Source organism: Tiliqua scincoides, chromosome 1, assembly GCF_035046505.1.
Source record: "Tiliqua scincoides isolate rTilSci1 chromosome 1, rTilSci1.hap2, whole genome shotgun sequence".
NCBI lineage: Eukaryota > Metazoa > Chordata > Lepidosauria > Squamata > Scincidae > Tiliqua > Tiliqua scincoides.
The window spans coordinates 226,246,311-226,317,916 of record NC_089821.1 but is presented as its reverse complement, the minus strand read 5'-3'; the positions used below and the strand labels follow the sequence as shown (position 1 = coordinate 226,317,916).

Sequence of the window (71,606 nt, the reverse complement as noted above, 5' to 3'; positions counted from 1 at the left end):
TTTGTTGGACTGCAGTAAAATCCCTTTTGGTTGTTTCGTGGCTTTTCAAGCTGTCAGCTGAGTGGATCTCAAAATGCAATAAACAACGTAGACTGCTGTCATGCCGATGACGATGAGCAACAGTTGCAGTCCAGGTGACTAACGGAAGTGCTACGCTCTGGTGGGAATGGGAAGCATCATCAACCACATGTAGCTGTTTCTTTCCTTCCAAGTCAAATATATAGTGTGTATTGTGCGGACAATGAGGACTAAACAAACCAATTGGTTAAAGCAGAATCCAACAGAAGCTATCATACCTGAATGGCTAGGTCTGTGTCCTCCTCTGAGCATATGAAGAAATTGTGAGCTTAACTTTTGAGCATCTGAGTAAGCTTGGACTTCAGAAAAGCGTTTCTGGATCGAAACGATAACATTTGCAATCCTGTCCTTATACAACTTTACCATACCTGCCTGCGTAGTATTATCCAAACTAGATGTTGTTTACCCTCCTAATACTGCTGTTTAGATATACTGTATTGCTCTTTGTGTATGGACATGTGTGCACATATATACATTCTGCTGAAAGCTAAAACATACTGTTGGAAGCCCTACACAATGAATTGGTTGCTGAGCTGTACCATTTCAGATTGCGGATGAGAGAGAGAATGTTGGGACCGCTACCTCGCATACAGTACTCATTGTCAAAGTCAAAAGGTTGCCTGGAGGACCTTCATTCTGACATGCTAGGTTTATATGTATGGGGTGTGTGTTTTGGGGACAAGTGTTTGGTTGTCACCAGCAGATGGAAATAGAACAGCTCAGAAATGGATCCATTATAGGAAGCTTATGGTCATCCACCTTAATTTGTATACATGTGCACATGGGTCAATCCAAGATCTTTACAAATTCCAAGTCCAGGTGCCTGTCTTGTATGAATTCTTGAATATGGGACAGAACTATTGGTAGAATTTTTTTAAATAGAGTTTGGTCAGTTCAGATGTTAAATGGGGCTGAGAGATTTTGCTGACTTCTGCATCAATTATGCAATGCATGAGATAGGATTTTATGGATATACAGTAGCAACTTCCATAATCTTCAGCATACACTTCTGGGTATCAGAGACCATGGAAATTGCTGCAGGTCCTGGGTCACATGTTTCAGGGGCTGTGACAACTTCTTCAACTAGGATAGAAAGCAGCCCAGCATAACATCTGAATCAGTGTCTCAGGACCACAAAGAATAGGCATGTCGCTGCATGCAGGAATGCGCTGTTCAGCAAAGGAACAATCCATGTGAAAAGCATCCTAGTCATATGTGCGGGGTTCTAGCCATGATTTCTGATCTGACCTTTCGATCACAGGTAAAGATTTAGCTGCATGGAAATATTTGGTGGTGTAGAGTGTGAGCATTGGGTGCATACATTTTGAGATGCAAGCTGCTTGCGATGCTCTTGTGAATCACCATGTTTATAGCATCACATCGTATATTTATGACAGGGTTTCACGCAGTTACTATAATTACATAAAGGCATTTCATGTAAGTAGGTCCAAATGCATCCCTATCATTAGAGGTCTTAATACAGAACTCAAATGTACCTTACATTAATAGTGCTATAGTAGCAAAGAGTGATTAGGGAGAGATTAAAAAGTAGAGAGCATTGGCACAACCCATAGAGAACCAACAGGGAGAAAAATAATAAACATCTACATGCAATACCCTTAACCATCCTTTCTTCCTCTCCCTGCTTCCTCCTCATCTTCCTTCTCCTCTCTCACACACAAATATAGCAATGGGGTTTCTTTTTATATTGAGATGGGCAAAGAAAGAACAATGGTGAGAATAATATTTTTCTCGATTAAGCTTACAAACAAAGGTGCTTTCTTTTCTCTAAGAATTATCTCTACACTTATCTCTTTTGATGTTAGGGTACTGTAGTTTATTTGGAAAATCTTTATATATTTGTGCTGTATGAAAGTAGCAAAGAACTATGTTCTGTTTGGTAGTTTTCTGGTTAAATTTTTTTTTCTTACTTTGGCCAGGATTTTATTTTGTTTGTTTGTTTTAATTTAGCAGGGTCAGCTTCAAGCCTACCTCACCAAGTATGTTATGAACGCTGTTCGCTGTGAACTTGCCTTCTATTAACTTGTAGCGATAACTTTGACTTTGAGATACTTCTTAATAGGCCAGTAAATGGCAGTGATTCCCAAATGGCAGGTGAATCACAAAAGCCTTCTGGAGTTGGGACACCAGGTAGCCAGTGGTAGGTGCTGAGAATAATACCCAGAAGACTTTGGGTTCAAAACCAAAGCAACCATAGAGCTACGAAACAGTTATCCGACAAGTGTATGTCCCTTTCAGTATAATGTTTGGGAATCACCGGTGGATGTGAAGCCTGCATTTAAATGGTGTATGTAATTTTTTTTTTAATTCAACCCTAATACCAGAATGCATTTGACATTCCTTACTAGAAGGGAAATAAAGCAGCACTGTTTGTTTAAGACATTAGGAATGCAATTCTGCCTTCACCCCAGATGATCCCTAGCAACTTAAATCCTTGCAATCCAATTCTAAAAAGATTGTGCAACAACTTGTGTACTCCTAATGAACTGCTGGATTCTTTATGGTTTTCATAAGTTCTGCCTGTTGTTTTTTTAAGCATTCCACGCTGTGGTGGAGAAGTGGCATTACACTTTACATTGTAAGTAATGAGGCTTAATACACCTTTAGAAGACCAAACAAAATGCATACTGTAAACTGAGGCATTCTTTGTAGCTGTGGAAACACAAGTGAGCCCCTTCATTTCAGTATCCTTTGATGTATTGCACATCAACTTTGATGTATTACATAAACCATGTTTATCCTTTGATTTATTACACCTATGTCCTGGTACAGTTGGTACTTGCCTGGCAATAGTGTGTGTGTGTGGTATTCCATTTTGGAAAGGTTTCTATTCCAAATGGAAAGGTTCCATTTCCAGGTTGGCACTGGAAAGTTAATATGATCCTCATGATATGTGGACAGATGCCTGAAGAATATTAGAACTGATCACACCTTAAACTGTGTTTGGTGGGTACATCTGTGTACCAAGGTATAGACATTGTTAGCTTGTACTTGGGTAAAGTTGGCCATGTGTTTCATGCAATGTTGGTACAAGGTTGGTCTGCAAAAATGAGCCCATGTGGTCATTCATGCAGAAATCTGAACCTGGTTACAGACAAGCTGTACTCTAGTACAGCATTAAGCGTGAACATCCCCTATGTCTTTTAAGTTTCATAATTCACTATTGTGCTTACCTAAGCCAGTCTGAAGGGAGACTATTTTTATTTGTCCCCCATTGCTGCTGTGCTTACAAGGGACAGCTGAGAGATAAAAAAGGCACTGGATCCTTTTAGGATCCAAATCCTATCTCCTGTTCACACAAAAAAGGGAAGAGACATGACTTTTGAGTATTCCCCCTTCCTTCTCCTGCCCCCTGTGCTGTTGTGCCATATTGTTCCTGTAGGTTTCTTAACCCCAAGAAACAGATATTCAAGAAATACTGTACAGGGAGTTGAAGAGAGAAGGGCAAATAGTAAAAAATCACCCACCTGCCTCTCAGGAGGATAGCACTTGTACAAAGCTGGGTTAAGACCCAACTAAGACCCAATGATGAAATAAATAAAATTCCCCCCCCCCCAACTGCAAAAACACAGGTATCTTTGACAAGCATGATAACATGCTGGAGAATCAATGTAACATTAGTTGTTTTATGTCCACTGACAGTGGGGAGATTTCCACCAGTGGAGATGTTTAATAAATACAGTTCATGAAGGTGGCTGTCATCCTCAAAGTGACTGAAGCAGGACCTTTCAGCTGTTTGTCTAATAATGATAACCCTGCCTTGAATACACTGTGTTCCCAAAGACATCAGTAACAATCTCAGGTATGTCAAGTAACTAAGCAAATGGTGATTAAAGCCAGTATAATCTGAGAAGGGTTGGGGGAAGTCCATTCAGCTGTTGGTAGGTGACCAAAGTCCATTCACATGGGCTAGGTCCCAATGTGACCTAGACAATAGAAACAATAGACAATAGAAATCTTGCACTTGAAACAAGAGGGCTGTTTGACCTTTCCAGGTCTGCTTTTGGCATTACACTTCCTATTAAACATGTGTAGAGGAGAAGGTGAAAAATAGCAGAGGTCATGCATCACTGTGTCACTGGCAAGATCAAACATCTATGTGATAGGTGAGCTCTGCTGAAAGTCTTGAGAGCTTTTTAAGGTCCCATGTTTGTGTGGTTGTGGTGGTTGGTTAGCCAACTTTTGATTTTAAAAATTCTAGTCCCTGGTATGGAGGTGATATGGGTGGAGCCCTTATGATTCCTCCTTTGATATGGAAGAATCAAAGACTGATGGATTCCAGTAGGTAGAGTCCAGAATGGGGAAATACCACATGCTGTGTTTGCTGGTGCTGGCAGGCAGGCATGGGCAGAGAACATGTGCTTGGTTTCTAGCATGGGGCAGAGGAACTGAGCAGGGAAGCATGCTTGAGAGCAATCTTCACACACTGTTTTGTTGCCACATCACCATGTTGTCCAGTTGCCACTTCCTCCATTTTCTGCTGGTGTTTGTCTCAGATTTTATATGTGTGGGGGTTTTTTTTTGTTTTTCTTTGTTTTTGTTTTTTTTAGGGACAGCAGCCATGCTGCAGACACACCCTACAGCCTCACATGCAACTGCATGTGAAATGGTGCTTTAGTGCTCAGTTCATGACCCGGTGCTTAGTGTGCATGCATGGGCTATGTGGTTCAAGTATGCACGCTAAATTAAAATGCTTTACTGTTTAATAAGCAGTTCTGGCAATAGCCTAAATTCCCAGTTTTTACATAAAAAGTTCTGGTAACTCATTTACAGCCCAATCCTATGCATGTATACTCAGAAGTAAGTCTCATTAAAGTCAGTTGGGCTTACTCTCAGGTAACTCTGGATAGGATTGTGCCTTTTGTGGTACACAAACAAAAAACCTTAATGCTTATTTTTTCCCCCATTTGTCAACTCTACCTTGTGATGTTAAAGACCTATCATCATCCACCTTCTTCCCTATCTTTTTTTTAATGTAAGGAAGTTTAATGTCTGAAGAGGTAACCCTTAAATGACTTCTCATGTTTTTTTGAGGACTTGCTTTGTTTTATATTGTAGTTCTGTAGGGCCTCAGAGCATCTGTGGGAGTTTGGTTGCTCCTCCAGAACTTCCTACCATAAACTTGTGACAGACAGAACTAGGACTAAATGCAACCTTAAGCAATGTGAGCTGAAACATCAGCAAGCTCCTCCTGTAAACGGTTCAGGCCACACAGAAATTTGGCTCTGAGGAAACAATTTGGCTCTGAGGAGGACTGGGTAACAGAGTTAGGGCGTAACTAACTTTCCAGCACTGGCATAGCTGTTCCAGTGAGGCATGTGCTACATCTTGCAGTTGGGTAGCATTCACGGAGGCCTCCTCAAGGTAAGGGAATGTTTGTTCCCTTACCTTGGAGTTGCATTGCCCTTACCTTGGTGCTCAGAAGTTGGTTAGGATTGCGCCCTTAGTCGTCCTTTGTTGATCTAGATGCTCTTCTCCTTCTTCAGGTCAATCAATGCCAGATCTGACAGCAGGCAGACATTCTTCCAGGGCTGGCCCATCTATTCATAGATGCTGACCAAAGTGGTCAGTTCAGGCAGCAGATTGCTGAGAGTAACCTGTTTCGATAGTTCCTTCTGCTCCTAGATTTATGAAGGAAGGACAGAATGGAGTGGAAGTGGAGGACAGGAGAGCAAGGGGCTAGAGTTTCTCTGATGCTCTATAATTTGCCTTTATAAGTCTAGGGAACAGTGTGAAGAAAGCAATAGAGGTGACTGCTGATGCATCACTAGATACAGTGGAAGGGTATTTGGCACATTGCCTCAGGTGCTAGGAGGTCTTGGGAGACCAAGAGCTCCTCAAAGAAACATTTTCCCTGTGAAGTTCCTGCTCTCGCTAAGCACCATATGAATTACTGGGATAGGACTCTGCGTAACCACCTCTGCCTCACCTTGTAAGGCCTATATGTAGATTTCAGAAGATTTAGTGTTAAAAACAGGCAAAGGGGTTTTGAAGACAAAACTCAGGACCATATTAATGCTTTCACAAATGCCTTGGACACTAAATTATCTGCCTTGGATTGTCTTTATTGCTGAGGAAGAAAAAAGGATATGTTTAGTATACAACTCTTTTTGTTTCCAACATGACACTGTGCAATGCAGGCTGCAATCCTATCCACACTTACCTGGGAGTAAACCCCATTGAGCATAATGGAGCTTACTTCTCAGTAGATATGCATAGGACTGGGCTTGCAGAGACTGGGGCTTTACCATTGTTCCTCTGAATATATTTTTTTTCTTTATAAAAGTGCCCCATATTGTATGCGGTGTAATGAATTAGGAAAAATGATTTGGATGTTGTAGGACTATGCAGTTGCTTCCAATAGTTTAAGGGGGGAAAAAACCACCCAAAAAACATGGCTTGAAGTTTTGTTGATGCCATTTTGTCTGACAATCTGTCATTCATTCTGATTTTGATGGAAAAATTCGTTTTCTCTTGGTTAGGGGGGGTGACCTTTATTGACAACAGAACAGTGGTACAGATTCAGGTCTGTATGGAAACTAAAATTTTCAAATGTGGAATAGGCAGGCCAAAGAACATGTCAGTTCCCTCTGTATAATGAAAAAGGTATATAGAGGAAGGCCACAATCCAACAGTTAGGTATAATTAAAGCCATACATTTCCATGCGTTTAAGTGTGCCTAACTCGGTGTCGGATTGTGCCCCTAGTATATTGGACAGAGCAAAAAAAAGTGAGATGTGCTATATCAGAGTTTAAGAGCAGTATTAATATGTAATGTAATGTATTATGTATACATACCAAACCATCTGAGTGTAAATAATGCATTGTACTGTACTGGCGTAGTCAGTTATTGGTCAGTGGTCCAGTTCCATTGTAGTGTTGTAGGTTTTTTTTTAAATTGTGTTCAGCAAAAAAAAAAAAAAAAAGGAAAAAAGAGCACTTGGTTTCCAAATTTCTTAGATGTTTTAGAGCAAGAAGAAAGGTGCAGTTTTGCCTTTTATCCTCCTCTTCTAATACAGATACTAATTAAAGAAACAAGATTAAAACTTGCTTATCCACTGCGGTGCAAGACATTAATTTGCACATAGCTGCCATCAGGTATTAGATTTCACAACTACGGCTCTGCTCTGCCTACATTAATCCAAACTCTCACACTCTTGCAGGACCAGCAGTCCTCTTTGCCTGACAGAGAAGCAGAAGTGTGCCTAGGGTTGCCAAATCTAACTGAAGCTATTTCTGGGATTTTTTTTAATTTTAATTTTTGTTTGCAACATGATGTCATGGAAAATCCAGGAGCCCATGTTAAAAATCTCCAGGTTTGCTTGCAGTAGCCACTTGAAGATTTGGGGCTGATTTCTGGACACTCCAGGCTGATCCTGGAGGATTGGCAATCCTAGGTGTGCTCCATTTCTCCACCACACATAAAATATCCATATGCATGCAGATGCATATTGCATAATCTGCCTCCCTCTTTCTTTGTGATGATCACAATCGCAAAAGTTGGGCCACCGCATGAAGTGCAGGTTTCACACATTACATTAGGGGGATGGCATAGGGGAGAAGTGTGTGCACACCCACACCTTTCTGCTGTGCAAAGAGCAGCAGATCTTCTTCATCCAAGTGTGTGAACTGGGTCTTAGTTTTGAGGAGGTTCAGAGCAGAAACATAAGAGAATGCTGACAGGATTCTTAGGTGTTTCTTCCACACATGGATACTCCAGCAAGCGGTCAGGGCAGAGTAATGGTATGGCCTAATGATAATCCATGGGGCCATACCTAATCCAGAGATATGTTACGCTTAACCCTTTACTGGGCCTTGATTACCTTCACAGCATCTCTCCAGAGCCAACCTTGCCATAAAGCAACCTGCAATCACCGTGAAGCAATCATGTGGAGTGGTCCCCTTGGAAGGGCGTGAACAGTCTGTCCACTGCTCTCTCTCCAGCCTTCCACTCCACCGGGGGCTCCAATTCTCTTCTAACCTGTTGAGAGCAAGTCAAAGAGAATCACAGCAGTGGCAGCCCCCTTTTCCCTCCTGTGCTGCTTGAGAGGAGGGAGAACAAAGGGGGGGGGGAAAGCTGCTGTGGTGCCAGATCATTTCTTGCTGCCTACTTGGAGCTTACAAAGCACCACATAGGCAGGAAGAGGCATGTTGGAGCCTGCTCCCTTCCCTTTTCCCCTTCCTTTTACTTACACATGGCATTCCCAGCATTTACTGCTCCTGGTTATTTCAAACAGAAGCAGCACAAAGCAGTGGAGGCTGCATGCCACGCTCTTTGTAAGTAAAGGGAAAGGAGAGCAGGGTGAGCTTGGTCATTTGCCTCCATGCAACACCCCTGCATCCTTCAACAGGAAATCAAAACATCAAGGTAGCAAATGCAGTGGATAATACATCATAACCTTCTTTCCACAGTTTAAATTACCAGATCAGTTTGATGACACAGGACGGGGAGGTAAAAGGGGGCTTGTTATTGCTAATGTTTAACCTATTTTTTTTTTTTAATGAACAGTTACCTATTTTTATTGACAATATTTATTTGAGAAGCCAACAAAATAGTGAAACTATTGCTAAGCACAAATTTATTACAAGTGAAATAAGCATATTCAAGCTTCTTCAGGCTGATAAGCCATGCAGAACTCATATACCAAAACATCCACCCCCCCTGCACCAGAACTGAAGATGGATTTAGGGTGCAATCCTAACCAACTTTCCAGCACTGACTAGCCACAATGCAGTCTCAAGGTCATGTAACAAACCTGCCCTTACCTTGAGGAGGCCTCCTTGACTGCTTCCCCACTGCAGGATGCAGTGCACGCCACATTGGCACAGCTATGTCAGTGCTGGAAAGTTGGTTAGGATTGCGTCCTTAGTTATACGTATATTCATTTCAAGCAACTTTGCACCTGGGTCTGCATTAACCTATATAGTAGGAATTTTCTAATACAACTCTCATAGAAAGGCCAGTGTAGTTACCTTCACATACAAGTGATCAGCACAACAGGGAGGAAACCATAGATGATATCATTACTAGTTGCATGTGAAGGCTCTCTGTCTGCACCAGGGCCATCCATGTGGAGATACAGAATGTTGGAATCAGCTCTCAGCACAGTGTAGAGTAGCATCAGGGACAAACTGTGGCATAAGAGAGTCCAGTTTTGTATATGGCAATAGATTTTAGATGTGAATATAGATAAGATTTCCTGTCACATCTAAATTTTCTTGCCCTCTGTATGCATTTGTATGATGGGTTCTGTATGCCTATGTGAGTCCAAACTAATGAGACACTGTGGGCACAATCCTAACTGCGCCCTAGGCTGGCACAAGTCCCTTGCACTGGCCCAGGAGGGTCCCAAATGTACTGTAAAACACGTTTATGTCTCTTCGGGAGTCGACTGGGCCTGCACAGGGACGCGCGCCAACCCATGGAGGCTGCATCCAGCCTCCGAGCAGACTTGGGGAGGGAGGATTGTGTCAGCCGAGCTCAGCTGATGTAGGAGCCTGGGAAGGTAGGGAGGAGGAGGGAGGGAGGTGTTCCGGGGCAGAGGGAGGACAGGCAGAGGGCATTCCAGGGGGCGGGCAGGGGGCGGGAGACAGGGCTGGGACCTGTTATGCCAGATCCCAACCCTGTTACCTAAGCAGTGCAAAGCGGCTGTAACCCACTCTGTTCTTCTCTGACTTGCGCCACCTCTTGAGGTGATGCAAGTCTAAGGAGACCCATTGGGGCCATGGTGGCTTATTCGGGGCTAAGGGAAAGAATTTCCCCTTGCCTTCAGCTGAGCCATTTCTGCCCCAGTCTTGCGCTGGATACAGCACAGGCCTGCCTGTTCCAATACAAGTTGGGACTGCACTGTGTGTGACACAGGCTATGCGAGAAAAATGGGGTTCTAAAATACGTTGATGCATATAGCATCCATATTTTGTAATCCTTCAGTGGTTGCAAAATAGCATATGCAATTTAACTGGAAGAGATTCTAATGGACCGCGGGCAGATCCATTTGTAATGTTTGAAGCAGACATAGGCTTTCAAAAGCACCATCCGCACGATTGCCACCCTGCGGAAAAGCATTACATAGGAACTGCAACATTTCCTTCGTATGTCTATAACTCTTTCACATTGAGAAGCTAGTGTGACTCATTGTGATGCTGAGCATTACATCAGAAACTGCCAAGAATACACCAACATTAAGTAGTTTAAATGTCTCTTTTTTCAACTAAGAACAGTATGCATAATCATTTGCCTACATGATCTTTGACAGAATAATCATCTAAGCCTAAGACACTGGGCCTCATGTCACTTTCCAGTGTGGACTCTCAAGCTAGGATAGGCTAGGCTTTTGCATTCCATTCTCTCTCTCAAACCACCCAATATGTCTCAGGAAAGAATGAGCAGACACGATCAGGTGATCAGGAAGATACTGTGCCCCAAGAATGCAGTATAGCCTGGTCCATTTCTTGCTCTCTCCTTGCAATGAGGGCAGTCGTGTTTACACACCTGAGACTCATACCAAGTTGAGAACCCTTCTTGGGAAGTCATATGCACCCATCCTAGGCTTCTAAGGATTTGCTTTCAAAAGTGATCCATTACCTTTGACAGTTTCATGGCAGAAAGACAGTCACTGGACTTGAATTCTTTGTCATTTTGCAATAGTCTGGTGGGGGAAAAGCAGCTCAGTGGAATTTCTTTCTGTCATGCAATATGAGTAAGGCATGGGGACCCTTTGGGGCTTTGCAGGTGTTGATAATCCTGCATGAAGTAAATACTGTCAATAAAAATACTGCGCTGTAAAAATAAAACAAAAACTTGTGAATGGAAGCACAGCCAGAAGACACAGTCTGATGAAAATGTTATAGAATTAATGCATGAGATACAACTGCTGTTGTTTTTTTTCTCGAGTTGTGATAAAGAGCATGAAAGACATTAATTTAAATGTTGGCAAAAACAATTGGAAAGAAAGTCATACTTATGTTCATGTCTGGTTAAGTAAGAAAAAAAAATTATTTCCTCTGGTTTCTCTCCCTAATCATGACATTGTTTTGGTTTTGTCAGGTACCGTAGTTTGTATCCTTAGGCCTGGTGGAATGTACATCACTTAGATATAGCACCAGATGCAAGAAGGGAGGACAAAAAAAAAATTAACTTTTTCTAATTTTCTACCTGTAGCAAAGTTTGTATTTTTTGAATTGGAAACAAAATGTTTTTTGTCTTATTGTCTCCAAAGTCCAACTTTTGTGTATGATCCTTTTGAAAAACATGAAATATGAGTTAATGCTGTTTTACAGATTTTAAATAAATTCTTATTACACTGCCAACAAATTCAATGCCATTGCCTGACTGACTTTGTACTGAAACAAAACTGCACTTGCGTACTCTCTGAATTACATCAGTTGATGGAGAGACATTTATTAATGGCTCGTGATAAGGACTATGGACACAATCTTCTGGCAACTCCTCCGGTTTAAGCCATACTTGAAAGAATGAGAGTTGATCAATGTGTTTGGGCAGCCAGTTCAAAGCCTATGGCATATGGCAGGGTGCCTATACTTCCTGAAGTGGCATCCTCCTTGGCAACTAGACAGACCTGGGCCTGCCTACTTCGGTCCACTTGGAGCCAGAAATGTTGTTATGCCCAACTCCTTTGGATCATGCTCTTGTGTTGCCAACATTGCTCATTCACACGTACAACTTGTCAGGCACATGTACACAATAACTCAGATTAAGCAACGAACTTAACTTAATGAAATTTAATGAAATAATAAACATTGTGTAATCAGATGACATCAATAGTTTCTCCCAATTAAAATAAGGGTACAATGTACTGCAATCACTCTTTTCTACACAGCAGAACAGGTGATGGCTAGTTTTCCATTCAAGGCATTTATGTCAGTTAATCCCTTTGGAAGACTTGATTTTCTTTATGTCACTTCTACGAAGCATCAGAGTTCCGTTTTTAAAAGTTCCAACCTGCCCTGTTGGCAGCATGCTGTGCTTCGTCTTCTTTTTGGGTTTTCTAGTTTGAAGAGAAAATTAAATAAAATATTATACAAAGGTAAAAAAGGAGCATTTCACAAAGCATGTTTTGCTTTTGTAAACATGCTTTAAGATAGATATATTTTAATCAGAACACAACAAAGTTGCCAAATTCTCTGTTTAGAAAGCAAAAAGCGTTGGCAGAAAAAAACCAGGTCAGAACTATTCACTGAAGAGCTCACAGCTGTGTGTTTAAACAGTATATTCCACAGTTAGATGCAAGACATATCAGGGGAAAAAACTAAGGACAGAATCCAAAGAATGATGCCCCTGCTCTTGATCTTCTCTAACAGCAGGGCTCTTCATGGCAAAGCATTTCTGAAACGGAGGGAAGTCTCAAAAACAGACTGCAATATGGCACAGAAGCCTGCTATTCAAATAGGTTGTCATACATCTCTAGACTCAAAGGTATGCCAAAAGTCAGTTCTTGACTCCCAGAATGACAGTGCCTTTGGCAACCAGTCAGTTCCTGCTAGTTGCCTGTTTTTCTTCTTCAGGACAGGTGGGAAATGAACTTACAACACAATGTAGGGTCACCCCACCACCCATTTGAAAGTAAAAAAAAAGGCACCCAATAGGAGCTGACAGGCTGCCATGGGCACTATCAGCATTTCAAATGCTGCTAAGGTTGCTGCCACCTACAGAAGTGCAGCAAAAACTGTTTTCAAAAAGAATAAAGTCCACCAGAGATATCAGTGGTGCTTTAAAGAGTTAAAAGCCGATTCTCTGAAGTAAAAATGTCCCCTCACTACAGCCTCTCCCTCAGCAAGCAGCAGCTACATTTTTTGGAGGACATCATCATGTTGGCCTCATGTTGGCAACCTTCAGTCTCGAAAGACTCTGGTATCGCGCTCTGAATGGTGGTTCTGGAACAGCGTCTAGTGTGGCTGAAAAGGCCGATTCGGGAGTGACAATCCCTTCCACACTGGGAGCAAGTGCAGTCTGTCCCTGGTCTGTCTCCCTGGCTATGGGCCTTCCTTCTTTGCCTCTTTGCCTCAGACTGTTGGCCAAGTGTCTCTTCAAACTGGGAAAGGCCATGCTGCACAGCCTGCCTCCAAGCGGGCCGCTCAGAGGCCAGGGTTTCCCACCTGTTGAGGTCCACTCCTAAGGCCTTCAGAAGGACAGGGAGCTGAACAAGACTGTATTACCAATTTAAGTAGTTTTGTAAACATTAGCTCACCTCTCCTTGTGTCCTTTTGTCTTTCTCCTCCTCTGAGAATCAGACTTGATTTCCTGTTAGTGAAGAACAATAAGAATATTTTAAAGGCCAGCAAATAGTCTCTTTATTCAACAAGTCTCCCCCCAAATACAACCAGGGATGCTACTATGTTTGGTGTGCTACACAGTTATTCACAAGACAAATGAAAGACCCTGTTGTGGCTTCATCAGAAAATTGTTACTCTGAAGACAGCAGGACAGACACTGGAATGACTGCTGTGTGGAAACTCAAAGCCATTTTGTCTGGGGTTTGGGAAACATTTCATACAAACCATTACAGTGCCTTCCTTCTTCACGGCTTTATTTCTCTTGATTTGCTCTTGGAGGATTTTGTAGTTTAAATATTCCTTTTTTGGAGCCTGCAACAACAGTTTGCAAAACGACTCATTTTGTTATGTTTTCAAAAATATCCACTTTAAGCAGAAGTGGCTTAAAGAAGAAAGTGCCAATAGACTGGGTATCCTTCGCTAGAAGAGTGGGTGTCTAGACTTCTCGAAATGTCATTACTACTAAGAACAGGCCTCTTGACTGTGTAACTTTTTGAGGTATACACACATTTGGTTTGCATGTTCAAATCACTCCACTGACTTCAGAGGAACACCCAAGTCCAAGTGAGTTGGACACTGATTTGTCAGAAAATCGAGCAATACAAACTTGTTTCTTATTTTAAAAATGTGTGTCTTGCTGGCATTTGCAAGCATCAAGGACTGACAAAGGATGAATGCTGGCAACTGTTTTGAATGCTAGGGACCAGTCCTGAACATGTGAAGTAACAATAAAGAATGTCCTTGAGTACATGCAGAGTGCCTTTCCCTCAGCATGGAAGAAGTCCAGCTAATAATAATAGGAACAAGCTCTAGTCTGGCTCGAGCCCTGGAACCAAAAGCAGCAGACTTGCATTTTCCATCAGAGAAACAGTGGATGGGAAGGAAGTGGAGCCTTCTTTCAACAATTTACCTCCTGCAGACCACTGTGCCCACCCTGCAACTCTAAGCCTGAGCCTGGAAGGTGGGGGAAAGGCAGAGGAAGGGTTCACTACCACCCCTCAACCCATTGCTTCCCCTCTGGAAAATCACCCTTTCTTCTGGTCCATGGCTCTGTTTGATGTCACAGGTCCACTGTGCTCACATCTATTATTATCCCAAGTCATGATGACAAGAGAGAGAGGAAAAGAGGAAAAAAGTCATCTTTTGGTTCTTTTTCTTTCACTTTGCAGCAGAAAAGAGGACATGGTACCTTTGCACCCAACATGATAGCCCGTTCTTGTTCCAGTACCCGCTGTTCTTTCTTCTCAAATCCAGTAATTCCAAATCGGTGCACTTCCAAGCGGGCCTAGTACATTATGAAAAAGAAAAAAAAAAACACTCTATGGAATGTTTGCAATCATGTCCTTGGTGAAAACTGTGTTTTCAGAGAAACAGCTGTAAACCTCTGAGTAAACAACAGGGAAAAAGTCCACATAGTGTAACAATGTAATGGGGCATTCACTGCTCACTATTGGTTCCTTAAGGTTGCAGAGTATTATCCCATCTAGGAGAGTGGTTTCCTCTTTGAGATATGAAGGAGCCACTAAAACTTAGTCCAAGATTGCTTGTTTGCACATACTTGGAAGTCTGCAGAAAGAAGAAGCACATCCTGCCACCTCTAAATAGTTCATTCCTCACATATTCATGGAAATGAAGAGAGGCTGACTGCTTATTATTATCATTACTGAGCAAAATAATTGGCTCCCTGTCCCTCAAGAGTTCACAATTAAAAAGATGCAGAAGAAACAGTACCAGGCAAATTTGTCACAAAAATTCTTGACTTCCGATGAGAGGTCTTCCCTCAAATGAGGAGGCTGTTAAGAAGGAGGTTGAAAGGGAAGGTAAAAAGAGTCCAATCTCTCCAGAGTACATGGAGGTTGCTTAAAACAACAGTAACAGAAGCCCATCAGAAGTGTATACCACAAAGGAAGAAGGGCTCCATTAAATCCAGGAGGGCGCCTGCATGGCTAACCAGCCAAGTTAGAGAGGCCGTAAAGGGCAAGGAAACTTCCTTCCATAAATGGAAGTCTTGCCCTAATGAGGAGAATAAAAAGGAACATAAACTGTGGCAAAAGAAATGTAAGAAGGTGATACGGGAGGCCAAGTGAGACTATGAGGAACGCATGGCCAGCAACATTAAGGGGAATAATAAAAGCTTCTTCAAATAAGTTAGAAGCAGGAAACCTGCCAGAGAAGCGGTTGGCCCTCTGGATGGTGAGGGAGGGAAGGAGGAGATAAAAGGAGACTTAGAGATGGCAGAGAAATTAAATGAGTTCTTTGCATCTGTCTTCACGGCAGAAGACCTCAGGCAAATACCGCTGCCCGAACAGCACTTCCTGACCAAGGAATTAAGTCAGACAGAGTTTAAAAGAGAAGATGTTTCAGACCTAATTGATAAATTAAAGATCAGTTCAGTTCAGTAGTTCAGTAGACCTTTATTGGCATAAAATACAGAGAAAGAACAAAACAAAACAAAAATATACAAGGACACCACAACATAGACATCAGTCTTTTCCTCACATACTGCCCAGAGTTCCAGAGCTCTGCCTGGCAATTACCCCAGATAAAAAGGCAGCGACCCTATCAAGGGTCTCAGAGTCAGATGTGGAAAGGAGAGACTGAAGCATGATTGAGTCCTCCCAGCCCTGCATCCTAGTTAGCAAAGGGCCTAGATATTTCTTGCGTGAGACATCATGAAGTGGGCAGTAGAAAAGGGTATGTGTTATGGTCTCAATACAATCCCTGCCACACTTGCATTTCCTCTCCGAGTAGGGAATACCACTGAACCTGCCCGATAACACGGCTGATGGAAGAGCATTACATCTTGCAAGTGTGAATGCTCTCCGAGCCTGTGGGCACTCCAAGTGATAAAAGAAGGAGGCCAGTTTCCCAAAACTGATTGGAACATGGAGATAGAGTGGAGAGCATGTGGTTCTGGCGGCACTAAACAGCTCTTGTTGTTCGATGTCAAGAATTCTTTCTTTGACGATTCTGTAAGCAGCATCACACCCAATCATGCCTAGCTCTGCAGTGTCCAGCCCTATTGACTTGAGCTTGGTTAGAAGATCAGTGATCTCTAATGGCAGGACTGAATCCGACAATAATTGGAGCATTAGACCAGAGGGGGTAGGGTTAAATAAAGTCCTAAACCAAAATTTCAATAATCTAAGCCAAGCAGTCGTCTTTAGCCGAATTAACCCCACCTCAAGACACAGAACCGAGTAGGGAACGCACCTGGGTAAACCCAAAATCTTCCGCAGAAAGGAGGCTTGAATGCGTTCTAATGGTTGGGTAATAGCCTTATACCAGATGGGAGAGCCATAAAGGACCAGGGAAAGAATCTTTCCCTTAAATGCCTCCAGAGCAGCTGGAACATAACCATTGCCGCAGGTAAAAAAGAAACGGGAAATAGCTGAGGACGCCAGTTTGGATGCGTTCTGCACTGCCTTACGATGAAAAGCCCAAGTGAGCCTGTAATGGAAGTTGATTCCCAGGTACTTGAAATGCTTAACCTGCTCCATTTTATTGCCATTACAAGACCACTTAAAAGCCTTCCATCTATTGGCAAATATCATTATCTTAGATTTAGCATAGTTGATTTGCAATTTGTTGGACAGAAGATACTCTTCAGTGCGATTCAGCAGACGTTTTAGGCCAATCCTAGTACGGGATATCAGTACTGCATCATCCGCATACAGAAGTAGCGGCACTTGGCTTGCGCCAAGCTTCGGGCAATGGCTATCTATTTCCTTCAGGGATGGGGCAAGGTCGTTTAGAAACAGATTGAAAAGCATGGGGGCCAAGACACAGCCCTGTTTGACCCCTTTGTTGGTAGCGATGGAATGAGTTAGATTCCCACTCCAGGAGCGTCTAACCCTGCATGAAGTATTTAGATGGAGGGACCTAATCAGTAGCAACAATCTTTTATCAATCCCCATGTTTTCCAACTTGGACCAAAGAAGCTCCCTATCCACAGAATCGAAGGCACCTTTCAGATCAAGGAAGGCTACATAAAGGCGAGCCTTGCATATCCTAACCTGCTTATGGGCCAAATGAGATAGGATCAAACAATTGTCCAAAGTTGATTTGCCCCGACAGAAGCCAGATTGCTCGGGGCCTAAGATGCCTTGCGAAGTAACCCAGAGAGTAAGTTTATTGCATAGATATTTAGCATAAATCTTACCTATTACAGAAAGCAAACTAACGGGCCGAAAATTTCCTGGTGTGGTAGGGTCACCCTTTTTATGGATAGGAATAACTGTCGCTGTAAGCCAGACATTGGGCAATAGGCCAGAACTGTCAATCACTGTAAAGACGTGGGCAAGTAACTGGGCCCACCATTCCGGATCGCCTTTTAAAAGCTCAGGTGGTATTTCATCTGGACCTGCAGCCTTCCCTGGCTTCAATTGCATAATTAGTTCTTTAATTTCCTCAGGGGTCACAGGAGGCCAGATAGGCAGATCCACAGAGGTAAAGTCAGGGTAGGCGTCTGGGGATTTGCTCTTATCGTAAAAAATGTCTGTGAAGTGTTGAACCCATGTAGATGATGGAATAATAGCAGGGTCGTATGTTTCTGATCTACACGAACCTGCTACAACTGCCCAAAATTGTTTATTATTTTTTTGTTGAATTGCTTGATGCAGCTTGTTCCACTGAGTTAAAACAAACCTTTTCTTTTTCTCTGTCAATAAAACACTTAGTTGTTTTTTAAGGATAGAGTATTTAACCAAACACTTGGAGTCATTGTATTTTCTAAAATCTAAATAAGAAGCCCTAATACGCACCTTAAGATTCCTACATTCACTGTCAAACCAATCCTTTTTGTCAAATGCACCACAGGATTCAACCAACTTAGGCTTCGTACTCAAAACCTTAAAAACGTGACCAATAAAACCTTCAAAGGATTTGATTTGAACAAGGGGATCCGGATCCTGTAGAATGGCTGATAAAAAATCTCTGCTTGCTGGTTCCGTACTTAGACGATGGAAATTAGGGGAAAGGGCGCTATTAGCCACAATTTTATACCTACCCTCTGGATTTGTATCCATCTCAGCTTGTGATGGAACACTCCCAGAATGGAGGTCAAGGACCAAGATTAAAGGTAGATGGTCACTAAGGGTTAGGTCCCCAATGGCAAAATCTTTCACATGATGTGAAGGAGGAGGCCTTCGCAGCGGCTTCTCCCGCCGGACTGTGAGTGGCTCACCGAGCTCGACCACCGCCCGCAACGCCCGTGGGAGCTGGTTCGAGTCTCGGCCCCGCGCGGACACCGAGAGTTCCACGCCCCGACAGGCCTGCGTTGGATCCTTTGATTCTTTTTCCTCCTCTGGATGCTTCCTGAGTCCTGGTAGAGCAAAGCAACACTACCAGTTGTTTCCAGTCTGCACCCTTGTCTTTGGATTACAGTGGATTTTAAAAAGCTGCTTCGATGGGGAAGAGGAGAAGGCATAAACACTCCCCTGGACAGGGCAACTCTCCTATCAAGTCAGCCAAGCAGCTACGTCTGGAGGATCTCCCAGCATGGTCAGACACAGTAGGTGAGCTCATGAATCTCGCTTCTCCCAACAGATATGAAGCTCTTCATGTTTCCAAATCAGAGGCAGAGAGGAATTATCAGTCTCCCCTCAGTCATACTGGCACAGCGTCAGCCTGCCCTCCCTCACCCACCCTTTCAGCTCCCTCTCCACAGGATAAGCAGTCATTATCTCAGCAGAACGATCCCAGTAACTGCTTCTTGACCTTGTTGGGCGATTACAATATTATCATTGGAAACACGCTCCTTTTTGTATGTAAACAGCTTAATACTATTCTTGCGCAGCTGGACTCACTTCACAAGGCCATTCAACCGCCTTTACCTTCCCTCTCTGCTCAAGCTTTGGGTCTGAACTTTAACAAGCCAGGGGAAGCTGAACTGCTGGGGCTGCGTGAGAATCTGGATTGTGGAGAAGCTGCCTATTGTTTGTTGAAAAATCAGATACTGCTGGAATTCCAGGATTCTCCCATTCATAAGGGGCGCTGGGCCAATAAACTGAGGGCAAAAGACTCTCTATGCAGATTATTATACCTTGATCCATCTCAGACTGACTGTGTTGATCTGCAGGAAATCATAAAACTCCCTTGGATTCCCCAGTCTCCAAATTGGACCCGGCTTCTTTTGAAGTTTGGCACCTCTCAGATCCCAGGCCAGCTGCATGGGAAGAGTTTGTTTCTTCGGTCCTTTGGCATTTTCTTGCGGAGGGTGTTTACCGACTTGATTATTAAACCTCTGCTCCCAAGGTACAAAATGCAGCCTCCCCCTCCTCTCCTTCCATCCAGCCTTGCGCAGGCTGGCTCTGTGCCCAGTCACTGGAGGAGAGATCATCGTACCCAGAGCGTGGGAGTTGCCAATTGCTTTTCTCCTGATTCAAGCCCCTTGGTGCTGCCTTGTGCTAATGAGTTAAGGTCTGCAGCTGACTCTCTTGGAAATGCTTTGCTTCACTTGAAGTCTTCACTGCACAAGCCACAGGCTTTTGCTTTCTCCCAGCCAGTTAATTCAACAATTTGCTGTTCAACTGGTGCAGCTTCTAATAGCAAATGGCAGGTCCAGCCTTCTGGCACTGGCACCGAACCTCAAGCACCAGACCAGGCACATTCTTCGTTGATTTCTGAGATGATGGGAGCTCAGTCACCCTCTGTCTGCATACCCCCCCTAACTGGAGCAGATGAGTCTATGGATAGCTCTCCTTCTGAAGCCTTTAAGCCTGTGCTGATGAATGAATCAGCCAGTGAGGTGGACTATCTCAATGGAGTGGGTTTGCAGTGCCATTCAACTAACACGGAGGAGGTCCTGCATCATGTTGTGGCTATCCAACAATTGCCTAGAGACTCAGCCCAGGTCTTGTCATCTTCCCCAAGCTCATCACAGCCTAATATGAACTCCTTATCTAAAGCCCTGGATGGGGTACCATCAGGGGCAACATCTGCTGCTCCCTGCGATGAGGAATTGGAACCAGCTCTTGTGTCCTGTAAAGCTTTGCCAAAGATTCCTGGCTCCCACCTACCCTCCAGGTTCCTTGGGGACATAGAAGTGAATGACCAAAATTCAGGTTCAGCTAACGCAATTACTACTGCCCTCCCAATGCATTTACCTACTGACGACCATTCACTCATTGCAAGGGCGCTCCCAGCCCCCAAAGGCCCCTTGTCAACGGAACAAGGCCCTAGGGCAGATCCTCCTGCATTGTTGGCTAAAGATCTGATAATGGAATTACAGCTGGAGGGGGATGACATTGTGGAGGGTGCCATCAGCGCCTTTAAGGAACTCACAAGACCAGAACAAATAAATATTATCAGATCCCTGGACAGGGTTAAAGCAGAACTTCTCAATTATAATACGGAAACTTCGACCTATGAAATCCATTCTCTGACCCTTCCAGTGCCAGCATCTGCTCATCAATCTGCTTTAGAAGTAGCCACTGAGGCAATTCCCGTCCCTTATTCCAGGGATTTTACACCTTCTCCGGTGACCAACTTAGCCCTGAGTAGCTGCATGTCTCATCATCCTTCTGGTGCTGAGTGTCCATCAGGAAGCAAAGATTGACTAATTAATGCTTCTCCAGCCCCTGCTACTTCTTCCCAACTAAAAATTCTTTCCTGGAACATTGCAGGGTGGAAGAATAAGAAAAATGACAGTGGTTTCTTAAGCTATCTTAGAACCTTTGACATTATTCTGTTGCAGGAGACATGGGCTTTGGACCATCTGTATATCCCTGGCTACAAGGCTTTTGTAGTACCTGCAACTAAATCCACCTCTAATGGTCGTCCTTTGGTGGGCTTAGCCAGCTTTGTACTGAAGCAGTTTAAGTCATGCCCTCTAGACATCATTCCAGGCTGTTGCAAGATACAAGCACTGAGGGTGTCTTTTGCAGACATTGACTTAATTTGCGTCAACACTTATATCCCTCCTTTGCTTAATAGTTTACAAAGGACCCAGCTCTGGAATGATCTATCATCATGTATGAATGACCTCAAGAGGGCCCACCCCCATGCTGAAATTCTTTTGCAGGGCGATTTAAATGCCAGGGTGGGAAATTCAGCAGATATCTTTCGCAGAGCCTGGGATGTGGTTGATGACAGCTCCCTCCCCCCCATTTGCGCATTAAGCAGGCGGTCCAAAGATGCATACTATAATGCTAATGGTATGGCCCTTGCTAAGTTTTCCATCAGCTCTAACATGATCTGGCTCAATGGTCTAAGAGAGTTCCCCAACGCTGATGAATTTACTTTTGTATCCTCTCGTGGTGCCAGCGTTGTGGATTACATTTTAGTTTCCACTAAAATAAATTAAAGATCAATAAGTCACCGGGCCCTGATGGCATCCACCCAAGAGTTATTAAGGAATTGAAGAATGAAGTTACTGATCTCTTGACTAAACTATGCAACTTGTTACTAAAAACGGCCACAGTGCCAGAGGATTGGAGGACAGCAAATGTCACATCGATTTTTAAAAAAGGAAGGAGGGGGGACCCAGGAAACTATAGACTGGTCAGCCTAACATCTATTCCAGGTAAGATGGTGGAATGCCTCATCAAAGATAGAATCTCAAAACACATAGACGAACAGGCCTTGCTGAGGGAGAATCAGCATGGCTTCTGTAAGGGTAAGTCTTGCCTCACAAACTTTTTAGAATTCTTTGAAAAGGTCAACAGGCATGTGGATGCAGGAGAACCCGTGGACAATATATATCTGGACTTTCAGAAGGCGTCTGACATGGTCCCTCACCAAAGGCTACTGAAAAAACTCCACCGTCAGGGAATTAGAGGGCTGGTCCTCTCCTGGATTGAGAACTGGTTAAAGACCAGGAAACAGAGAGTGGGTGTCAATGGGCAATTTTCACAATGGAGAGAAAAATGGATGCTTGTGCATCCAAAAAAAATCTACATTGCCAGAGCAGGGGCTGTTATCATAAGGTTGGTGGGCTAAATTAAGTAATGCAATCCCACCCACACCACAGAACACAACCTCAGGATAGCAGTCAAGTTGGACCAACCATCAGGCGGATCAAAAGCAGCTGTAAAAGGATGCAGAAACACATTCAGAAAGGCCAGCTGCAAAGACTGGTGTCCCTAACACTCCTTACTGTAGTATGCAGCTTTATGGGGTAGATGCTTGGAGTAGTTATACGTTTCATTTCCCTCAAGAAGGACACAGTCAGAATGTGTTGGGAACACAAAATCTTTGCAGCTCTGGAAGTGGACAAACAGGGTATCACTCCATCTGTTGCCTAGAAGGTGGAGACCTAGAAATAAGCAGTCACCTTCCTTTCATTCAGCTTTGTCCCAGGCGCCTAACAAAGTGAGAGAGCTGCTAAGCAAATTATCAACCTTTGTTTCCGCACAGAGCATCTTTTCATTGATGTCAGGGTGCAGTTTCTGAGGACACCTTCTCCATAAAGCCATATTTGCACATCCTTGGATACCATGGAAGTTGGCAGGAGATGTGCAAAACTACTGTATAGCACAGGACAACATGATACCCAGGGATGGGGGAGGGGTGGGACAGTCTTCCAAGTGCATGTTCCCTTCATTCCTAAAATGGAGTTTTCTAAAATGAACCTTTTGCCATGAAAGTTTGAAAACCTAAGGGCGGTGGCGTAGCTAATGATCATGTAGCCCGGTGCCAAGCTAAAAATGATGCCCCAGAAGTAATGTCACAATTGGAAGTGAAATCACACCCGGGTTTTTTAAAAGGTGCAAATTGGGGAATAACCTGTGTTCTCAGAACAATTAGTCTCATAGGTCAGTTTTGAGTTAAAGAAATTCACTTTTTGTTTCATAAGGCAGTTGAGTTTTCATTTTTTGGTTAATTGGCCATAGCTTTTGATAGAATACAGATATTCCAATGCAGTTTGTTTCATTGCATTCTGCATTAAATTACCTTTCCAATGATATATAACATGATGGTATTATTCATACATAACAAGATTTTCACAATTTTGGTCACTAATGTCAAGTTCAGCTTATTGCCCCCTAAAGCTTGATGCCCGGTGCAACTGCTACCCCCTGCACCTCCTTAGCTACGCCACTGCCTAAGGGCGTAATCCTAACCAACTTTCCAGCACTGAGGTAAGGACAAGGCAGCTCTGAGGTAAGGGAACAAACATACCCTTACCTTGAGGAGGCCTCCGTGACTGCCACCCAACTGCAGGGTGCAGCACATGCCCCACTGGCAGAGTTGTGTCAGTGCTGGAAAGTTGGTTAGGATTTAGATCTAAGACCTGCACATATAAGCACCAGTAATTAGTAATTACCAAAATACTGCACTCAACAAAGATCTGATGCAGAATAAGCATTTGCAGGCTGGGGAGGAGTCATTATTAGATACTAAGTCAAAGTTCAAAGTTTATTAGGTTGATCAGCACATAAGCCATATACCTATTAATGTAAAATCTTAAAACCGGAGCTTAAAACTACATTGGAACAATAGTTGGCTACATCCACAACATACTCTTTACAAAGACTACTTAACAACAATAGATACTGAATTCTGTGATACTTTCTTGCAGAAAAACGATAATCTGGATGCATTTAAATGGATAAAATTATGACTTACTTTCTCCAGCGTAAATTCTTGGTGGTCAACATGCTTTTCTTGAACGGGTGGTTTTGCCTGTGCATATTTGGGAAAAAACAAACACAAGAATATTTTGCTTCACTTCAAAGCCAATCAACTGATACCATTGTCATAGCCTAAGTTCTAGGTAAATTTTTGAATTTCAACAACAGTTTGGGATGGAGAAGATTATGAGCTTTCAAAAAGAACTGTGCCTGTTTGTATTACAGCTTTTATTAAGAGAGATCAAACATAGTTCATCAGGACCAATTTATTACATAGAAAATTGGATATGTATGAAAGCTAGTTTCTTATATATAGTTGCGTGGCCTTGCATGCTTCTGGCAAAATAAACATTCTGCATGCACAGTTCCATAAAGAAAAATAGAAATGTTAGACCTTTTGGTTTTGTATTGACCTTGACATGGGCCTTGACATGGGCAGCATTGGGGTGAGCCAGATTGGGTACTGACTGAGGGCCCTCAGGTAGCCAATCCCCATGAGCCAGCCCCTAAAGCCCCCTGGGAAAAGCTGGCAAACAAAGGTAGTGCCAGTTGTGCAAATGAGTGACTTGATGGGTCTCCCTCAAGCTGGCATTGATGCTGGATGTTAGTAATGACATTCTTTGTCAAAGAGCATAATGTGCTCAACTCTCCTGCTGAAATGAATGAGATTGAAATGTGACTTTGATAGGGTTCTGCCCTTTATGACTGGCAAGCACTGAAAGGAAACTAGGCTTTTAAAAAGTGAACTTGGGATGCTGAAAATGATTAATATTGGAACTATACCTTGTATTTTCATGAATGAATTTAAAATATACCTGAAAATTCTTACGGATTTTGCATACAGGCTTTAGGATGAGGATCAAAAAGGAAGAAGCTAATGGAAATTAAGAGACTATCCAACTTTCCAGTGCCAATACAGCCGTGCCAACAGGGCATGCACTGCTTTCTGCACTGGGGGGCAGTCATGGAGGCCTCCTCAAGTTATGGGAATGTTTGTTCCCTTACCTGCTTGTCAGTGCTGGAAGGTTGGATAGGAGTGGACTCTGGGATTGCAATCCTGTACACACTTACCTGAGGGTGAGTCTCACTGAAGTCAATGGAGCTTATTTCTAAGTAGACATGTGCAGGCTTGTGCTGTAAGCATTTGGTTTTGGGTGGCAGAACACTGGTACTAGTATTCTGCAAGCCATAAGACAATGCTCTGTTCTTGCAGTAACAGTTGCATATTAATCGTGTCCCTGCTGCCTAAAGGAAATTTTAAGTTCCCTGTACTGCCAGGCACAAGATCCGACACTGCATCAATCCTTTAACAAAAAGGAAAATTACCATAGTATCATGGAGGACATGCCTACGATCTAAAATTCATAACCAAGCAGGATTATACTGTAAACAATGTATTAGATCCCTGTAGACTACACCAGGGCTTTTCAAACTGGGGCGTTGCGATGCCCCAGCCTGAGGCCTTGGCCTCTGCCCCCATAAGGGGCAGGGGGAGGCAGTGACACGATCCCCAGGATCGCGTGGCTAAGGAGGCTGCAGGAACTGGGATGTACTCACCAGTCCCTGCAGCAGCCTCCTGGAAGTGCAGGGAGCCCTGCGCAACCCTCCGTAGGGCTCCCCAGCCTTCTAAAAGTGACAGCGCAGCTATTGTGCTGCACTCCTGGTTTTGCAGAGGCGGAGCGCGATCGCTGCACTTTCACTTTTAGCAGACTGGGGAACTCTGCAGATGGTCGTGCAGGGCTCCCCGTGCCCCCAGGACGCTGCTGCAGGGACTGGTGAGTACATCCCAGTCCCTGCAGCCTCCTTAGCAACATGACCCTGGGGATCATGTTGCTGCCTCCCCCTGCAAGTGGTGGCAGTGATGGAGGCCTCCTCAAGGTAAGAGAACATTTGTTCCCTTTCCTCAGAATTGCATTGCAGTTGCATTGGTGGATAGGATTGGGCCCTCAGTCTAAAACTAAATCAGGCCTCATTATACTTCCAATGTCATCACTAGGAGCACAATAGAGTCCAATCCCTCGCCGCCCCGCCGCACCCCCCCCCCCCGTAGATCCTACAAATGTTTTATGAAAAGAAAAAAAATGCGACTTCCTTGAAGCCTCTAGGATTAGGCAGACAACAAAAGACCCAATAGGGCTGCTTCAACTATATTCCTCATTTGTGATTACATAGCATATGGTGCACAGCTCACAGTTAAGAGACGTGATACATGATACAAAATGTACAAGAACTACCAACCCAATTTTGGACAAGATAGGCTGGAAACTGATACCAGTTGCTAGCTGCTGCATCCTGAACCCGTATGCCTAACTATCATGGTGATTAGGTAGATTAGCAATTCTTTTGGACTTCATCACTACATTTTTGAGGATGCAATTTTAGCATCTCTCCATTTTTTGCTTCTGTACTTATTTCATTTGACTTGGATCACCTTACCTTAGAGCCATCACTGTCAGCAAGTTCAGGTTTAGGCTTCTTCTTTCTACTTGGACCATGAAATGTCACAACTTCAATCTGTGCTGCATTTCCCTGTTGTGCCAGTTTAGGTGGGGAAGCATCAGGGGTATTAGATTCTGGGACAGACTTTTTCTGAGCAATACCATCACGGACCAGTTCATCTTTTAGACTTTGAAAGAAGCTGGAAGGATTTTTCCTCTTGCCTTGGGTTACAGAATCAGACTTGAGTTTCATACCTCCTCTGTCTTCTGGTAAAGGATTGGTGGCATTTATTTCTGAGTCTTGCAGATTTCTCTTTTTGCATTTTTTCTTTTTGTTTCCATCCAGTAATGGTTCACCTAGAGTTTAAAAGTTGGTCAGTCTCTTCCTTTAAATAAAACAAGAACATTGGGGGGATTTGGATACCAGGGGCCTGTTTTGAAATTTACAATTCACTCACTTTCAACTTCTGTATTGACAGATGCATCCACAAGCTAGGTAAGCAGCACAAAAAGGGTACTGCATTTCCCACTTTAAAAAAATAAACACACAGGGCCCAATCCTATCCAATTTTCCAGTGCCGGTGCAGCTGTGCCAATGGGGCATGCTCTTCATCCTGTGGTGGGAAGGCAGTCACAGAGGCCTCCTCAAGGAATGGGAACATTTGTTCCCTTACCTCGGGGCTGCATTGTAGCTGCACCAGTGCTGGAAAGTTGGATAGGATTGGGGCCACAGTCTTTTAAGTGCAAGAAATTTATGCAAGTCACATGAACATAAGAACATGAAGACATTTTTGTTTAAAGAAGCCTTCTGAGTGCATGGCCTTTTTAAACATCTTTTCTGTATCATTTTAGTATTTTTACAGGCTTGATTCCTCTGATTTGCTACGTTTTGCTCTTTTTATCTGACTTTTTATCTGACTATGGTTTTTATGGGTATATGTTAATGTGTTTTTAATATGTTTTTATTTGTGTTTAAATTATGTTTTTAATCTGTTTTTAATATGTTGTGAGCCGCCCTGGGTCCCTTTGGGGAGAAGGGCGGCATATAAATAAAGTTTAACAACAACAACAACAACAACATAAGAAGAGACCCTGCTGGATCAGACCAAGGGCCCATCTAGTCCAGCTTCTTTTATCGCAGTGGCCCACCAGCAGCCTCTGAGAGCACGCAAGACAGCAAGAGACCTGCATCCTAGTGGCACTCCCTTGCGCCTGGCATTCTGAGGTGGCCTACCTCTAAAATGAGGAGGCTGCAAATACCCATCATGGCTTGTCACCAGTGATGGACTTTTCCTCCAGAAATCTGTCCAGTCCCCTTTTAAAGGCACGCAGGCCAGGTGCCACCCCCACATCCTGTGGCAGGGAGTTCCACAGACCAACCACACGCTGGGTAAAGAAATATTTTATTTAGCCTGTCCTGACTCTCCCAGCACTCAATTCCAGTGGGTGTCCCCTGGTGCTGCGTGAGAGGCAGAAAAGCATCGCTCTGTCCACCCCCTGCAGAACAGACCCTCCACCAAATCACGTGTGAACCATCACACGTGTCAAGGTAAGCAGAGTCCTCCCAGGGGAACCCAGGCGGCCCTGGACTCACCGAAGTCATACAAGGAGCTCAAGACGGTGTCCAGCAGGCGGCTCGCGGAGGCAGCCCCCTCGCCCTCCGACTCAGGCTCCTCAGCTGGGCTCCTCGCCATGCTGAGCTCGCCTTCCCAGCCCAGCCCAGCCCAGCGGGAGTGGAGCAACGAGCAACAGGAGGTTTGGCCTTGTGCGGGCACCGTCGCGGCTAAGATGGCGGCGCCCATAGGCTACTTCCGCCCTTACCACGGCCTGCCTCCCTCCCTCCCTCCCTGGGGCTCGGCCAGGCGGGTAGTCAGCGAGCTGCAGTGGCGGCAGGGCGGGTGGATGGGTGTCGCGGAGGCCGCGTAGGGCACGGCTCCTGGAGATGGCGGTGGCGGGGAGAGCCCGGCGGGGGACCCCCATGTACTCGGTAGGTCCTCCAGGGCGGGGCGGGGAGGCAGCGCATCAGGCTGCCTCAGGCGGGAGAGGGGGCAGCCTCCCCGTCCATGTTGCGTGGCTGGGAGGGGGCTGCTGCCTCCTGCTGAGGCAGGGGGGTCCTGAGGCGGTGGGGGTGCAGGCAGCAGTTCATCAGGTGCTGCCTTCCCAGGGTGACCAGGACAAGGCAGGGGGGTAGGGGGGTGGGGAGGCAGGTGAGGCAGAGCCTCCCCACTGGGGTCCTTCAAAAAGCACTGCTGCCGTGTGAGGCACCCAAGCACCCACGGCAGTGGCGTTTTTCAAAGGACCCCAGTGAGGAGGCTCTGCCTCACCTGCCTCCCCACCCACCCCACACCCCTGGGACAAGACACACTGGCACAAGACTAGGGCATGTGGTTCATTTAAACACTACTTTACTTATTAAATTTAAATCTACATTACATATAGAGCCCAATCCGTACTCAGGAGTATGGCATCTTACAGTTAACAGGCCTTACTCCCAGGAATGTGTATAAGATTGCAGCCATAATCTATTACAAGAAGCCTATGTGCTGCCTGCAGGGGTCCTGCTCACAAACAAAAGGAGGACACTGAAGTTCTTTTCCAGGCTATAAAAGAGGACATGTCCTGGAAAAAGAGGACATCTGGTCACCCTGTTCATTCCTTGCTTTGGCATGGAGATACGGGAACTGCACCTGCTGAAGGGCAGCTGATTTTAAATCAGCTCTGTTCTGCTGCTCGCGGGCTGAACAGGCTTGTCAGGCTTATTCGAGATCTGGAGAGTGCTGCTCCCAAAAAGCTTCCATGGAAACAGTGTGTAACAGCAAACAAATGTTATGACATTTAAAAAAAAAAGTGAAAAACATGCTGTCTGGGCTACCTATAAGTATGTACTGTATTTTCAACTTAATATTAAATCTGCACTCTTAAGCATCCTTCCTTGGGAGCACATGCCATTAAACTTCCTTTCAGACTCCAGTGCAGGACCTGTGTTTTTTCTTTGTCCCAAGGAGGAGGCATGCTTTGTGTAAAGTCTTGAGCCACATATCAACTAGAGCTGCATAAACATACCTGAGTTGGTAGTACCTGTTGGAGGAGTTGTATAGAAGGACAACTAAGGCTGCAATACTAACTTATATCAGTGCATTCCAGCACTGATATAAGAGCAATGCAGCTCTGAGGTAAGGGAACAAACATTCCCTTACTTTGAGGAGGCCTCCGTGAGTGACACCCAACTGCAGGATGCAGCACATGTCCCATTGGCACAGCTATACCAGTGCTGGAAAGCACTGACATAAGGGGTTAAGATTGTACCCTAAACTTCCTATCTGATTGTAAGGGTGGCATGGCTTTATTGTGAATTGGCCTCTTCTTATTGGTTGAGGAACATGAAAAATACATTACTGCTCTAGACAACAACAGTGAACATTCTCTTGTCTCCCTTCTGCTCTTTTACTCCCTTAAAGCAAAAACCTTTATTACAAAATGTGCTGGTTTTAGACATAAATTGTCTAAAATCATGCAGGATTACGAAATGTGATCTAGTTGCAGCACATCAAATAGTTGATTTGTCAAGAGGTTGGAAATGTCCCTGCCTTCCTCTTAACTGGAGATAAGTAGCTGTCTGTGTGTCATGGATGATTGTGATTGGTAGGTATTCTAACTTGTGATATAATATCTACAATCACACCTCAGCAATGTAATGAAGAACAAGAGAGACTTGGGCACCTTCCATGCATTTTGCAATCTGGTGAAAGTGGAATTGTAACTGTGGTTACAGACAGAAGTTAGTATTGTGCTCATCCATAGGGCAAAGGCAAAAGTGGGGAGGCAGGGTGTGTTACTGACCTTCACCTTATAATGAAATCCTAAGTTATATTTGCTCAGAAGTAGAAATCCCACTTCATTCAATGGGACGTAGAGCCCAGTCCTATGCATGTCTACTCAGAAGTAAGCACCTTATAATCAACCGGGCTTACTTTCCAGTAAGTGTGGGTAGTAGCCTTAGTTCCAGGAAAATGTGTTTAGCAGCCTGCAATTAGGGAAGGGCCAGTGTGGTTTCATGTTGCTCCATTTCACGTTCTTAGAGCTTATGATGGGTCATTTAATAAACCCTTTCCTAAAAACATTTGTTCCTTTTAATGACCTCCTTAATTTCACTATTTTCTCCTCTGATTAAAAATGACTTAAATAAAATTATTGCATTTGTACAACTGATCAGGTTTCACACAGACTGGGTTCCTCTCCTTCCAGCGTGAATACATGCCAACTTTCTCTGCTGTGCCACCACTGCCCCTCCTCCTTTACTTTCATAATGAGTGGAGGGAAGGGAGAAAAAAAGCAAAGTAGAAGAATGCCATTTTTGGGAAATGCCAGATTATAAAACTTTACATCTTTGCATAGAGGGATTTCTGAGAGACTTATCAATACACTAATCTGACCCATTTCTCCTTGGGAGCCAGAAGGCGAACTTCTGACTGCTTTTCCTAGGGGTTATTGCCATTTCATTCATTTTTTTAAAAATGTGCACATTAATCCCTAGCCCATCCCAGTGGCAATTTACTGTAACCTAAGGAGACCAGACAATACTACTTGGGCTGCCACATTTTGTTCCTGGAGGTTGCTCCTGCGGAATCTTCTGTAAGTAAAACTGGAAACAAATTTCTTCCTGTGATCTTCTCTGTGCCCCCCTCTCTCTCTTCATCCAAAGCAGCAGCAGGTATATGAGAGTGGCAGGAGCACTTTGCCTGTCCTCATTGAATGGGGATGCCATTGCAATAGTTTTTACCTTTCCTTTTAAGTCATAATAAATGAAGTCTGAAAAAAAAAATCAGATGGCTTAGAAACCATAGATTACCCACAGTGTCATCTGAACTTTCTGTTAAAACAGGCAAGTGATTCTGGGCAAAATATGTATGGATAAACCCCAGGTTTGGATGAGAATAATTTATATACATTCCTAAAGAGGCTAAAGCAACCAAGGATTTTATTTTTATGCATGTCTTGATCATCTTCTGTTTTTGTTGCACTGTAAAAGGAAATTCTCACAAAAATCAACAGTTGCAGCAATTCTGACTTTTGTTTTTTCCATAACAGGAAGGCTTAATGCCTAAAGCTCAAACTAGGAAAACTGTTAAAGTAAAACTTTCACACAACCTCTCTTTCATTCTGCTCTCATGGTCGTGGCAATATGATAAGTGTTTTAATTCATGTACTCTACCAAGCTAACTGGTGCGTGTTGCTTTTTCTTATGGAAGTGGAATATGCACATGTTTATAAAGTATGCCAAAACCTTGGACTCTGTGTGTGTGCATCAAAGATCACAACAGGAGGGATTTGCTATATCTCTGTGTTGTCAGTTTCTGCTTCCTTCAAGTCTCTTGCTCTTGTCTGAAAGGAACTAGGAAGACTTGGTGCTATGCCCCTTTCCTCCTTTCAGTGCCCTCATTGCTAGTGTAGAAACCAGGCATCTACATGGTTTTACCAACATGGAATTGAGAATGGGGGGGGGGGGGATGGGGTATGCCATGTGAGATTGTACAATTGTACAACGTGTATCTATGCAGCAACATAATATCCAGTTGAATAACTGGTCCATTTGGTTCAGTGATGTCTACTCCTGCCTGGCAGTGGCTTGCCAAGGTGTCAAACAAGTATTGTCTACCAACTGTGCAGCCTGAGATCCTTTTAACTGGAACTTTTAACTCCAGGGCCTACTACGTACAAAACGTGTGCTCTACCACGGAGATATGACTCTTCCCCAAAGGATTATCCATTTGTGAATTTACTTTTGTTTTGGCCCATACAACACTTTCAAATGAATGTCACTTTCAAATGACAAAGTACCCTTGTCTGGAATTCAGATGACCTTGCACATGTTTGTGTTCTCTGGGCTAATCTAGTTATCAGAGAGTTGGCATCCTTCTGTCTCGGAATACTATGGTATTACGCTCTGAATGGTGGTTCTGGAACAGTGTCCTCTCCAGTGCACGAAACCTGGGTAAAGTAGATATGGAGGATTGACTGTTTCCCATGCAGCAAATCCCCCCTCTCCATGTCACTGAAATGGTCCAATGGAAAGGCAGAGGCCAATATGATTGGTTCCAGCAGCACTGCAGGAGTTGCCAGAACATGACTGTGTTCAGCCATGAACTGCCTCAGGGACTCCGGTTCCGGATTTTGCCTTGAGGTTGACTCCTGAAGCCTTTTCCATAACTGGATGTAGCCACAAGGCAGTGGAGGTTTGGGATCAGAGTTTTCCTTCTCTCAGATGAGCTGCCTTCCCAGGCTAATGAGTCCCATCTACCCGGTGGCTGTTTAGTCGCCTCTTAGGACAAGTAAAGCCAAACTGAGGGCCTATTCTTATCCCCAGCCCCCAGGGGAATAATCTAGTTATGCAGCAGAGGTAAAGCCTCTAATACCAATTGACCGCACTGTTCTAAGTGCCAGGTAAACAATGCTGTCAGGAGATTTGAAGTTATTACAGCAAGAAGAGGTTTTGAAGGTCCTTCATGCTGGAGGATAGGAGGAGCTGGCGTTTAGCTCACTAGTAGAACAAATGCTGTACCAGGAGTGTTTTGTAACAGTAAGCACATGGGAGGAACAAACACTTGTTCAGGGACCATATCTATTTACTAATGGCATAGTTCAGTGGACTGGGCATTTAACATGGACAAAAGAGACAGATGTATGTATATTTATTATGGGGTATAACTGTACAGTAAGAGGGAAGGGAAGTCAGGAGTAAAAGGTAACATCAGTGCTTAAAAAAACTGCATACAGCTGAAGCCTATGTGGCATCAGTTGCTCAATAAAATAAAGTTGCAGGGAAACATCTACCATTACTTGCTCAAGGGAGAAGGGAACAAAGAGCTGCAAACTGAGAGCTACTCATGGAGGAACATTAGCATCTATGGAGATTAAAGTGGTAAGTAGGAGAGAAGGGTTTAGGGCAGCATTTTCAACCACTGTGCCGTGGCACACTGGTGTGCCGTGGATGGTCTGCAGGTTTGCTGTTGGAGTTTGGGGGAGAGTAATTTATTAGTAGGGCCATTTGGGGGTTTGAGTCCCCTATCAACAGCAAGGTGTGCTTTGTCAATTGTCAAAAAAACTGATGGTGTGCCATGAGACAAAAAAAAGGTTGAAAATCACTGGTTCAGGGTCTACAGAGGGGGGAAAAGAAGCTGAAGATTAAGCTAAAAGGAAACAGGAGACCAAGCCCAGATACTGCAGCAGCATGGCATTCTATAATTTGGAAGTGGGTTGTAGAGAGCAACCTAAGTCAGAAATATTCATCCAAAAATCATCCAGAGTGGGGATCTTGCTCCCTGTCATGTAACATTCTTCCATTGCCCATACTTTGCTCACTTGAACAGTGGGGTTAAGGGGTTTATACAAATGGGAGTCTTTCCTCTGGGTTCCTGCCCCCACTGGTGAAAAACAGATCTACTGAAACTCCTGCAGAAAAAATACACACTCCAGGCTGGAAAAGAGAACAGACACTTTGGGTACAAGCCTAACCAGGTCTACTCAGAAGTAAGTCCTATTTTGTTCAGTGGGGCTTACTCTCAGGAAAGTGTGGTTAGGATTGCAGCCTTTGTAAAAGAGACAAGGGAATAAATGCCAAACTTTGCTGTTGAGTTGACTGTGCATATGTATCTGCTGTGATAGTATCTTCTTGAAGTGAGGAAGAACTGAAAGGCTGGGCAACCAAGATTCAGTGAACTCCGTGGGGAGGTTTAAGGGAATGGGTGCGTTTAAGGCAAAAGGGAGAACTAGGTCTTGGCAAGGGAGCCAAGAACGCTTTCCAGGGGAGGGATTGCCAGGTGCTAAGCTGTAGCTTCTTGAAGTGATGTAAAAAGGAAGCAAGAAAGAGAAAGGGGATCAAAAGAATTAGCAAAGAGGTAAGACATCTACCCTAAGTGCTGGGTGATACAGAGATTCCTGGGCAGTCAGTTGGGTGGGAAGGCTTAATGTAATTTGAATGCACCCAAGATAGGTGGGTAGAGAATGCACACTTTGGGGATGCCGTGGGCAGACTTAAAAGGTTTTCTGGCTGTATAGTCCAACATGGAATTCTTTTCAGACTCTTCTAATCTTCTGTGCATGGATGGTTCTCAGTGGCTGATCCCCAATACTCAGGAGCTTGGTTGAGCAGTCCTTTTGTGTTTGGAGTATGATAATGGAGTCAGGCAATAGTAGGGATATGGGATATCTTGCTCTGAGATAAGGAAGGTGTCTGTCTGTCCTAGTAGTGATGCTTGTCATGCATCTTCAAGTAGAGGTGGAAAATTCTTGCCTGAAAGCCTGGAGAGCTGCTTCTGGTCAGAGCAGGCAGTGCTGAGTGAGATGGGCCCGTGGCCTGACTTGGTATAAGGCAGACTTCTGTGTCTATGTGAGCACCTGTTGAAATGGGCAGGAAGACAGGAATTCTAGGAAAGCTGGCTTGTGGGCCAATGGGTTAAAAATAGATGTCTGAGGAACCCATGGGTGGGAGATATGGCAGCTGGGACTCATGGCTTGTGGTCATTACTGTCTGTGGTGAGTGGTGACAAGAACATGCACAAACACTGGATTGTAAGTTTTCCAGAATATATGCAACTCTAGGTCTCTGTACTGTTTTGAGCTGCATGTAAAATGACAAATTATTACGTGTGCTGTTCTCACAGTGGTCCTGCATTGCAGGCAGCCTGATCCCCTGCTCCTAACGACCCTTCTGCCCCACTATGTCCATCTCTCCCTCTAGCACTTCACATGCTAAGAGTCCTGTCTTTTGTTCTGTCCCATTTCCACGTGTTTTCCTTCCTCCTCCTCTTGATCATTCGCTCCTTTCTTTCACTTCCCTGTCCATTCAACTGCCATACTCCCCTCTTAGCATTCTTCACTTTCTGGACAACTGTGGCTGAGAGTTCTCCTGGCCTACCTCATGATTCTCTCATCCAGGGGAACTCTTCTACACCTGCTACTGGGGGAGAGCGAGAAGAAACGCCAAAGAGAAACTGGGGCAGAGGTAAACCTTACCATTGGCAGCAGCAGCTGCTGCTGTTGGAGGAGGAGGAGGAGGACCACTCCAGAACCTGTGAGTTGAAATCCTCTGACCTGCTGCAGAATCCTCATGAAAAATCCACCACCCTGTACAGTGTATAGGATGGTAGCCCTAATGGGGAGCTGCAGCCAGTGACCCAGCAGGTCAAGGAAGCCACCAGTCAAAAAAGTTTAGGAACCTTTGAGCCTTTGAGGAACTCAAGAAGCAGGAGGTTGGGGGATAAGAGTTCAACTTGAGACTTTATTCTGAAATTCTTTGGCTGCAGGCTTTCCGTTTAGTCAATAAATTGCTGGTGTAGTTTGCAATTGTTAGGACAGTGGCAACAAATTGTTCTGGGGAGATTCTCCTGGGGCAGGGTGCAGGCAGCGGGAGTGCTTTGGATATGTGCTTTAGTGTTTTATTTACTATGTTTGTCATTGCTTCATACATTTTAAGAGGTTAGTTTTTAGGGGGCCTTGGTAGATTGCATCCTGAATGTTCTAGGTGTTGGCTACTCTTCGTTAGCTGAGTCTATTCTGTCAACTTGCAGTTCTGGGTTGCCAACTACCTTATCCTGTGCTTGACACCAAGGTTTTATTTAGAAAGCCAGCCTTAACTGTATCAATAGTTGCTTTTTTCCCATCTTTTGTAAGATGTAGTTATGGCTCGGGGCTTATCGGCTGAAATCTTCTCACAAATAAGCAAATATTCTATAATCTTTATTTTATATATCTTCATGTATTCTATTTACTTCTTTTGTCCTGTATCTGTCAAAATACTGAATAATATCTTCTGTATTTTGGGACAGAAGAAACCAGACTTCTCTGACCTGCTTAACAGCTCAATTCAGAGCACACCAGGAAGCTCTTCAGGGGGAAAGGGACATTTGTCCCCTTCCCCCGGCTAAGGGAGCTGACTCTATGATGGGGCTACTCAAGTCTGCGCTGGCTTTCTAGCTGGCACCAAGTTGAGAGGCCCCATGTTGGGATGGGAAGCCCAACACGGGTTTCTGAATCTGGCGGAGCAGAGTTCCACCAGTCTCAACCCCCTCCTGTCCCACTCCCGCTAGTAGAATCAGCTTTTCTTTCTCTCTGCTTTGAATCTAAAAGTCTGTCTCTCGTCTCTTCCTTGGCTCCTTGATTCTTTCCTGCACTTATTCAGCAACCTAGCCTGGGGGCTTGGTTGCTCCCCCAAGGGTCACTGCTACATCTGGCGCCCGAGCAGGGACATCTAATCCTAGAACAGGGACTTCTAGTCTCAGAACAGGAACCTCTAATCCTAGAACAGGGACCCTCTGCAACAATCAGGTACAGTAGACAGGCTGCTTGTCCTCTGGCTACCTCCCATTCATTGCTTTGACTTTCTGTTGCTCCAGTTTTCAAACCCTCAGAGTGCTTCTGCTTTAGCACTCTCCCTCAGGCAACAAGATACAGTCTTGTGTGTCTCCCAGGCAGCCTTGCGTTGCTACATTCGGGTTTATTCTGCCTCTCTGACTTTTCACTGCATCTGTTCTTATAAGCATCCTGTCTCTGAAGTCAAGTTGCTTCTCAACGCTATTGTAGCTATACCAGGCGCCCAGACGTGGGGCCAGCTAAGTATAGGAAACAAGCTTCTTTGCTCTTTTCTATATCAAGTAGCCTGTTTCGGGTTGCTTCCCAGTCATTGCTTCATCTGACCCTGAAACAGGGGCCACGCAGACTACAGCCCGCTCACCTCGCCTTGCACAGGTTACAGACGCGTCAATCATCCTTCGGGATCCCAGGTGAGTATGGGTTCCAGCCTTTCGGCTGAGCAAGAGCATCATCGCAATGACTTACGGTTCCTCCTCCGAAAAGCACAGCATTCTGTTTCCTCACAGGAGGTCACAGACTTAGTGCGCATAATTGGAGAACAATGCCCATGGTATCCGGAGGCAGGCACTTTTAGGGTACACGATTGGGAACGTATAAGAGAAACTTTACATAAAGCACCCCGGGCTTCTATTCAAGTTCTTCATTTATGGCATCTTTGTTTAAATGCTGTCAAAAGCTGCACTCCAAAGTCAGAGCCACCAGGGCAGGAGAGTAACAATGCTCCTTCTAAAAGCCCTTATATTTCTCCTCCTCCCCCTTCTGCCCCAGCTCTGTTAGAGCAAAAAGAACCACCAAACATTAGACAACCCTCCTTCATGGAAGCCATGGCTCGCCAGGCCATGAAGTCAGAGAATTTAACAGCAGAAGAATCCCTCGAGCTATCCTTGCTCTGTCCTGTGGTGCAGGGTCACGATGCACAAGGACAGGTTACTAGAGTGTGGCAAACTCTTTCTTATTCAGCACTGAAGGAGGTAAGGGTTGCACTCAAGGATTTTGGCATCACTAGCACCTATTCCAGAGGGTTGCTAGAAGGAATTGCCAATGCATACCGTCTAGTTCCTTATGATTGGAAATCTCTCATGCGCATGGTTTTAACTCCTGCACAAAATGCAGTGTGGCTTAATGAGTTTCGCCAAACTTGTGAAATCCACACTGCACGCCTGCGCGCACAAAATCCACAAAACAACGTAATTTGGGAACAGCTAGCAGGAGAAGGCCAATTCAGCACTACAGACATGCAGGTACAACTAGGGGACCAGTATTTAAGTGAAACAGCCAATTGTGCACTACGGGCTTTACATAAAGTCCCTGTAACAGGGATGCCTGGAAAGTCTTTTGCAACAATTAGGCAGGGGGCGGCAGAATCCTACGTGGATTTTGTGAACTGCCTCCAGGAAGCCATTGGCAAGCAAGTGGACAATAATGAAGCAGCAGAAGAGCTGTTAATGAAACTTGCTATAGACAATGCCAATGAGGACTGCAGAAAGGCACTTCAACCCTTATCAACAGTCCGGAACTTAACTCTGGCAGACATGATTAGAACTTGCCAAAATATAGGCACCCACAGTCACAAAGCTAGTCTCCTTGCAGCAGCCTTACAGCAGTCAGACGCCCAACTCCCATCCCTAAAACAATCACAGTGTTCACTGATGGGTTTCCAACCAGGGGGGTAGTTACATACCAAAGGGAAGGTCAGAAAAAAAAACCACACTTTATAACAAGAGCAAATTGTACAAGAGAGCTTTAAACACCTTGGCTCCAGTTCTGATCCTCAAACTGCTACTAACAAGCTAAACTCACCCCTCCCTTTCAGTTTAGTTTGTAGTAGTTCCCTAACTTTTGAGTGTCTCTCATTCCACGCACCTTTCAGAACGGCAACCATCAGCCATTTTGTCCACCAGCAGCAGTTATTACAGCTTTAAAGTCAAACTAAACCTTATTCTGTCATTAGTCAGAGCTACACCTCTTTTTATTAAGATGTTTATGTAAAGGTAATAACAAAGCTATTCAGGCTTTTAAAAAGTCTCCCTGTTCCCATAGCTTTGACTGATTCTATCCTGTTCCATCAGAATCCTATAGTTTTAATCAAGCCCTTAAGGCCTTTTTGTTTTCATATATAAGTGACTAGCAGATAGTAATATTTTAAATTAGTTATAGTGGTTTAATTATATCAAAAAGGTTTACACAAGGTTATTTCCAGTTCAAAGTTCAGATTCTCACAGAGAGTGCAAAAAATAGCAGTTTAGCAACAGTTATGTTACATTTCAAAGACCAGAGTAAGTCATACAATGGTTATGAAAAATGAAGTCATTGTGATTAAAAGTGCAATGCCATTTGCTGACTGCAGAGAGTATGTGAATTATATGTGTAAGATGAAACAGAATTGTTTCCAGTAAAAAATGTATGTGTTTCAAAGAGAGAACCCCACATTGTAATAACACACATACAAGCTTTTCTTTTCTTCTCACTTCTGAATCTCACACACATACTCAATGCTTAAATATAAATCCCTTAAGATGTTGATATAACTTCACTCACTCTCACTTCTAACTCTAACACTCTCTCAATGCTTAAATATAATGTGCTTTTACCCCCCATGTGCTTTTACAGATAATTGCCGGACCCAGAGTAAAAGGGCAAGCTTCATTAATAACTTAGCAGCAAGATTCTGCTATTCTGTTTATTTTCACAGAAATGTTTTAAGTGTCAGCACAGTGCGTGAAGATGCGTGGCACTAAAGTTTCCTAAAGACATCCAGTGAACCAAGAACCCCTAATAAAAAGTTCAATGTTGTTGTTCTTATGTTTGTTTTTGCTTTTTATAATTGTGTTAAAAGATAGTCATTTAGCACCCCCCTTAAGGGAGTGCATAGTATGTAACCAAGTTTTTAAATTTTCCCAATGTTTGCATAGCTCATGATCTTATAATGTAAATGTAATTCATGGTGAAATCCCAATGTCCATTTTGCATGGTGTCAAATGACCCCACAATGCCAAATGCTATCTCAAAATTTAAATAAATAAAAAGGGGGACAATGTGGTATTTTCAAGTGCTTAAGCAGAAGCACACAGAAAGCCTTGGTACGATGGCAATTGCGGGCAAACCCCCCTTGTTATTGGCAAACCGACAAGGAATGCTAGTTCCCAGGCTGAAGTGTGACAATAGCTGATACAGCACTCTGTGAAGAAGCACCCATTGTTCTCACCCCTGTATGAGATTCTAATGTGGCTTTATCTGAGAACTGAATGTAGCTGTCAAGGTTGCAAGTACAATAAAAACGCAGGAGGAGGCTAGTAGAATCAGCTTTTCTTTCTCTCTGCTTTGAATCTAAAAGTCTGTCTCTCGTCTCTTCCTTGGCTCCTTGATTCTTTCCTGCACTTATTCAGCAACCTAGCCTGGGGGCTTGGTTGCTCCCCCAAGGGTCACTGCAACAACTCCCTCCCCTGCCCTACCTTCCCCCACCCTCCCCCTTCCCCAAATGCCTCCCTCCACCCTGACTCACCTCTTTGCCATCTGGAGCTTGTCCTTTGCTCTGGGTGGCGTGCTTCGGGCCTCCAGCTGGTGCTGACTCAGCGCAGACTGGCACCAGTGCTGAGTGTCATGGGTGTGCCTTACAGCATGTTTGTGACATTCAGCACCAGTGGAAGGCCAGCGTTGAGCATTCTGGATTGGTCCCCCAGAGAGCCATTATGTGACTTAAGATACTTTCTAATTCTTCATTCATTATCTTCCCAGCAGAAGAATCTCACATCGAAGAAAAAAGATGACTTTGAAGATATTTTAGAGGAGAGGCGACAGTCCAGTGACCTCAGATATGCAATGAGATGCTACTCACCTGTTGTTTATAAAGGACTTTCTCCCTGCAAGCCAAGTGCCCTTAAAACTATTGTTCTACAGTCTGAACAAGTTCAATATGTTGTCAGAGAGGTGAGCAACATTTTGACTGATCTTCTTTCAACAGGTAATACGTATATTTGTAATGCTCTGACAATAATAACTTGAGCAGAAGTCATGTAACTAACAAATGTAAGACAATTATTTTCCAGTTACTGTATGAGGCTTTTTCCTAGTGTGATAGATATTTTTTCAGGATTGACAGAAGCGACTCTTCAAATAAGAAAATCATCCATGCCATTTTCCACACCCTACCCCAGTGGTTTCCAAAAGGGGGTCACGGCACCCCAGCAGCCTCTTTTTTTCCAGCTCAGCTCTGTGCCACTATCTTGAATCTTACAAAATCTCATGAGATCCAAAATGGCAGCACCCTAATCTCATGAGATTTTGCAAGATCCAAGATGGCAGCACCTGGAGAACAGGTAGGAGGGGGCACCAGGAACATCCTTTGGTGTTCTTCGAGTACACCATGACCCCCTAAGCATTGCAGTGCACGCTTTGGGAGTCCCTACCCTACTCCTTGACAAGTTAATTGAAAAGATTCATTGCAGATGAGACTTTTGTTTGAACTACCTTGTGTGATTATTGTTTATCTGAGTTCTGTTTGGGATTGATTCTTTGGGGGAGTAACAACTCCCTTCAGCACATGTAGTGCATGTTTTTGTAACTTGGTTGGATGCAACATAATTAGCCAGTACCAATGTTTCCTTTCTCTAGGACACTGAGTGTTCCCATGATGACTCCGCTTCAGTAAAGAGATCCTAGCTAGGCAAAAAGGACTGTTCTTTTTGAAACCTCCCACTTGCTAACTAGATTTTTGTTTGTGTGGCAGGACAGATTTTGTTCTTGGAAAATTTATCTTATTTTTAAGGAACTTCTTTGCAGATATAAAGGATTTTGTTTATTTGTTTGGAGATCAGTTTGGAAAGTAAGCTTGGTTCTAAGCCTACTGCTGGGAGATGGTAATAATGGGACTTTGTATCCAGCACTGAGGCTGAAAAAAACTCACAAGGAGGAAAAGTTAATTGGCTATTTAATGGGCTAATATAACAAAGGGTCATATTCTCATTATGGTTGTGTTGGTAATGCTGTGAATATCCAGACCCTACAAGTATAGCACACACAAATTTTAGATAGGTTTTTTTCCCCCTGGGTTTAGATGGGTTTTTCTTTCCCTGGAGATGCCAGGGATTGAATGTGGAACCTTTCTGCATGCAAAGCATGTCCCTGAGCTATGACTTCTTCCCCAGAGATACTTTTGTTACTCTTTGTGAGCTATGGGTAGTGGAGGGCAAAAAACATCTAAAGGTACCTTGCCTGGTGTCTCAAAGCAATTCTTATTTGCCATAGGCATCTGGATGAGTAGCCATTTACAGTCTTGGTTAATGTTCAAGCTAGGCCCCAAGTGTTTATAGTGTCTGTGACTTAACATTCACTAGTTCTGTTCATCTTTTGCTTAGCTATCAAAAGAGACAGGTGAATCACCTGACATCATACAAGAAGAAGCGGCAGAAATTCTGGATGAGATGGGGCACAGCATGCATATGGGTGTTGTACGTTTTTTTGCTTTAACGCTGACTAAATTATTTAAATGCCTTTTCAAGAGCATCTGTGTGAATGAAGAAGGTATGCAGAAAGTAAGTACTGGCGTGAGCACATAAAAACAGCTAGAATTATATGCAGTAATGCTTGGGGTGATCATACGCAGGGGTGGTGTGACCTACAACACCATCCCATGCTGCCTTGGGTTTTCTGCTTCTTATTTTTATTTTATCTTTATTTTACACTACTGAATAAACCCTTGCTGGGCTCCGCATGATGTTTCTTCAAATGTGGAAGTGTGAGACTTCTGGATTTATTTTTGGGGATTGTATGAATGAAGATGCCCCTTCCTGCCCTGAGTCCTGGTAAATGAAACCGGAAGTCCTGCACTTCTGCATGTGAAGAAACCACATAAGGAGTATGTAAAGAGGCAGATGATCCACTTCCTGCTTACTTTTAGGGAACGGAAAGCAGATCAATTTGTTAAGAATTCATTTTCATTCAAGAAATATTGAATGACATGATTTTCTCCTTGTTAGGATTTCCGCATGTTGACACTGTAGTGAACCCTAAGTTTAATGGGCTACTGGGGGGAGGGGATGTCTGTTAATGCCAAAAGTCCATTAGATCTAAATGCATTGTAGGCAATGGATTCATGCATGTGCAAAAGTATGACTAATTTTTAATGGCGCAGAAAACATCCATTGTTTCTGTTAAATTGAGGTATGTTAAATAGAAGGTTTACTGTACTTCATATAGCACAATAGCCTGAGTCTTCCAAGTGTTGTTCTTCCACCACTTGAACCAGGCTTTCTTCCCTCTCCCCTTTGCTGTAACCTAATGAGTATGCCCTTGCCAGATAGTCCTGCAGCTTATGGGACCCTTGGGAATGATGTGGGATATGGTGCAAAGGGCTGCAAATGGAGGGAAGAGCCAGTGGAAATTGCAGATTCCCACTCTTGCATGAGCAGATATACCTCTCAGTTTATGCTAGAAACTTCTGGATCCAAGCCAGTGTTTTTCAGGCAAGAAAGATTTGCATTTTTCTTTAACAAAATTTTAGCACTTTATAGCCTTTTGTTGTCTGTGTAGGAATCTAGAATTGATATTGTCATACATGATATTGTCATGTGTGTGAGGCAAACTTTTATCCTTTTCTTATAATCCAAGAGACTGGGATAGTTTTGCTTACCTGATAGAATGCATATTCTAACCATTGCAATAGCTGAGCTTTTGCACATGTATATAAGAAACCTGAGTCCCAGGAAGCCACTTGTAAGTACTGAGGCTCATATTACTAAAGTCATGTTGGTCTATTGTTATAAAGTACATGGCTGAGACCTGTGCCATTTTCTGAAGGAATGTGGCCTTAAATAGTAAATCTGAACAATTTTAGTGGGTTTTCCCAAAATTGGAATCTACCGACCCCATACCTTCTGTTTGTCATAAAGTACATGGCTGAAACCAGAGTGACTTACTTCATGTGGGAATTACCTTAATATACATCCTAACATTATTTTAGGGAAACTCCCTTGCCCACCTGTATCAGATAAAGGTCTTTTTGCTCATCCATCCAAGCTGACCTAGTCCAAAGATCAAAACGATATCCATTTCCCTATTTAGCCACACTAAACTTTTTGAAATAATCATATTGCAAAACAAATAGCCATAGTTTGGCAATGCATGCAATAGGTTCTCTTTGATGGGCAACCAGTTCTTAAAAGCTCTTAATCTTGGTTGCAATGATAGGAGATAGAGAAGATAAGTGTTCCAATATAACATGGATATTATTTTAGGAAAATATGCAATCACTTATTCTTGAATTAATTTTCAAGAACTTTTCTCTCCTTTTTTAATTTTTAAACATTTTCAAAGACAAATATAAACAAACACACATAACACAAAAAACATACCACACTTCACTACACAAAAAAAGGGGTGCAGGAAATCATATATCATCATATATTACTAAAACTAAAAAATCATTACATATCTTAATCAATTTCCTCTTCTAAATTTACCTCTTAATATCATTTTTCATTCATCATTCATCTATCATATCATATAGTACAATCATCTAAATGCCCTATCATATATTTCTAAAACTTCATTTTCAACCAAGCATAAAAAGGTTTCCATTGCTCAATTTGTGTCAGTTTTCATTGGTGATCCAAAATTTCTGAAAGTCTGCCCATTTCTGCCACATTCATTATTTTCTCTTTCTCTTCTTCCTCACTCTCCATGGAACGTGTCTCAAAATTATTATCATCCACTAACCATTCCTTTTCCTGTGAGGCCTTCAGTAATTTATCTGTAAAAGGTTCTGATGAATCTCACATGGATTTCTCTTGGTAATTTGTGTCTTCTCAGTTAAAATGTGCTCACTCTTTTCACTGAATCCAATTCTTTAGATCTGTCCTCCATCGGTGTATCAATCCATTCTGATATTGATCTGACAATCCATCGCGATGTATCTTCTCCTTTCTCTTCTGGTATATTTTGTATCCTCACCACACGAGCTGCACTATCCATCTGAATTTCTATTAACGTTGTCTCTGCGTCATGCTAATTTTTTTTTCTATCTCTGATATTTTATCTTGGTCTTTTCTTATAAGTTCATCTAATCGTTTAATTAAAGCATCTATGCTGACTTGGGTCTGTACAGATTGGTTTATTTGTTGCTGTACCATTACCAACAGTTTTTCCATGTTATCTTGCATAGTCTGTTTCCAGTCTTTCCCTTTCAATTCCTTGTGTATTAATTTTTCAAGTCCCGTCTCCGACACTGGCGAGCTTTGGACTTTTGCTGTTTTAGCCGCTATCTTCGTTCTTCCTTCCTGAAAAGCTCAAATATCTGTTATCAAACAAATCAGTTTCACTTTCAATTATCTATACATCACATCACATCAACAATCAATCCTTAATCACTCATCAACAATAACAAAATTATAAAGTCAAGTAAAACCTTTTGCTCGCAATGTTCTTTAAGACCACTAGATGTCCTCAGCATATTATCTTCCATGCTCCACTTATAAACACAAATCCAGTTCTTGCAATGTATTTTTAAATCCACTAGACGTCACTAGGTGTCACTGGCACACTGTTCTTGTTTTATTTCTGTTTCTCTTATCTGCTATGTTTATACTTGTAGCCTTGGCAGCCGCATTCCTCAATCTGTAAGAATGTCAAACATCCAGCCGCTCTTTCAGGCAGTCCCAAACGATAATAGCAAACCAAGGCAATAAACGCTCCAATACACAAACTTTATCCAAGGACAGTTAATTTGTAATCCACCGAAATTCAAAGTTGTGAAGTTGTAATTATATTTTCAGATAACCATAACAAGCTTGGTAAATCTCTTCTACGTTTCCTCCTCACACCGGTAAATGGCTGGGGGGGGGAACTTCCCCCGCTCCTCTTCTTCTCACGGTGAGAAAGAACCAAATCAGGCAATCAAATTACTCAGTCCATGCCAGGCAAACACAAACTGAATAACAAGTCTTTCAACGTCTTTCCCTGCAGGGGCCTTCAGCTTGATTCAGCATGAATTCTTCATCATTGCTGCCAAGATGGCGGAATCTCCTGGGAAAGCCCCCCTGGTTGGGCTTTATCTCCTCAGGGATCATGCCATCACATGGAGGAGTTTGTCTCTCCTGACAAACAATCCTCGGGTCTCCTCAGATCAGCAGTTTTTGGGGAAAAACAGAGTGCCTTCCAAGAGCTTGAGAAAGGCATGTCTGCTCAGCTGCTGGCAGGCCCCTCCCCCCAAGGACTTTTCTCTCCTGAAGGAGATCCTTATTACTGTTAATCATGTCTTTAGTAATACAGTCACCAAAATAGCCACAGGAATGTTCGTTCCACAGCACATGAATATGAGAATTTGTCCACACTCTGAAAGTGCTATACAGAAGAATGTTGAACCTCAACATACAATTATCTCATTTAAGAGTTCCATGAGGCTAAGAGAGGAATTCACAGAAAGGACATTTCTCAAGTTACACAGCGGTTTGCTTCATGGATCATAAAAGTGTGTAAGGTCTGTCTCTTGATCCATAGGTCATAAATGTATAACAACACCTGTTCACCTGAGGTAACCTTGCAGCAGTTTGGGCAGACCCAGTGGCCCCAACTCCAAATTCCTAACTTCTTAATTCCTAGCTTGTACCAAATAATGGGTTTTCTCTGACCCAAAGTCAGCAGTAGGTTCTGTTGAAAGCTGCAGCTGGCCACAGGTTGTTTTTATATTCTAGGAGCCAGGATGGTGTAGTGGTTTGGGACCTAGACCTGGAAAATCCATGTTCAAATCCCTGCTCGGGCTCAGCCATGCAGCTTCCTGGTTGACCTTGTGCCAGTCACCATCTCTCAGTCTCATCTACCTCGTAGGGTTGTTGGGAAGACAAAAGAAAGGAACTGTGAACAACATCCTGAGCTCCTTGGAAGAAAGGCAGTATAAAAATCTGAAAAATTTAAAAAAAAATGGGATAATGTATAGTGTAATAGTTAGGCTGAAACTAAACACAGCTCTGTACACAATGCAGCTAAAAATTTATGGTTCCAATCTACTATGGGTTTTGGACCAATGCAGTGAGTTCCTCCAGTTCCACCCCCCCCCCCCCAGTGAAATGGTTGGGAACTTGTAATGCAAAACATGTTTCAAAACATCACCACAGGTGCTGCTTCAGTGAGAGATGGGGCAAAATATGTACTGAAATAAAATAAAAAACGAAGTCTTCAAAGTCAGCCTTGATGATTAATTGTATTTGTTCTTTGTTAGTTACAACAGGCAATTCAAGAGCATCCAGTTGTACTGCTACCCAGCCATCGAAGCTACATAGATTTTCTCTTGTTATCTTACATGTTGTACACATACGACTTGGCACTGCCTGTTATTGCTTCAGGAATAGGTCAGCATTTCCTTTGACATTTCATTCTTACAACACCCAGAATTGTGTGCTGTCATGAACTGGATTGGCCAACAGGGGCTTGGGTGTCATTTCTATAAAAAGATTATATAAGGTTTCTTGTTGCAACATACCACATGGTTTTTCACAACTAGGAACTGCAGCCAAAACTGTTAAGGATCGCTGAATGCAGTCCTACTCTGCAGTAGAAGATACACAAACCTGCCTTGAAGACATTATAGAGGCTTTTGTTACTCTGATCTGTGAATTGTATCGCCTGCTGATCTTTAGGATGGTTCTCTTACAAACAGGAGTTCATAAGTTTTTCTGAGAGGCAAATGATGGCATGACCTAAAGAGGCTCTTGTTTCACTGCCAAAAACAACAGTATATTGTAGTAGAATATTAAGATTTTATATCATGGAGCAGTGTATGCTTTGGAATAAACTTTTAGCAAAGATAACAGACTCCTGGAAAAGTGTTTAACTGCAAGTAAATGGCATACTGCAATAATATATGGAGTATGGAGAATAAGAAAAATATGGAAAAACAATAAAAAATTATTTGGTTGTCTTTTGTAATTTTTTTTTGTACAAACATAACTTAGAAATAGAAAATGTACACATCAAAATTAAACAACCAGAAAAACACCTATGCCTCTCCCACCCCCATTTCTGTGAGACTTACAAAAAAGCAGCAGTTGTGAAAATGAGCTTGGCAGGGACCAAGAGACAACCAGCCCGAACGACAGCAGCTATAACCTGCATAGGCAAAATGCCTTCCTTCAGTAAAGGAACCAAATTTAAAAAACTAGAAAAAGGGGTGAAGTTCTTCTGGGAATACAGAGTGCATGTTATACCTGAAAATGCATTTGTGGAAAACAAAATGTGGGGATTAGAAATTTGTCACTGAACAGGCTAGGGGCAGGGGAGGGATGTATGTGGTCTGGGTAAAAGGTGGTGTGGTGGCAGCAGCCGAATCCAGCTCCATAACTGGACCCAGTTATGCAGCAAGGTCCACACGGACCTGCACCAGCAGATTTGCTAATGCAGTTCTGAGTAGATCCCTCCATGCTGCAAAGGCTTATCCATGGGTAAGGGAATGAATGTTCCCTTACCCATAGGAGACCTCCCTGACTCCCCCCATAGGATGCAGCAATAACCATTTTGGCATTGCTGCATTGATGAGGGTAGGGGAAGAATACAATTGGGTTGTTCATATACTTCTCTGTGATGTGTGCTTTAAATACAGGTAGGGCAGTGTATCCGTGGATTTGTATCTGTGGTTTCACTTAACCACAGATCGGATCCGCAGGCCCCCATATTCCACCTCTGAAGATGAGGGAAGCTGGGCCTTCTGAGATCTGCAGAGGCTACCTATGGCTGCTGCAGTTATCAGAATGGCTGAGAAGGCCAATAAAAGAGACTTCTGGTTTTACGCTTAAAATCTTAAGTGACATTTTTAATGCCTTATAAGACATTGGGAGGCCTGGGGAAGTCTCTCTCTCTCTCTTTTTTTTTTTTTTTTTACCTTTTCAGACATTCTGAGGCCTGCAGCAGCCACAGGCAGTTGTGTGTGGCCTCTGCGGGTCTCAGAAGACCCTCCAGAGGTGAGGGGAGCTGAGCTCTGGAAGGTGGTTGGCGTCCCCTCGTATCCACAGATTAAGGTAACCATGGGGGGGGGTTGAAAATGGAACCCACCCTGGCATATGGGGGCACACCTGTATGTCATTTTTTCCCCTCCTGATGTACTACCCAAAATGTCATTTCTAAAATAAATTCATGTAGTTCTTCACATTGCTTACTAAAATGACCACTTAAAGGAAATGACTGACCTCTGCCTGGTGTTCTACTCTGCATTTTGTGCCCTGCTAGATTTCCTTGGAATGAAGATAGTTGGCGAGCTGTTACGAAAATCGGGTGCCTTTTTTATGCGACGTTCATTTGGCGGGAACAAACTTTATTGGGCAGTGTTTGCTGAATATGTAAAAACCATGTTAAAGGTAAATAGCATTAATTAGCAATTAGCAAATGTTTACCTTTGGAAAAATAAACACCTCTAAGCACACTCCAAATCATGTCTACTGTACCCAGAAACAAATCCCTCAAATTTAATGGAATTTGTTCCCTAACAAGTATGTTTAGGTTTGCAGCCCTAGAGATTTATTTTAACAGAAATAAATACATTTTACTTGTTTTGCTAATTGTTACCATTGTGTATGTTTGTGTGTATTTTTTTTATCCTGAAGACTGGGCATGCCCCCGTTGAGTTTTATCTTGAAGGAACGAGAAGCCGCACTGCGAAGTCGTTGACTCCAAAGTTTGGTATGTTGGTCAGAAAATTACAACCTTTGGTGAATTAGGTGACTGTATTCCACATGAAAGGTCATGCTAGAAATAAATCATGAGCTGTAAAAGCAATTCGAATTAATTTTTACATGAAGATTATTTTCATTTAAAACATAGATTTCTTTTTCTTCTTCTTGCAGGTCTGCTCAATATTGTGTTGGATCCATTTCTTAAAAGGGAAGTCTTTGACATTTACCTTGTCCCAATCAGTATCAGCTATGAGAGGGTATTGGAAGAAAGTCTTTATGCATATGAACTTTTAGGAGTCCCTAAACCAAAAGAATCAACATCGGTAAGGCAAGCAGGTTCAGATGGGCATAGAGTAGAACACTGGATATTTTAACCCAGGTTCAAAATCCAACTTGGCCATAAACTTACTGCCTGTGTTCTGCTGTCACAAGCTGTGGTTTGTTGATACGCGAACAAGCTGCAATAAGCCTCTGGCTTACACAGTTCCCTTGCCCTCTTGTTTGTACATAAAGGGAGGAATTAGAAAATTCTGCTTCTAGTTTGCATCAAATTGTCTTTCACTGTTGTATATGAATGTGGCAAACTGTGGTTTGCAGAAAGTACTGTGTGTCATGTTTGAATGCAACAGCAGACTGGTTTGCTGCAAACTAAACTTGGAAATGTAATCTTTTTTCCTCATGTGAAAAAAGGGGAAGAGGAGCAGGGAGTGTGTGAACCCAAAGTTTGCTCTAAAGCATGGCTAGTCATGTCTGAATGTTGCCACAGTGTGTCAGGAACAACTTGCTTCCCCCCAGCTTTTCTTCTCTAAAACATAGTAATAACAACGGCATAACTCATAGGGTTATTGTGTGGATGAATAGGGTGAGATACATAAAGCATTGTGAAAATTGTAGAAGTGGTGCTATAGAAACAATCATAAATGTAGCATACTTGCCTGTGTGTCCACCGCTGCCAAGTCTGGGTTGTATCCTAAGGTTGTCTTTCACTTACACAAGTGGGGAGGGGAGATCATTTTTTTTCCAATCCCCTCTGAAGCTCCCAGAAGCCCCAACTGTCTATATTTGAGAGTTTCCCGAACATTCAAAAAAATGTTTTCAGGAGTTGCAAGGGGTTGCAATGGGACGGGCAGATGAGTGAAAGTGACCTTCCCTTTGCACAGATGGGGCTGCTTTTGCAAATGAAAGAGAACCTGAAGATAAAACCCATAGTTAATTTTTATCCTTGACTCCATAGGGACTATTAAAAGCCAGGAAAATTTTGAATGAAGATTTTGGAAGTGTACATGTGTACATTGGACAGCCTGTATCACTCAGAACGCTGGTAGATGGGAGGATCAATAGATGTCCGTATAACTTAGTTCCAAGGTACCATGATGTTTGATTCCTTAGTAGTTTGGGAACAACATATATTTGTCTCTGTTTTTCAGCAGATTCTAAAAAAAGGGGGGGGGGAACAGGTTGTTCACAGAATGTCTGTCTGTGCTAACTGGCTTTTTCCATTTAGGCATATTCCCCAAAAGCCATCTGAAGAAATCCAGAAATTGGTCAGTGACGTAGCCTACAAAGTGGAGCTTCTACAGATAGAAAACATGGTTTTGAGTCCATGGATATTAATTGCAGCTGTACTACTCCAGAATTTACCAGCCATAGACTTTGAGCTTCTGGTAGAAAAAACACTTTGGCTGAAAGGTTTGACTCAGGCATTTGGAGGGTTCCTTGATTGGCCTGGTATGTAATGTTTTCTTTTTTTTAAGGGCAGTGTAACTTGTCATTTTTTTAAATCTAATTTGGGACATCAGATCACAAGAATTGCTGTCATATAGTGTCCTTTGGGAAACCTGTGGGTTGCATTAAAGCCTTTAGAATTACATAGCCACACCGTAAGATGCTCCCTCTGTAACCAGAAGGAATGTTCTGCCTGCACAAAGTCTTCTTCCTTTGTTCATGGGCTCCTTGCACAAGTGGAATGGACCTTCCAATTTACAGATGAAACTACTGATGGCAGAGCTATACTCTGCTAAAGATCTGGAGGGCAACCAGCATCTCTAATTTCAGAATTATACATTAGCATTACCACAGTCACACCATGTAACCATAGTCATTTCTAAATACAAAGAAGATGCTTATTGGGACCTTGGCAGATGTGGTATTAGTTTACCCAGACCCAGTTCAATTCAGTTCTTTTCCATAAGACTGTCTTGGGCAGACTTGAGGCTTCTGTGGTTATTTTTGTTTTGCCAAAGCCTTGGGAACTACCAGCAAAAAATATAACAGCTTGTGTATCATTGTACTTTTAGCTAACGTGGATTTAAACTGCTGGGTGTATGGCTGTTTATTTTATATTACTGTATATGAACAGCTTTAGACTGAAAAAGCAATCTAAAAATATATTAAATTCCAGACACCTGAAAATTTAGCAAGGTGTCTGAGCTGCATTTTCTCTCCTCTCTCATCCCCCCAGAAATATATATTTGCAAGTTTGGGGAGGAGGCAAACTCATAGGCAGGTGCTAGTAGTGGAGCTTTTTGAGGCTTTTTGGGAGAATTCTCAGGAAAGGGCCAGGTTCATTCCAAATGGAGATGGGCAGATGACATTCATGACTAGTTGAAACAGTCCAGCAGTTCTTCCTGATACTTCTTTCTTTGATGTTCACACTGCACAACAGAAAGCAAAAATATGTCTTACAGATGTTGGCATTTATTCACCATTTTCTTCTTCCTAGATAACTTGTGTGCCAACAAAGCTGTGAGATCCAGCCTTGCTCTCCATGCCAACATTGTCAGCCTTGTCAATGGTCAGGTGGTTCTCAAAGATGAAGATGTGGGAGCTGGAGTGGCAGAGGAGCTGGTCTTTAAGCAAGCCCTTTCTATCCTCCTGTGTGGCTCCTACAGGAACCAGCTGCTCAACATCTTTGTGCGACCAGCCCTTGTAGCATTTGCATTGCAAATGACACTCTCTTCCAGAAAAGGTAACTTCACTTTACTATATTGCAGATCTGAAATCCAACCTCTAGATTTACTCCCATTATGAGGAAGTGCTGAGACTTGGGGGCTATTCACTTGTTACTTGGTTCCAAGCTTCTGTCCATGGTAGGACGAGGAGAAAGCCTTTCATTTGGAATAGCGGTAAAGAATTTTTTGGGAATGCAAATCCTTCAGTGCCATGAGGACTGATGTTTAACATGGTGGTTATATTAAAACATTTCTACCATTTCCAAGTGACCCTAGCATTTGTGTGTGTGAATATGAATATATGGGTATACAAATATGTTCAGTTTTTCTTTCTTCTACTGTTTTTCTTTAAAATAGTGTCTTGCAGAATTTTTCTTTGAACAGCAGACTTAATCATAAGCAGTCAATTTTGTTTTTCAGAGGAACTTTATGACACTTTTACTTTCTGGCGTGATCTTTTTTCGGATGAATTCATCTTTTTCCCTGGAATACCTCTGAAGGTAAAGTACCCTATGCAGGCTCAATCTGTTGAGGTCAATGGATATTTTTCTTTTCTTTTTTAATACTTTAAATAACTTTATTATTTACATTACAATATTGAACTAACACAAAATTTTAAAAGACTTCCACATTCTCTACTACAGGCTTACAAACATACATAATGATAATCTTTCTTTATAATATTTAATACAATAAAAATAATAAATTTAATATTAGATCTCTTTTATATCCATCTCTTCTATTCAGTCTCCAAACCCACAGGTATATAATTCATTACAATCTGAGCTCTGCAAGAAAATTACAAATGGCTTCCACTCAGTCAGAAATGAGTCTATTTTCTTTTCTCTAATTAAAGCTGTCAACTTTGCCATCTCTGCCAGCTCCAGCATCTTTGCCAGCCAATCTTCTATTGTTGGTATACTGGAGCACTTCCATTTCTATGCATAAAGTATCCTTGCTGCCATTATCATGTACAGCAATAATACCCCATGTTCTCTTTCCAACTGTTTGTCCATCACACCCAACATGAAAAACTCCGGCTTCCGCTGTATATCAATCTTTAAAATTTTCTGCATCTGCAAGTGAATTTGTGTCCAAATTTTTTTTGCAAATTTGCAGGACTACCACATATGAAAAAATGATCCCTCCTGGTGTTCACATTTCCAACAACGTCCTGTTGTGTTATACATTTTAGCCAATTTCATGGGGGACAAATACCAACAGTTCATCTTGTAAAAATATTCCTTAAGATTAATATTTAAAGTAAACTTCAAACCTCTTGTCCACAAACCCATCCATTGAGATATTGTAACCAAAATTCTGAGCCCATTTTATCATGCAGTCTTTTACCCCTGCTAATTGGGTAAGAGGCACTTTTTCAAGTGGGTGCTCCTTTTTTTAGCAGGGGGAGAGTAACTGGCCCACCTCACCCCAGCACTGTCTGTTCTAGTGACTGTCTGCTGGTATTCCTTTGCATATTTTTAGATTGTGAGCCCTTTTGGGACAGGGAGCCATTTGGTTATTTGATTTTTCTCTGTAAACCGCTTTGTGAACTTTTAGTTGAAAAGCGGTATATAAATACTGTTAATGTTAATACCTGTTCTTCTTCCATTTTAAGTTTTAATAAGAGTTTATAAATTTTAGCGATAATTTGTTTATTGTTTAGACATAATTCCCTTTCAAATTCTGATTTGTGTTGTTGAATGCCAAAGGTTCTTTTATCTATTCTAAACCTTTCCTTATACTCTTCTTTCTTGATCTTTATATCCTGAATTCTATTATCTTGTCTTATATCCCTATTCAATATTTCCAGGGCAAGAATAAATAACAAAGGTGATAATGGGCAACCTTGTCTTGTGCCTCTTTGTATTTTACATGGTTTTGTCAATTCCCCATTAACTATTATCTTAGCTGTTTGCGCACTATAAATTGATTTCACCCATTTTATAACATTTTCTCCAAAGCCCATAGCTTCCAAAACTTTAAAAATAAAAAACCAGTTCAGATTGTCAAAGGCTTTCTGTGCATCTAAGAATATCAATGCTGCTTGCTTCTCATTATGTTTCTCCATATATTCCAGTGTATCCAACACAATTCTATCGTTGTCTCTCAGTTGTCTTTTTGGTAAGAATCCACTTTCATCTTCATGAATAATGTCTTGCAAAACTACCTTAAATCTTTTAGCTAATATTGATGTAAACAGCTTATAGTCATTATTTAATAATCATTATCGGTCTATAATTTTGTGGCAGAGTTGGATCTTGACCTTCCTTAGGTATTAATGTTATATTTGCGTTTCTCCAAGTTTCGGGCATCTGTCCTCCACTTAAAATGGAATTCATCATTTCCTGCAAAGGATATAAGAGCTCCTTCTTGAAAGTCTTGTAGTATATGCTTGGGAGTTCATCTGGGCCTGGTACCTTCCCTAATTTAATCATTTTTATAGCTTCTTCCAATTCTTTTATTGTTATGGGACTGTTCATGATTTGTCTGTGCTCTTGTGATATCCTAGGTAACTTTTGCTTCCCAATGTATTCATCTATTTTTTCAGAAGATACCTCATATCCTTCATATAAATTTGAGTAATAATGTTGGAATGCTTTTTTTATTGCCATATTTTCTGTTAAGAGTCAAATCACCCTCCTTTATTTTCAGTATAGTTTTCTTTTCTCTTTCCTTTCGTAATTTATAAGCCAACCACCTCCCTGGTTTATTTGCAAATTCAAATGACCTTTGTTTCAAATAATTCAATTTAATTTCCATTTATCTTACTGTTAACATAGATAACTGTTGCTGCAAAACTTTAATTTGTTGTATGATGTTTGCATTCCCTAAGGATCTCTCTAGTTCTTCTTCCTTTCTTTTTATCTTCTGTAAAATATTTTGAATTTTGTCTTGCCTCTTTCTCTTTAATTGAAAGTTATGTTGCATGAAACATCCTCTAATAAAAGCTTTACTGGCATCCCAGACCATTCTTGGATGTGTTCCCTGACCCGAATTATCTTCAAAAAATTCAATCAATTTCTTTTTACAATCTTGTATAATAACTGGGTTTTGTAACAAAGCTTCATTTAGTTGCCATCTATAAGTATTAACTATTCTCCTATACTTCATCATTACTGGATTATGGTCTGAAAACCTCTTTGGAAGGATAGCCACTTTATTGACCTTAGCAGCTAAATTTCTAGATGTCAAAATCATATCTATTCTTGAGAAAGACGTATGCCTCTCAGAGAAGAACATATATTCCCTTGAGTCACCATTCTTCTGCCTCCAAATATCCACTAATGCCAAATTGCCCATTAAATTAAAAAAAAAATTTTTTTGGCAATTTGCCCTGATAATTTTGGATATTTCTTTCTGATTTCCTATCCATCTGTGGTAGTATTACTCCATTCCAATCGCCCAACAAACACCAGTTCTCAAAAGGCAATTCTATAAGCTTAAGTTGTTTATAAAACTTTTTATCCTCATTAGGTGCGTACACCCCCAACACCATAATTTTGGAACCATTTATCTCCCACGTATCTACCCGAATCTTCTGACATTACAAGCTCTGGTTTAAGGTGTGACTTAATATATAAAACAACTCCATTTTTCTTTTTCTCATTTGCTGATATAAACTTCTCCCCTAAGGATTTATAAACCAAGTATTTTGTGTCCTTTTTCATTATATGTTTCTTGTATACATGTGATGTTATTCTTCAAATAATAAAATATCTTTTTCCTTTTCTGGGGAGCACTTACCCCATTGACATTCCATGTTAACCATTTATAATCCATTTGCAAAACTTGAAGCTTCTTCAGTGAAGAAGGCCAATTCTATGCTTGGGATCATTAGGAAGGGTATTGAGAACAAAATGGCTAATATTATAATGCCGTTGTACAGATCTATGGTAAGGCCACACCTGGAGTATTGTGTCCAGTTCTGGTCGCCGCATCTCAAAAAAGACATAGTGGAAATGGAAAAGGTGCAAAAGAGAGCGACTAAGATGATTACGGGGCTGGGGCACCTTCCTTATGAGGAAAGGCTACGGCGTTTGGGCCTCTTCAGCCTAGAAAAGAGTTGCCTGAGGGGGGACATGATTGAGACATACAAAATTATGCAGGGGATGGACAGAGTGGATAGAGAAATGCTCTTTACACTCTCACATAACACCAGAACCAGGGGACATCCACTAAAATTGAGTGTTGGGAGAGTTAGAACAGACAAAAGAAAATATTTCTTTACTCAGCGTGTGGTCGGTCTGTGGAACTCCTTGCCATAGGATGTGGTGATGGCGTCTAGCCTGGACGCCTTTAAAAGGGGATTGGACAAGTTTCTGGAGGAAAAATTCATTATGGGGTACAAGCCATGATGTGTATGCGCAATCTCCTGATTTTAGAAATGGGTTATGTCAGAATGCCAGATGCAAGGGAGGGCACCAGGATGAGGTCTCTTGTTATCTGGTGTGCTCCCTGGGGCATTTGGTGGGCCGCTGTGAGATACAGGAAGCTGGACTAGATGGGCCTATGGCCTGATCCAGTGGGGCTGTTCTTATGTTCTTCTGTTTTGCAGTTCTTTCAGTTCCCTTCCCTCTCTTTCCAAAAAGTCTCTCATCTTCTGGATGAAATCCAACTTAAACCTTTGGCCTTTAAACATAAATGACACTCCTTCTGGAACTTCCCATTGAAAGGGAATCCTTTCATTTTTCAGCTTTAACACCAAGGGGGAATAGTCTTTCCTGTTGCGTAAAATTCTGGCAGGTATTTCTTTTAAAACCATTATATCTATGCCTTCCACCTTCATTTTTGTAGAAAAGTGTTTTTGAAGAACTTGATTTCTTAACTGTCCTTTTAACGAAATGGACCACCACATCCCTTGGGAGTCCTTGTGTCCTGGCAACTGCAGAGTTTATTCTATAAACTCTATCAATTTCCTTTTCCATAACTTCCTGTTCACATTCCAGAAAAGTTGCCAGATTTTTAATAATTTTTATTCTGATATCCTCCTCCGTCTCAGGAATAGACCTGAGCCTTAAACAATGTTCTTTATTTCTCAGTTCCAGTATGGCTAACTTATCCAATTCTCTATCCAGTTCTCTAGACATAGTTTCTGTTTTATTATCCAAAGCTTCTACTTTGCCTCTAATTTGTTTAACTTCTCCAGATGCTTGTTTTAGGAAATACTCCAACTTTTTCACTTCTTCTGTCATTTCATTTTTTAATCTAATAAGATTCTCATCCATTATATTCAGTCTTGCATCCATTTTTTTTTTTCAAAGTTCACCATCCTGCAGCTCACTTCCTCCATTTTATCCAGAAGCTTCTGTAATATCTCAGAATCTGCCATTTTTTCCAGTGTTAAATCCAATGAAGTTTTTCTAGTTGTCTTCATATTAATTTTCAAAACAAACTTTCAACAGCCTTCACCAAGATAGCAACTGAAGGTCAAATATTTCTGGCTGTTTTCCCAGAGCTGTATTTCACTCTTATCTCAGCTGTACCAATTAAATTCAAAAGACCAAGCAAAAGTCCAATTTTGCAGGACTCAACAGGGCAAGTCACCCTTTTGTATTTTTGTTGCTTGCAGTAACCAAACTCACTCCAGTCCTGTGGATATTCCAGGTCTGTGTAGGGAAAGCTCCTGATTCTCAAATCTTTTATAGCACTAAATTATCCAAGGAAATGGGAAGCTTCGGGCGTTGTAGCATATTACAGCTTCAGACACGGCAGCGAGATTAATGGAACAGTCCACACTTGAGACCATAACACATACCCTTTTCTACTGCCTACTTCATGACGTCTCACGCAAGAAATATCTAGGCCCTTTGCTAACTAGGATGCAGGGCTGGGAGGACTCAATCTTGCTTCAGTCTCTCCTTTCAACACCTGACTCTGAGACCCTTGATAGGGTCGCTGCCTTTTTATCTGGGGTAATTGCCAGGCAGAGCTCTGGAACTCTGGGCAGTATGTGAGGAAAAGACTGATGTCTATGTTGTGTTGTCTTTGTATATTTTTGTTTTGTTTTGTTCTTTCTCTGTATTTTATGCCAATAAAGGTCTTACTGAACTGAACAGTCCACACCAGAATCACCTCCAGGAATCGACTGATAAAGCCTCCGCTTCAGCAATGAAAATCCTTCAGGTGGTCCTTTTCGGTGCACCTGGCTAAACTCTTAGTCTTCCCCTGTTCTCTAGGGAAGAATTTAATCAGCTGGCATCCTCCCAAGCTCATTTCTTTCTTTCTTTTAATTAATTAATTAATTATGTTTAATTAACACACACAGACATACAAACATATAACATACATTTAGGAGTGCTAAATACCATATACTATTACTAATTAATCATACTATATCTCCTAATCTACTTACTCATCTATTTCTACCTCTTATTGATTTATCCATTTATTTATATAATATACAATAAATTTTCCCTAATGCCCTACACTATATTTTCTAAATATTCACTTTCTACCAAGCGTAAACTTCAATTGCTCATTATTAAAACAAAATCTAATTTCCAAATTATCACCTCAGCTACTTCAACTCTAATCTAATTCTTCAATCTAATTACACTTTTTTCTTTGACATAATAACCACATATAAAACAATTCTTCCACATGTTTACATTTCCAGCTATATTTTTTTAATACATTCCAATTCATATTTATCAATTCCATAAATATTCTTTTTTTTCTTCAAATAAATTTGGACCATTGTTATTAGCGGAATAAATCCTCCAATTTTCTTTAATCCTCAGATTACCCCTCAGGGTTCTTTTTCTTTCTTACTTTCCATTTTTTCTCCTGTGATATCTTTAATAATTTATCTCTATAACAGAATCTGATAAATCCACACTTTCTTATATAGGGTGTGTTCATTCTTCCAGTTAACTGGGATATATTTTCTCCTTCTTGTTCCAACAAATTTTGTGATTTTGTGTTACTTTGTCCATCTTATCTTTCTTGATCTCTACCAGCGCCTCTTCTTCGTGCTGTTGATTATCCTGTTGATTTTCCTCCTTGTCCGCTTTTTCACTCCCTTGTTTATCTTCTGCTTGTTTCTTCACATCTTCCAATTGTTCCTTATAGACATCTATCTGTTGGGAAAGAGTCTCCAGACTGCCTTGAATCTGCGAGGACCAATTCAGCTGTTGTCGCTCCATAACAAGCAATCTCTCCTTATTAATCAAGATTTTCTGTATCCACATTTCTGGAACAGAGTTCATTTTGCAATTTCTCTCTAGTCCACTTGATGTCCACAACATATTATTCTCCTCACTTCCACCACGTCATTACTACTTTGCCATCCGCATTCCTTACATACCTCTTGCAGATAACAGTCCAGTGTGGTTAACGGAGAGAAAAACAAAATGAAAGAAAACAGTCTCACCGTCTCTGGTGCAGAGAAAACAAAGCTCTTTCAAATCTAATGAGAATTATATTTATATCCAATTATGTCCAAGAATAATTCTGGGTTTTAGTTCACACCCAAGTTATAGTTGTAATTATAATCCACCACTAGTTTATTCCATGACAGAGAAAAAGAGCACTTTCAACCTCCTTAAAAAGCCTCTCGTTAACGCCTTCAATATATCCAGGGCTTTTAGCCAAATAAGTCAATCATAGCCGGGTAAAATATTAACACTTGCTTATCTTGTGCGGTACGCAGGACCTATTAACACTTGCTTATCTTGTGCGGTACGCGGTTGTGCGGTACGCAGGACCTGGTTAGAGATGTAAACGTTACTGAGCCATTGGGGAACAGTGATCATGCTGCGATCCGTTTTGACGTGCACGTTGGGGGAAGAATACCAGGCAAATCTCTAACAAAAACCCTTGACTTCCGACGGGCGGACTTCCCTCAAATGAGGAGGCTGGTTAGAAGGAGGTTGAAAGGGAGGGTAAAAAGAGTCCAGTCTCTCCAGAGTGCATGGAGGCTGCTTAAAACAACAGTAATAGAGGCCCAGCAGAGGTGTATACCGCAAAGAAAGAAGGGTTCCACTAAATCCAGGAGAGTGCCCGCATGGCTAACCAGCCAAGTTAGAGAGGCTGTGAAGGGCAAGGAAGCTTCCTTCCGTAAATGGAAGTCTTGCCCTAATGAAGAGAATAAAAAGGAACATAAACTGTGGCAAAAGAAATGTAAGAAGGTGATAGGGGAGGCCAAGCGAGACTATGAGGAACGCATGGCCAGCAACATTAAGGGGAATAATAAAAGCTTCTTCAAATATGTTAGAAGCAGGAAACCCGCCAGAGAAGCGGTTGGCCCTCTGGATGGTGAGGGAGGGAAAGGGGAGATAAAAGGAGACTTAGAGATGGCAGAGAAATTAAATGAGTTCTTTGCATCTGTCTTCACGGCAGAAGACCTCGGGCAGATACCGCTGCCCGAACGGCCCCTCCTAACCGAGGAGTTAAGTCAGATAGAGGTTAAAAGAGAAGATGTTTCAGACCTCATTGATAAATTAAAGATCAATAAGTCACCGGGCCCTGATGGCATACACCCAAGGGTTATTAAGGAATTGAAGAATGAAGTTGCAGATCTCTTGACTAAGGTATGCAACTTGTCCCTCAAAACGGCCATGGTGCCAGAAGATTGGAGGACAGCAAATGTCACGCCTATTTTTAAAAAGGGAAAGAGGGGGGACCCGGGAAACTATAGGCCAGTCAGCCTAACATCCATACCGGGTAAGATGGTGGAATGCCTCATCAAAGATAGGATCTCAAAACACATAGATGAACAGGCCTTGCTGAGGGAGAGTCAGCATGGCTTCTGTAAGGGTAAGTCTTGCCTCACAAACCTTATAGAATTCTTTGAAAAGGTCAACAGGCATGTGGATGCGGGAGAACCCGTGGACATTATATATCTGGACTTTCAGAAGGCGTTTGACACGGTCCCTCACCAAAGGCTACTGAAAAAACTCCACAGTCAGGGAATTAGAGGACAGGTCCTCTCGTGGATTGAGAACTGGTTGGAGGCCAGGAAGCAGAGAGTGGGTGTCAATGGGCAATTTTCACAATGGAGAGAGGTGAAAAGCGGTGTGCCCCAAGGATCTGTCCTGGGACCGGTGCTTTTCAACCTCTTCATAAATGACCTGGAGACAGGGTTGAGCAGTGAAGTGGCTAAGTTTGCAGACGACACCAAACTTTTCCGAGTGGTGAAGACCAGAAGTGATTGTGAGGAGCTCCAGAAGGATCTCTCCAGACTGGCAGAATGGGCAGCAAAATGGCAGATGCGCTTCAATGTCAGTAAGTGTAAAGTCATGCACATTGGGGCAAAAAATCAAAACTTTAGATATAGGCTGATGGGTTCTGAGCTGTCTGTGACAGATCAGGAGAGAGATCTTGGGGTGGTGGTGGACAGGTCGATGAAAGTGTCGACCCAATGTGCGGCGGCAGTGAAGAAGGCCAATTCTATGCTTGGGATCATTAGGAAGGGTATTGAGAACAAAACGGCTAATATTATAATGCCGTTGTACAAATCGATGGTAAGGCCACACCTGGAGTATTGTGTCCAGTTCTGGTCGCCGCATCTCAAAAAAGACATAGTGGAAATGGAAAAGGTGCAAAAGAGAGCGACTAAGCTGATTACGGGGCTGGGGCACCTTCCTTATGAGGAAAGGCTACGGCGTTTGGGCCTCTTCAGCCTAGAAAAGAGACGCTTGAGGGGGGACATGATTGAGACATACAAAATTATGCAGGGGATGGACAGAGTAGATAGGGAGATGCTCTTTACACTCTCACATAATACCAGAACCAGGGGACATCCACTAAAATTGAGTGTTGGGCGGGTTAGGACAGACAAAAGAAAATATTTCTTTACTCAGCGTGTGGTCGGTCTGTGGAACTCCTTGCCACAGGATGTGGTGCTGGCGTCTAGCCTAGACGCCTTTAAAAGGGGATTGGACGAGTTTCTGGAGGAAAAATCCATTATGGGGTACAAGCCATGATGTGTATGCGCAACCTCCTGATTTTAGGAATGGGTTAAGTCAGAATGCCAGATGTAGGGGAGAGCACCAGGACGAGGTCTCTTGTTATCTGGTGTGCTCCCTGGGGCATTTGGTGGGCCGCTGTGAGATACAGGAAGCTGGACTAGATGGGCCTATGGCCTGATCCAGTGGGGCTGTTCTTATGTTCTTATGTTCTTATCTTAAATTTCCAGCTTAAACTTTATACTTCACGCTTTTTGTGCTGAGATATGGCATCTCAGCACAGAGCTAGCAGCTTGATTGCAGATCACTGCACCTCCCCCAATACTGTCACAAACGGTTAGATTCCTCTGAGAAGAAAGCCGCCCCCCCCCCGTCGGGCTTTCAGTTTCCCAGACACCTGCACTGATGAAGATCGTCTCTCCTAACAAAGTTCTTCAGGTCCTCTTCAGACCTGCAGTATTTGGGGGAAAACAAACTGTCTCCCAGGAGCTCCTGGGGACATGTCTGTTTGTCCACTGTTGGCTCCTCCTCCCTCCCAAGCTGATTTCTAGCCATGTTGATATCTCCACCACAGCGAAGATACAGCCGTCCAACAGAAGCTCCTGATATTTTTCATTGCATTCACAGGTGTTGAAAGCCTGCCCAATGTAAATAAGGGAGAGGGCTTTGGGTATTCTAGGCTGTTCCTAGAAATACCGAGTTATTAATTATTATTATTTATTTATTTATTTCTGTTGGAAGGTTTTTGATTTACTGGTTGAGCAGAGTCTTTGATAGTCATTCCTTTCAAGTAAGCAAAGGTACGTTTGGTCAATGCATGGTGTCTTATTAAAAAAAAAGGCACTTGCATTAAAACCTAGTAGTTCATTCAGTAAGTACAAGTCTTGCTGTTCTTCACATAGGTCTCACAAACGCTATGCTGCCTCTGTAGCATCTAATAAATTTTCATGATCAAGCCAGTAGTAATATTCTTGAAATATTATTGAAAACATTCATGGCTTTGTTTGGTTTAAATGAAACTACCAACTGGCATTACAGCTTTAATCCAGAAGTTATCAGACTTTATATAATAAAAGCGTTGGCACCTAATTGTTTTAGATTTTTTTTAACTTAGTTACTCAAATTTTATAGTGTTTTTAGGCCACTTCAAAATAATTCTGTTTTTAATGCCTATAAAATATACCCAAAGCTCAAGTTGGCCAATACTTGAGAAGCATTTTTATCACATTATGTGTAGGTCACAAAGATCAAATCAGAGTTAGCATGACACTTCCAACTGGTAATGAACTAAATAAATAAGATTAGTAGTGTACATAAATATCTTAGAGCCAGTGGGAGTTTTTCTCCTTGGGCAGCTATTAATGGAGGAAGTCTGGATTAGAACCATGGCTAGAACCTTTCTCCTAGGGCTGCACATGGCTTCATTTGAAAAATCAAGCACATAACCCTGGTCATACAATAGGCATACAGTCTAGTTTGGCACTCAGGGCCCAATCCTGTCCAACTTTCCTGCAATGCAGCCCTGAGGTAAAGGAACAAACATTCTTTTATGTTGAGGTGGCTTCTGTGGGTGCTGCCCCCCCACTGCAGGATGCATTACACATCCCATTGACATGGTTGCATCAGTGCTGGAAAGTTGGATAGACTTGGGCCCTCAGTTATTCAATGTACAGGGAAATTAAACCAGCAGATCCTGCTGTTTTTCCAGCCTCTTTTTTATAAACATCCTCTTCCATTTGTACCAGTGTGTGCATGGAAATAAAAAGAGAGGTGACAACTGAGGAGAGCACTTTATAATAATAATGTTATTGTTGTTGTTGTTATTGTTATTGTTGTTAATAACAACAACAACTTTATTTATACCCCGCCCTTCTCCCCAAAGGGACCCAGGGCGGCTTAATACATTTGACCAAATGTGCTATGGCCCATGAAAGCTGATGCTACAAATAAAATGTTCATTTTCTGGTTCCAACATACACTCTTGCTTTCACTGAACATATGAGAAATAAATATTTTGTGTAAAATTAGAGTAATTTGGGGTTGTGACCCAAGAATCTGTGGAATTTGTAGTCTTTTTTTCTAACTTGTTATAGTAGAAGTAATATTTTTTAAGCGACTGGAAAAAGAAAAAAAGCACTGTACACCCATAAGATTAACAATGTGCAACACCCTGCCTGCAAGCTTATAATTGGCCTCCTCAGACATATAAGGAAAAGGAAGATGGGGAATAAGGAGAGACAGTGGAGGAAGACAGGCATCATGTTACAATTGTGGTGAATTAGAGTAGGCCTGGGAGAATAAATAGGTCTTGAGATGGGAACAGAAAATCATTATGAATGTGATCTAGAGAGGTGCTCAAATAACAGTACTGTATTAGGGACCAATTCTCTCCAACTTTCCAACACCTGTGCAGCTACAATGTAGTACCAAGGCAAGGGAACAAACATTCCCTTACCTTGTGGAGGCCTCCATCACGAGCCTCCCACCACAGGATGCAGCACACACCCCATTGGCATGGCTACACCAGTGCTGGAAAGTTGGATAGGATTGGGCCCTTAGTCCAGCAAGGCGTATCTCTGCCTTAGGTACCTTATTTTGCAAAACAGGTTTTGCTTTGGAATTGTGCAACTATACTCCATTTCCACTGCATTACTCTGTCTCAGGTGCAGGTTCAGTTTATCATACAATTCAGATTACTATTTTGATATCCACAAGGAGTTAGCTACAGGTGAACATTAATGCACACACAGACACACTTTTCAGAGTAGCTAATACAATCCCAACATTTCCTCCACCCCCTAGTTACAGAAATAAAATTTTATAAGCTATTTTGATGTAATGTTAAAGTTTGAAATAGACCCATTTACTATATCTCATTAGGTAGAAATATGGGCGCTACATACCTGTAATTGCTAAAATTAACCTATTTTTGTTTCATCACTAGGATTTTGAAGAAGGCTGTTTCCTGCTTACAAAATGTGATGCAGCTCAAGTCACTGCACAGAAAATCCTTGTTACAGAGAAAGGAAACATTGTCACCTCTTTCTTGACAGAGATGTTCAGGCCTTTTGTGGATGGTTACCAGGTACAAAATTATTTTTTCCAGGAAAATTGTTTTTTCCAGGCTCGGTTCCATTTTTGTTATGGGGAGGGGAATGATGATAATTGTCACTGGTCTTCAGTGACAGATGGTTAGTGAGGAGATGTATTTATAAATGAATATGTTTTATAATTTTCAAGTTACCTTGAAATATTAATCACCCTTTTAAAACAATGGGTGGCATCTAAACTCCTATATCTTCCAGAACAAGCAACTCTGGATCCTACCCATTAAAAGCAGCAGCTAAGTAACAAAGGCAACCATAAATCTTACAAATCAAATGCAACCACAGCAGCATCAGATTCTACACTCTAAGTCTAAGCATTGTGGTAGTCCTTTCTGTGTAAATCATTTCACGTGTATTATCTGGATGTACAGGTGGAGCCTGTTTATCTGCAGATTTTAAATCCATGGATCTAGATCAACGTGGGTTCTCTGGACTCTCATTGATCCAGACTCAGCTCCACCTGAGTGCTCTGGTCCCCTTCGGAGGGCTTATTGAGGCCCAGAGAGGCAGCATGTGTCCCCCCACTGCCTCTTCAGAGTGGCCCACAGAGGTGAAAAAATGCCACTTCCGGTTTCCTTTGGAAATTCGGAAGCAATATTTTTATGCTGAAGCTTCCCCAGAGCTCAGAATGCCTTGAAAGTAATGTTTTTACACCAAAGCTTCCCCAAGCCTCAGAATGCCTTAAAAGGCATAAAAATATTTCCAGTTTCTCTTCGAAAACTGGAAGTGGCGATTTTTCACTTCTATAGGCCATTCTGAAACCCACTGAGGCAGCGGCGGACACACACTGCCTCTGCAGGCTTCAGAAAGCCCTCCAGAGGGGACCGGAGTGCAGCTCCAGTCCCCTTTGGGAGGGCTTAAGGGGGCAAAGATTGTAGATTTCATTATCTGTGAAACTCGGTATCAGTGGGGGATCTGAGAACAGATCCCTCGCGGATACTGAGGCCTCACCTGTAATCTTTACAAAAACCTGGTAAGCATACCTGCAAAACTTAGGATACACTTCATTATTAGGATAAAACTTGGGATACAGTCCTCATTATTATTATTGTAACTGGATGTGCATGTTAAAAATCTTGCTGGGCATGCCTGAATTCCTGGGCATTCAAAAGCTCTTTAAAATGCTGTGAAGTCTTTGTCATTCAGTCCCAAAGCTGTGTTTTTATAATGAGCTTTCCATCCCAGTGGATTATTTATGAAAGCCAGATGATATTGGGGATGGTTTTGTTGATATAATTGATGATCTGAACAAAAAGGTTTGCTTATTTACGAGGGGTTTTTGGTCCTAGATAATTTGTGAGTACCTTTCTAAGGAAGTAAATGAGGACTTCACTGAGAAGCAATTTATATTTGGAGTAAGAAGTTTTGCTTCCCGGCTTCTTGAGACAGGTGCGTGTTCTTTGGACACTGGAACTTTTTCCTTTAGTTAGATTTTGGCTTACAAAGACTGCAGTCTTAATTGCTGCTTTTCTTTCTGTTTAGGAAGCACTCAGTGTTACGAGGTACTGTCTTCAGATATGCAGAAAAATGCCTTGGCAGCTCTTGTACGATTTGGCACGGTGACGAGAAAGAAAATGTGAGTATGTTGTTGTGGCTTACAAGAAAAAAATAGGAATCCAGCTCCAACATTCAAAATTGTTTACCAGAAAATTATGGAGCAAGGTCTACTACAGTTGCACAAAGTTTTCCATTTACTGCAAAATGTCAACCTTAAAAAAGCCTTGCAAACAATGAAATCAAATGCTTCTCAACTTTACTTTTGGGTAGTTCTTTCTTTACTAGTATATTGTCTCCTTACCAAAAAAAGGAAAAGATTCAGATAAATGATCTTGCTTGTTTACCTTCTAAGAACTATTTTGGCTTTGCTCAGTTTCTAGGGATATGTGTGATGATTGGAAAGATTTTAGAAAATCTTTGCAATGATTTTTAAAAGGGCCAATTTAATGTTTCTGGCATTAAATGCTCCTGGAAAGAAGCAGTTTACATGTTCTGAGTACAGTAGTTATGTATTAATCTAGTGATTACTGGGTACAGTACCCAAGTATAATGCCACCATTTGTGCTCTTGACCCAAACTTGCATTGCGTGAGAAAGTCAGCAATATGATAGTGAGGTGAATGCCTTTGAAAAATGATTTTAAAAGAGAGTTTTTATGGGATAGGATTGTAAGACAAGAAACTGACCTCTGTTGGCAAGCTTTTCCAGATTTCAGTCAAGAGTATAGCTTTTTGCCTTTTCTGGATAGAAAGACAGAAGACTCAGAAATTGAAATTCTCAAGGTGATATTAACTAGGCATACAGTTGACCAATACTTTGATAGACTGAAGGTATACTGTATTGGCAATCCTTTTTCATGTCAAAGTCTCTAATCATGCATTGGTTCCCAAACTGTAAGCTGTGGCTCCCCAGGGAGCTACAGAATCCTGGGGGGAAAAACCCCAATGCCCCATACCATATATAGGAATGTAACCCTAATGGGGAGCTGCAGCCAATGGTCCAGTAGGTCAAGGGAGCCGTCATTCGAAAAAGTTTGGTAACCACTGCTGTAATGGCATCCTGGAAGGTATAAAGTGTATATACAGCAAATGTGCAGTAATTACTTTTAAGAATTGCTTTGCTGTTTTTCACATGCTTTTTTTTCTTTTGAATGGAGAACTAGAAATCTCTGTTGCTTAGTTTTTGTGTGTGTTTTTCCTCCCTAGAACTGATGGATTCACTTACAGTGTAAGTAAAGAGGCTCTGAGTAAAACTGCAGGAATGTTTGGTAAGTGTACCTGTTGGGCACTATGAAATTTGAGAGATTTTTTGAATGACATAGGGCCTTAGGTACCCCATTTGCATTGTGCCTTATAGTGGGTACAAAATGTTCCATTCTGTCATAATGACTTTGAGTATTTCTTCACTGTATGATTATTCCGGCCTGTAGTAGGGAAACCTGTCATTCTATGTTGAGGTGAATGTGTCAGCTCCACACAGATTTCAACTATTGAGACACAGGCTACTGTGGAGGAGGAGGAGATTTATTTAGTGTCATCAATGGGCATGGCACTTTACAGTAGAAAAGGAGACAAGTCCCTGCCCCAAATTGCCCACACTCTAAAACAGACACAAGGGAGACATCAGAAGAAGGTGAAGAAAGTGGTCCCAGGGAAGATGAGGAAGAATATGCATTTATTTTATGTAATGCACTTGGGCTTAATTGCAGTAAGGTAGAGGGACTGGGGGGCAGGGGGGAAGAAGTGCTAACGTCTGTATGTCCATTATAGAAAAATAATATATAGCAAGGTAGCTGGTTTGGGATACCAGTGGTGGGCAAGCTCTTTACGCCTCATCTTCCAAGAATGAAAAATTGAAATGAGTTTTTGTTTTTTTAAAGCCCTTGGCAAGGGAATATAGATTTTAGGCTAAGACGTGCTTGTTATATACATGGTTTATTCTGCTTGCAATACTGAACTTTCCATAGAACTTAGAATATATTGGCAAAGAGTAGATGTGCAGAAGGCATAGAGGTGAGGGGTTGAGATGGTAAAGGTGGGGGAAAGTTGATGGGGCAGTGATACAGGACCTTCAGGCTTTTCCTTTAGAGCACTGAACCTCTGCTAAATCTCAATTGTTTCTGTTCAAACAATTTTTTAAACTAATCTCACTGGTAAGATTATTTTGGGTATTTTTTACAAAAATCACTGACTTAACAAATTGAGTGAGAGCTCAGTCCTAGGCACCCATTGGGCCAGCGCTCGTTGGGCCAGTGCAAGTCCCTTGTGCTGGTTCAGGAGTGTTGCAACCATGCTGTAAGGCATGTTTGTGCCTCCTTGTGAATCAGCCGGTAAAAGGACATGTGCCAACCCACACAGGCCAGATCCACCTTCAGCACCATCACAGGCAGGTAAGTTCGCATTGGCCTCCCTAGGCTGGTGTGGTGGTTTTGGGAGGGAACAATGGTGGGTAGACTGACTCAGGGAAGGGGATGGGACCAGGACTGGCATTTAGTCTGTAGCTTAACCCCCGCCCCCAGTCCAGGCAACCTTACATGGGCTGCTTGAATTTGCGTTGGGATGTATGTCATCTTACTCTGTTGTGTCCCAGCCCACCTGTGCTGGATACAACATAGGCCAGTTGGACTGTCTGTTCCAATGTGGGTTAGGATTGTGTTGTAAAATAATTAGATTAAAAGATAGGAGGCATGTAGAACCAAAATTTGTAGTTGAATGGTGTCCTTTTATAGACTTTTGGAAGATGAAATATAATATTGAGGTTTATAGCTGTCATTCTTTTTTAATTATGTTTGGATTTGCTATTTATAAATCTGTAAACTAATGAATTTGTTTTATATAGTTGTATATATTATGTTGCGTACATTTTCTAAGAATAAAAGAAACATGCAGTTATTGAGGGATTTAAACCCTAAATTTTGCACTAAATTTTGCACTGAGATCTATATTGCCATATATTTTATGGAGATTTAAAAAATACACACACACACACACACAGAGCTGTGATTGTGCCCTACCTTATGTAATTTGTGTCTTATTTTGTAATCCCAGTCCCCTAATAATTCTAGGCTTTGTTGCCTCATTTTAGCAGCGCCTGCTCCTGTTTGTTCTGAGCTCTTCAGAGTAGGATACAAATGTAATTAGAAAGCATTTGTAGAACAACTAAACTATGGTACAAACTTTCCTTATAACTTGCTACATTCTCACAATGTTCCACCCATAATATATGCTTATCCAGAGGGCACATTAGAAATTCCTTTGTAACTCCAATCCCTTGACTTCAGAAACTGTTCTTACCTTGTTGCCTCACTCTTGATCTGGATAGTAGCTGGACAGTAACCTCCCGAGAGGAGGCTGATCTCTTTACAGTAATTCCTCTAATAATGCTTGGGATCAGTTCCTGAAAAGACAAGCACTGTTTGAAATGATGCTCTTGGAAGCATCACTGAAGGGAAGTAGTACTGATTGGCTGGAATGCCTGCTCTTGTTGGCTACAGCAGGTGTCAGTCATCCCCAGGATGAAGTGCTGTAACAAAACAGATAACTGAGAGATTACTGAATTTGAAAAAGAATGCCTCCGAGTCAGAAAAAAACATGAGACTCAGCAAATACAAAGAGTTCACATTCTGAGAAACACAGCTTATTGCTTTTCTCAGTTTTACTGTGTGATTCTCCCCGCCCGTGCCCACATAGTTTTATGCACTGCTATTCTAACAATGTCATAAAGGAAAGTAGAAGGAGATCTTCCAAGATGTCTCACTCAGAACGGTTATGTTCTGTATCCCTACCCTTTAGAATCAAGGATACCTGTAAGGAAACTGTTGGCTGCAAGACTGTAACTGGCAACATCTTGAGTGGCTTGCCCTATGTACGCTGCAAATGGAGAATGCTTGGAAGGTAAAGCAAATGATGGGTAGAGTGAAGAGACTCAAGACTAAAGAACACACCAGCTACCTTGAGATGTTTTCACTTCAGGTGTGGGAAGAATTCCTGGAGTCCAAATGTTTTCATCACTGCTCTGAAAACTTGATCAGCACTGATACATAGGATTATTTGTTTACGTATGTTCTCTAACGTTGTCTTCCCCCCCTTCATCCACAGTTGGCATTTGACAGAATTGCACAGTAATGTCTGAAATGGTTGTCACGATAATGACACAGTTGGTTTTATATAATTATCTTGTAAAAAATTGTAACAGAGCAACTAAGGAAATAACATTAAAAACAATATTTAAAGAAAAAATCATCAGTTGTGTTTATGAGGATTGGGGTTCCTTTCATTGACTAATTCCCACAAAAAATGCCAGTTCTTCAGCTGATTTGCAAAATATTTATATGTGCAACTCTTTAAGCATTTCTAAGCATTAACAAGGGGATAATATTTTCTGCTTACAACTGTAGTAAAATGCATGGTTTCAGTGTGACAAATAGTTTCAAGTTTTATAAAATCATATTGCCAATGATGGTGATCTTCATGAATGGGTTCTTTTATGTCAGGTATGAGCAGAAGTCAGGATTTTCGGATCTACTTGGATTTTTTTTTTACTACAACCTCAAAGTTCCACCAGCTGAAGCCAGTTAACCAGGTGGGAGTCAATCCTTGTGAATTTGCTACATGCTACTTGAAGAACTCCTAGCAGATCCCAACCTCCTCCCTGCCCACCTCGGTCTTGTTATGAATGTAACAACATTGATGCTTAGGGATTTGTTTTCTTTGAAGC

At 42.2% G+C, this 71,606-nt stretch overlaps 2 protein-coding genes across 4 annotated transcripts; one reads left to right on the top strand and one right to left on the bottom strand.

Annotated features, from left to right (window-relative positions):
- Window positions 1-11,826: 11,826 nt before the first annotated feature.
- C1H1orf131 (chromosome 1 C1orf131 homolog) lies at window positions 11,827-28,161 on the bottom strand. Of its 2 annotated transcripts, XM_066611400.1 has the most exons (7): window positions 27,999-28,160; window positions 26,403-26,761; window positions 23,962-24,018; window positions 14,582-14,677; window positions 13,618-13,704; window positions 13,308-13,360; window positions 11,827-12,107 (listed from the first exon to the last, which is right to left on the bottom strand). In XM_066611400.1, exons 1-7 carry the CDS (start codon window positions 28,096-28,098, stop codon window positions 11,981-11,983), a joined length of 879 nt encoding a protein of 292 aa, XP_066467497.1. In that variant the 5' UTR covers window positions 28,099-28,160; the 3' UTR covers window positions 11,827-11,980. The 2 variants fall into 2 exon arrangements, with proteins under 2 accessions (XP_066467497.1, XP_066467498.1); XM_066611401.1 differs by lacking the exon at window positions 13,618-13,704 and having other exon boundaries at window positions 27,999-28,161.
- Window positions 28,162-28,233: 72 nt separating this feature from the next.
- GNPAT (glyceronephosphate O-acyltransferase) lies at window positions 28,234-71,128 on the top strand. Of its 2 annotated transcripts, none has more exons than XM_066616596.1 (16): window positions 28,234-28,391; window positions 40,511-40,699; window positions 42,127-42,303; window positions 46,983-47,112; window positions 48,983-49,110; window positions 49,357-49,432; window positions 49,597-49,748; window positions 50,660-50,790; window positions 50,930-51,153; window positions 52,148-52,393; window positions 52,797-52,876; window positions 65,232-65,372; window positions 66,684-66,783; window positions 66,877-66,970; window positions 68,096-68,157; window positions 70,682-71,128. In XM_066616596.1, the coding sequence occupies exons 1-16, from the start codon at window positions 28,347-28,349 to the stop codon at window positions 70,723-70,725; spliced, it is 2,019 nt and encodes a 672-aa protein (XP_066472693.1). In that variant the 5' UTR covers window positions 28,234-28,346; the 3' UTR covers window positions 70,726-71,128. The 2 variants fall into 2 exon arrangements, with proteins under 2 accessions (XP_066472693.1, XP_066472685.1); XM_066616588.1 differs by having other exon boundaries at window positions 40,508-40,699.
- Window positions 71,129-71,606: the final 478 nt, after the last annotated feature.

Coding starts and splice junctions, on each gene's coding strand:
- C1H1orf131 (XM_066611400.1), bottom strand. CDS start 28,098: ATGGCGAGGAGCCCAGCTGAGGAGCCTGAGTCGGAGGGCGAGGGGGCT. Junction 26,762..27,998: donor GAGCTCCTTGTATGACTTCG/GTGAGTCCAGGG, acceptor TTTAAACTCTAG/GTGAACCATTACTGGATGGA. Junction 13,361..13,617: donor AGAAGGAAGGCACTGTAATG/GTTTGTATGAAA, acceptor CTTCACTAACAG/GAAATCAAGTCTGATTCTCA.
- GNPAT (XM_066616588.1), top strand. CDS start 28,347: ATGGCGGTGGCGGGGAGAGCCCGGCGGGGGACCCCCATGTACTCG. Junction 47,113..48,982: donor TGTTATTGCTTCAGGAATAG/GTCAGCATTTCC, acceptor GTGCCCTGCTAG/ATTTCCTTGGAATGAAGATA. Junction 66,784..66,876: donor TTCCCGGCTTCTTGAGACAG/GTGCGTGTTCTT, acceptor CTTTCTGTTTAG/GAAGCACTCAGTGTTACGAG.